A 72,089-nucleotide genomic window follows, 5' to 3' on the forward strand; every position below is an offset into this window, starting at 1 on the left:
CACTTGTATTTCACTATCTCTTCGCCGAACTAGTGCACCTATTAGGTGTGTTGGGGACACAAGAGACTTCTTGCTTTGTGGTTGCAGGGTTGCATGAGAGGGATATCTTTGACCTCTTCCTCCCTGAGTTCGATAAACCTTGGGTGATCCACTTAAGGGAAACTTGCTGCTGTTCTACAAACCTCTGCTCTTGGAGGCCCAACACTGTCTACAAGAATAGAAGCACCCGTAGACATCATTGGTCTTGATCAGATCGGCACTGGAGCGTCCCAAATGCCGTAGCATGGAATATGGCATTATATTCACCGCTGCTCCTATGTCAACCAACATCCTGCCGACGGGCTGCCCATTGATATAACCCTTTAGGTACAGGGCCTTCATGTGTTTGTATCCCTTCTCCCGTGGCTTTTCGAAGATGACGGGCTGTGGACCGCAGTCCAACTGTGTTATTGGCGCTTCTTTAGTTCCTGGGGCACGAAACTCTGATGGAAGGAAGAACACCATGTTTGTGTCAGCCGATGTAGCCACATCGGCTTTTTCTTGCTTGGGATGCCAAACTTTCTTTGGTGGACGAGTTTCTTCGTCCAAAGTCTGCTGAATTTTCACGGCCAGATCGGGCCGCGCTTTCCTCAACGTGTGCAAGTATCGCGCTTCGGCTTGCTCCAAGCTACGCAGCCGCTGAACCCTACGCTTTTGGGAGTGGCTGAGCCCATCGGGGCACCACCTTGGCCGGTGGTACCTATCCTCTTCTTCATCTTCTGACTCATCAAAGTCTTCATCTTGAGAGGACTCAGCACGTTTTTTCTGTGGCGGGAGAGGTCCTAGACGCTTGAAAACTGAAACTTCCCCTGCATCCTCCTTCCGACGTCTACACTCCGGGCAGTTGTCGATTGTAGGCAATCGGCTCATCCCTGAGTCCCAGCAGTGTTTAAAGAAGGGACAGTCCCAATGTCTATCCATGTCTTCCTGCTCCCTTGACCTCTCCTTAGCGCGGTGCTCACATCCTTCGTTGTCTCTGTCGTGCCAACGGTACCTTCCTTTATCTTCATCGGACCGATTGTATCTCTCGTCGTTTCTGTCGTACTGCCGATGTCGGTCATACTGATATTCATATTTGTTGAGGAGGTGCGTGGAAAGTGGTTTTTGGTATCGCATGCTTCTCACTTGTTCCTTGGTAAGGTACCGCTTGTCATCATATCGGGGCCGGTCGCGTGGATCGGCCTCCTCCTTTTCCTTGCTGCGGGAGTGACTGCTTTCCTCTTTATCCTTGCCATGGTGGCGCTCAGGCCCTGCCATGTTAACATCGAATGAGAAATCCAGTCGACGCCTCGCGGAGTGGTTAGGTTCCACCATGTTGACGCCAGGGAACGGATGTGTGTCCACTTTCATGGCAAACTGTCCGAAGAGCAATCGGCCTTGTTCTATCGCTATTTGGATCTGCTGACGAAACCCCTTGCAGTCGTTGGTGGTATGGGTGAACGAGTGATGCCATTTGTAGTACGGCCTCCCATTCAGTTCTTGTGCTGTAGGGATTTTATGGCCTTCGGGTAACTTCAGCTGTTTTTCCTTAAGCAATAGATCGAAAATCTGCTCAGCTTTGCTCAAATCGAAGTCAAACCCTTTTGCAGGCCCTTGCGGTTTTACCCATTTGCAGGGCACGGGGTTTGCCCCCCGAGCCCATTCAGCTACAGCCACCTCCAGGTCTGGTGCAGGATCTTCAGCTTCTTCCATCTCGACCAGGCCTACCGGACGCTTGAACTTGTCTTGGTACAATTCAGGGTGTCGCTGCTCATACAATGTGAGTTTCTGCACCATGTGCGACAATGAACTGTACTCAGCTTGGGAAGTCAGATCCTTGATCGGCGTCGCGAGGCCCAATACTGCCAGCTCGATCGCTTCCTTCTCAGACAAACGAACCGAATAGCATCGGTTCCTGACAGTCCTAAAACGTTGGATATATTCAGACACTGTTTCTCCCCGCTTCTGCCGCACCTGCGCTAGATCGGCAATGCCAGCTTCGGTAGCTTCTGAGTGATATTGCATATGAAATTGCTCCTCCAGCTGTTTCCATGTGCGGACTGAGTTTGGCGGTAACGAGGTGTACCACCCAAAGGCTGATCTCGTAAGAGATTGTGCGAAGAACCTCACACGTAATGGGTCTGACACTGAAATCATGCCCAGCTGTGCCAAATATCGGCTTACGTGCTCGATTGAGCTAGATCCTTCTGCTCCATTGAATTTTGAGAATTCAGGGAGCCGATATTTGGGTGGCAGCGGGATCAGATCGTACTCGTCGGGGTACGGCTTGGAATAGCCGATTGCTTTCCTCTTCGGCAAGATGCCGAACTGGTCTCTCAAGATAGTGCTGATCTGCTCCATGGTATTAGCTGTAGGGACCGAACCTTCATGACTCGTTCCAGTAGCATATTTAGCCAGCCATGCTTGTTTGTCAGCATCTACTCCAGAGATCCCTGTTGGTGCGATCTGGCTTGTGCGCGCCAAGGCATTGCAGTCCGGCACGTATGTGCACACGTATCCATGTGGGATCTCCTTGGGCGGCTCATATAGGAATTGGCAATCGCTAGGATCGCCTCCAACCTTGTAGACAACGTACGCCGGTGAACCCGGCGGTTCTGGTGCTGCGAGCGCGAATGGCAGCGGCGGTCTAATCTGGAGTGGTATCTCTCCCTGGTGAGTTCCCAGGGTAGGTCCTGACGGAGAGTACTGATGCTTCATGATCTCTTGCACCACTCGGACCGCAACGCGCTCACAAGCGTTCACCAAGCTCTCAGAATGGCGGTGTAGGGAATGAGCTACCATGTAATTGATCTCCTGGCGTAGAGCTCTGGTGCGTTCCTCTGAAGAGGTAGAGAGGTCTACTTCATCGAGGGCACCTTCAGGGGAGAACCCTTTCCATCTGATGCCATGTGAACGGGTCTTCATGAAAGAGCCGATGAGATCGGCTTCTAAGATGGCTTTCATCTCATCGTACTTCTTCTTGTGTTCTTCCGGCAGATCTGCATACGTGACTGGTTCGCCCACCACCTCATCCGCGGCTTTTGACATGGTTGCTGCAGATGTCGACGTAGTGGTTGCTGTAGAGAGTCCCACCGGGCGTGCCAGAATGTGTTGCGGTCAGAAACCCACCGGCGAGCAGCGACGGGCAACACAGTAGAGCCGGGAGGCTCCCAGGATTGCGGCTGACCCTGGTCCCTCGGGCGACGGCCCGCAATGCCTTCTGGCACACGCGTCCTGGTGCTTACGAGGGCGTGCCACCTGACCTATACCTGGTCAGGAAGGTGATGGATTGCTTCGACTAGTTTCCTGCATGGCAAACACGTAAACATTAAATACGAGCCCCAATCGGCTCTTAAATTGTTCTGTGGATCGGCTCAAAGAGCCGATTGCCCCATGGTTCATGTTAGATTTATAAGGACATGGGGATCATGCTTTATCAATATCAAGCTAAACTAATCTATGATAGTCTAGGGTTTTCACCGTATAATCGGAACATCCTATGCGTAGTTGAGCCTAACAGATACGCAAGATAATGGAAAACCAGCCCTAAAGAGGCCTAAAAACCAACGTGAAGTTGATCCCCGGAACAATCCCTCTAGAGCTTAATAAACCACACCTTACGCACTACCGGATCATTCAACCCGTTTATAAGGCCTAACCATACAGATATCAAACCAATCCTTGAGGAACAAGGAGCAACTATAATGGATTAGATCTACTAAATAAAGAACCAGCAAGATGCTGCCCCTACACCTAAAATAGGTGTAAGGGCAGCTAGATATCGAGGGGTAGCGTAGCTAAACAAGTGCATCGTGAAAGCATTGTGATCGACCCCAAAACACCTAAGATAAGGGTGTTGCTCGCCATCAAAAAGGCTTCAGCACGAGCAACACCAATAACGAATAAACTAATACTGCCTAGATCGCAAGATGCGATCTAGGCAGCATGTTGCTTACCCGGGAGAAACCCTCGAAACAAGGGGTGGCGATGCGCCTAGATTGATTTGTTGTGAACGTGATCGTCCTCCTTCTCAATAACCCTAGATACATATTTATAGTCCGTAGACTTTCTAACTTGGGAATAAACCCAACCGTGTACGAGCTAAACTCTATCTCTTAATTCTAACCGACACGTACCCTACTATATTTACAGATACACGGGCAATCTTGCCCAAACTTCTTGTACAAGGCCGGTTCGGGAGTATCTTCCATGTATATCTTCTAAGCCCGTTCAATCACGTCCCATCTCCAGACTTGGTTAAATTCTGGTGATAACACAATCGAAAAGGGGTCTACAACAGAAATCCGGTTTACCGCCCGGTTAGACCGGCCCCTCAACCGGCAAGTCCGGCGTGCGGCCCGGTCAACCGGTCGCCAACCGGGCGTCAACCGGGCGTCAAAAGGGCGCCTAAGTGGTCCGGTCTGCTGCCCGGTCTGCCGGACTACCGACCGGCGGGGCCGGCGTACGGTCCGGTCGACCGGTCGCCAACCGGGCGCCAACTAGAGGAGCTCCTGGACGACGCAAAGTGACTCCGGTTGCCCCATGGTCTATGGTCCGGTTGACCGAGTTTGTCGGGAGAAAAGCTGAGGTGGCAAGTGGCCAACGGCCATATTTCGAAGAACACTATAAATAGCTCTTCTCCTACCTCTGAACAGTTAGGCACTACACTACAAGCTGTTCTTGAGCTCTCTCTCTCTCTTACTCTATTACTAGAAACACCAAAAGCCTCAGATCTACCTCCTCCTCCACCCAAACTCAAATCCCTCCGGGGAATCGTTAGAGGAGGACCCGATCTACCGTTCTACCAAGCCAAATCTCATTCCCCCTTGTATTCATTGAGAAGCTTGCTTCCTAGGGTTCCTTGGAAACCCTAGGTGGGCAAGAGGAGTCCGGAAGCATCCGGGCTGTGGATTTGCTCCGGGCAAGATTGTGAAGGTTTGGAGGCTACCTCAAAGTCTACCACAAGTGAGTGAGCTATTCCTTCGTGGGATAGGCTCCGGAGAATAGGGTGAGCCTTCGTGGCGTGGGGAATCCTTCGTGGGACCTCCACCCCTCCAAACGTGACGTACCTTGTTGCAAAGCAAGGGAACACGGGAATACATCCTCGTCTCCGCGTGCTATCGGTTATCTCTAACCGAACTCCTTACTTGTGATTTAACTGCCTGTGAGAGCCTTAGTGCTCGAGTTAGTTGTATCCTCATATAGGTTGCTTCACCTAGTTTGCATTAGGCTCACCTTTATATTCCGCAAAGCCTAATATTGCAAAGAAAGAATTAAAATCTGTAGAAACCTATTCACCCCCCTCTAGGTTTACCATCTCTATACTTTCAGTGTGCAGCGCCTCAGCCTCCACGTAGGTTAGAGCGAGATCGGTAGAAGCGGAGAGCGAATTTGCATATCTGAGTTTAGATGTGCAGTGTCAATAGCGGCCACACCTACATATAGCGAGAAAGTGGGGGAAGCAGTGGAAAGGGTCGGAAATAAAAGGTGGGAACGCGGTGCCGTGTATTTTTGCCATCGCATGGCCGTCGACACGACACGTTGCCTGACCGCCTCGGGAGACGAGACGGTCCATCTCGATGCTAGGGCTGGCCCACGTCATTTTTCCATCGGTCTGACGCCTCTGCTAGCCGGCCCGCTCTCCCTATGGGTTGAATTCGGCCTAAGGGCACCGGATTACTAATTGGACCGCGTCAGCATCAAAACAAAATTGGGAGGACCGACTAGAGAAATTGTCCAGAGACCAGAAGGAAGAAAACACGAGTGTGAAGTGTGAACTAATACTTTAGTCCGGAGCCCACTTGGATTAAACAGGCCAGTCACCATTGGGCCAGGTCTTTTTGAACCCAGGTACTCCCTCATGCCCAAAATATGTTGCATATATATAAGGTTTGGTCAAAGTCAAACTTCATAAAGTTTTATCATCTATATTGATGAAAATATAAACATATACAACAAAAGAATAATATTTTTAGAATTTTCATAAAATTTATTTTCATATTATATGCATTTATCATAATAGATCTTTGTATTATTATATATATTCTTGGTTAAATTTTGCACAATTTAACTTGCACGAAAAATTATGCACAACATAAAATGAGCAGGAGGGAGTAGAACAACTACATTACCTTCCCCAGGAAGACCAATATAACTGTTATGACTGGCTAATCTCGGGTCTATTTGGCGATCTCACTGCCGTCCTAGCTGGATAAGTGTTGCACGACAAATTGGTGGCCCTCTGCTCTCTGCTGGAAAATGAAGAAATTCACCTGATAGGTTCCTATCGCATGAACATTGCAATGAGAGCACTGAAAAAGAAGACATCTGCGATCTTGCTAGCGGGGCTCCAGCAAAAATTATTTGTGTACTAGTACGAGTAGGATCCAGCCGGCGGGGACACGTCCGAGTCAGCACCAATCAGGGTAGCTAGGTTGTTGTTATCCTGCCCAAACTTGCAAACGCTGCCATCCCGTCTGCAACTGAAAAAGCAAAGAAGCACCGGAGTGGGTTTGCACTCCAAAGTGACACCTCGCAAGTGGCTTGCATTTCCTAGCGTTTTCTGGGACTGAGTGAAGTAAACGCTTACGAGCCGGGACCATAGATGCCCAAGTGGCATGCAAACAACAATGCGCTTTGGAATGCACTTTTTCAGTTATTTCTTGGTGGGTAGTGCAGCTAGTAGATAAGAGTTGATGCAATATAGAGGTGATCAAAGCAGGATGAACTAATATCTTAGGGCAAGCAGCTCGATTAATTAAGTGGAGATGACTCGTCTGCTGATGCACACACAGATGGATGCCAGGGAGCGAGGAGCTACCACTAACCACTAGGTGTTTGATAATTCTGGCGATTATGTGTTGCCAGGTCACTGAAAGGAACTACCACTTCTTTTTGTTATAAGTTCGTAGTGATGAACAATTGATTAATTCAGGAAGGGGAACGGAGAATCGCTTTGGTCGATCGATCGTCATACGTTGGGTAGTATCCAGAGGCCATTGTAAACTCATATAGGGTTCGCTTTGGTCGATCGATCGTCATACCTTAGGACATCGTTAGCCAGAGTGGGCATATGCACTAGCTAGGAAGCTCCTTAATTGACACCCGTCACCTGTGCGTCCAAGATGGATGGATCAATCAACCACCGTGAGCACGACGGCAGAGCTGATCCGGACGTCGTCAAGCGTATGAGCAGGACTACGGGACGCCGAGTAGCATCGATCGCAGATGCCTCCTGCGCGCCACCAAGGGGCGCGCGAGCGCGAAAGCGCGCGGCGATGATTAATAGCTGCGGAAAGCTGCGTCGTCTCGTCTGGTCCGGATCGGGCTGGGCTACTTGAAAGGGGAGGAGCAATGTCCTCCCGTTCTGACGCCAATTCAATTTTTACTGCTGATTTAGTGGTGGCCATAGCCATGAGAGCGACGCACGTACTGGACGGATGCGAGCGAGATAGCGGCGTCGTCAGGGCTTGGGAGTGGGGACGTGCAGAGCTGGAGCGGATGTGATGGCTCTAGAGGCAGCGGCGGCGTTCAAGAGGACGATGCTCGTGTGATCAGTTGTTTCATTGATCAGATGAGGGAAAGAATAGAGTGTGACTAATTCTGGACTGAGAATTAAGCTAAATCTGAATCAAGTGATGTTATTGGACTGAGAATTAAGCTAAATCTCAATCAAGTGATGTTATTGGATCGTAATTGCAACCCACGTTAAGTAGCACAAATCATGAAGCATTGAAGCTGGTTTAGGGTAGTTGCAACCTCATTTGTTGCAACCTCATTTGTAACTAGAAGAATCTCGGTTGCAACTCATGTGCAACTCAAGCTATCAAGAATCATGGTGCAATTATGGTTGAAAAGTTGAGAGCTAAGCTAATCCCTTAGTCGACCGAGAATTAGAAAAATCGAGAAGAATAAGGTTTCATCACTTACAGCTCTACCTAAGCACAAAAGTTTATAGTAGTGTGAACAACATTGTCAAAGCCGACTAGCTAGAACTGGTACCTAAGGTCCACGAGAGGGAGGCGATCCAGAGGCCATTGTAAACTCATATAGGGTTCCGTCCCGTTATACTCCCCCTTTGGTGGCCTTGGGACATTGAATGTGTGACGGACAGCCCCCTCGCCGACAGGTAGTTCACTGTTCTTTATTTAGTTAATTTTTAAATGTCTTCTTCGGGATGGTGAGGAGGCGACGGCTACATCCTGAAGTCAAAAGGTCCTCCCCAACAAATTCTCGCTTCGGTGGTACGTCTAGTGTTGGTGGAAGGCGCATGGAGTCACGTGAAAGTGCATGGAGCCCCCATGTGTGATTTTGGTAATTGATGACAATCCCTATGAACTAATGTTTGCATTGAGTTATATTTGTAGGAGTTGTCCATAGGCAATGTTTGAAAGGTATGTTGGCTTCAAGGTTGCAATAAGAAGAAATTGATGAACAATATCAAGTGTCAAGTATGTCTCCAAAATGAAGTGAGTCCTCAAGTTTAACTTCAAGACATCAATATGATGAAGAATGAAGAAATGAAGTGCAAGTTCATGATGCGCCATCTCGAAGAGATCATTTTCTTGAATATTGCCATCCATATGGTGATCATGTATATGTGAAGATGCGCCGAAGAAGAAGTTCTCCCATGGTGGAATATGGGGGGGCAATCCACAAGACTTCGTCAAGAAAGCACAATCAAGAAAAGCGTTCCATCTTGTTGCGGTCAAGATCGTCATCATCGAGCTCAAGAGGAACGCGCAAGGTTAAGGTTTGTTCTTGATAGGGTTCCTTTCTTACCGGTCTCATGGTGTAGTTGAAGACCGGTTTATAGTTTAGTTGCTGTACTATCAAGAGGGCCCTCGAGTGAGTAAAACTCGATCGTATCCTTTGGAGAGCTCAAACCTTTGCATCCTTTCATCATATTTCCTAGTTGTTATTTTGATCTTATCCATTTGGTGTTTTAGAGCTTGTGTTTATTTCCATGTCAAGCTCTAGATCATCAAAAATGGATTCCGCATGAATCACTTGTTGCATTTTTGATATTGGAGTTTTTCTCGGTTTCTCGTATTGAGAGATTTTACTCTAAAATCCATAGAAAAATCTACCCCACTTGTTTTTAAGTTTTTCACTCTTTTTTCGGGGTAGCTCTTGTCATCTTCTTTACAACAAAATTGGTTTCACCTAAATCCGAGTTTCCTAACTCAAGTTGTTCCATATTGAAGGTTTTACTGGTTTGTCTTTTATAGATAGGTAAAACCTTTATTCATTTGTTTCTATCCTCCATTGCTGGACTATGAGTTTTCTATAAATATTGTTGTAGAGCTTGTTGGTTTGATTTCAACGAGCCCAAGATCATCGAAATTGAAGTCCGGACGCAAAAAAATTTAAGGTTTTCGTATCGGGTGTCTGGGTTTTCTCAGGGACGCCGGTACTACCACTGGGTGCACCCTGGCACTGCCACCGGGAGCACCCTGGCACTGCCGGTCAGGCACGTTTTTTACCATAACGGTCAGATCTTTTGGGACCTATTTAAGGGGTCTTCTTCCCCAAAGGTTCCCAACTTTTGAGCTTGTTTTTGCCCCATTGTTTACCTTCTTTCAGCTTGCTATCTTCCTCTCCCTCCAATGAATTTTGCATTCATTTGAGAGAAACGATAGAGGACATCTAGATCTACATCTTCATCAATCAAATTCATCTCTTTGTGAGAGGAACCACCTAGATCTAGATCTTGGAAAAACTTGGAGTTCTTTGTGGATTTCCTTTGTTCTTCCTCTCTTATTCCCCACAAGCTTTTGTAGCTTTGGTGGAATTTAGGAGTGAAGGATTTGCCATAGCATTTGGTGCATCAGTTTGAGCTTTCCACAGTGATTCGTGGAAGTGAAAGTGAGGAGCTTATTACTCTTGGGTTCTCGGAACCCTAGATGGCTTTGATGCCTTTATGGCGATTTCTTGGGAGCCTCCAACTAAGTTGTGGATGTGTGCCCCAAGCTTTGTGTAAGGCCCATTTTCCGCCTCAAAGGAAATCACTTAGTGGAACCGTGACCTAGGCCTTTGTGGCGAGGGTCACCAGAGAATAAGGTGAGGCGCCTTCGTGACGCTCGGTGTGTAGTGTGACTAGCGTATCTTGGGGGTGAGGCCTTTGTGACGTTGGTGTGCATCGAGCAACCACACCTCAAGGTGAGACCTCTTGTGACGTTTGGGAGCACTAAGCCACCGCACCTCTCCAACGGAAATTAGCACTCGCAAGAGTGTGAACTTCGGGATAAATCATCGTCTCCCGCGTGCCTCTATACGAGAGCTCTTTACATATGCATTTTACTTTGTGATAGCCATCATGCTTGAAGTTATATATCTTGCTATCACATAGTTGCTTATATTGCTTAGCATAAGTTGTTGGTGCACATAGGTGAACCTAGTATATAGGCTTGGGCTTGACAAAGTAAACACTAGTTTTATTCTGCATTTGTTAAGCCCATCTCGTAAACGTTATCAACCCCCAAATCAATCGTTTTTCGTGTTCATGGTGTGGTTTCAGGTCAATAGCTTTTATCTACGCTTGTCATCATTGACAATGGTTGTTGCTATAGTGCGCCGATTCTTTAGCACGACGACTTCCCACCTATCTACGACAACTACGATAAGCTTTCCTCGACTCCGGCGATAGAGGTGGTGGGTGGGGGAGGGGGGCGAGGACGTCGTGGGTCCGGCTAGTGTCCGTAGTCGTAGCTAGGAAGTCTAAAGACTTATTTGTATTTAATTACTTTTGTAGCTTTATGTACTGATGTAGATGATTAATTATTATTAATTTTCGCAAAAATAAAGATCCAGGAAGCCAACAAAGCATGATGATTGAAGACATGTTCGTTGCGTTCCTTCTAAACTTCCCATAAAACAATCATAATGAGCAAGTTGAGGCGGTGTTCTTAGGGTACGTGGCGTTGCTAGTGACTTCTGTTCCACCTCTCAAACGGGAGGGCAATACCGGCAACCTACTAGCCGTCCTCCCATCATGCTGATCTTTTAGGTTGGAAAGAGCTCTCTGCTTATGGCAAGGCTGAATACGCCAAACGACTAATCGTGGCATGAACATGCGACGGGAGGTTTTGTTCAACCCAATTATCTTCTCGATGACAGGCCAGTGAAACCTTATGCTCTAGCACGATGAATTTCTGTCTATCTACTATGTTAAGATTTAGTAAGATAAGTTTTGCTCGTCTCTAGTATGGCAATGTTGAGGATGGCGGCACGCCTTTGACTCGCTCTATTTATTAATCATTAAAAATTTATATGTACTTTTATACTACTGTTGATTTATATTAACTAGTTGAATGCCCGTGCGTTGCTACGGATTCTCAAGATCTTCTTATAAACTACATAAAAGATGCACTCCTTTTTGAACCAACATTAATAAAAACAAATATAGTGATTAGCCAAGAAAAATACCCAACCATATTAAATTTATAATTGATCAGATGTGTTTTTTAAGGTATACAGTAGGGGAAACCCCTACAATGATTTTGTTTTTAAATAATATAAGAACCTAAATTCGTGGTGGCTGGATTGTACATCCACTTCCCTAACCAAATAAGCTAGATTGATTTCTTTGATTACATGTGTGTTTCTATGGAAAAATAAATATATTGCAATACTAATCAGAATTCAATCTATTTTGCACAAAAATATTGAATATCACTATCATCTCTAGAAATATTTATACATACTCCTCCTTGCAAACTTACAGAGATGCCTCTTTTTGGCCTCCATAACTGAATCCAATTTTTTCTACGTGATTTACAGTTGTAACTTGCTCATTTAGTAGATCCAATATTTCAAATAGACGGACGAAAAAAACATGGCATCTCATATTCTTTTTGAGAGTCTTGTCTCCTCAAAATGAACATCTAAGGAAGCCTAAACGAAATAATTACTTTACAAACCAAATGCTTAACAGAATTTCCAAAATGATTTCCAAACAAGATAAAAATTTAAAGAATATCGAGCTAAAATATAATCTGCCAATCTACCCATATTTTCTTTGTATTGAACTTTTCCATACCGAAGTACAAGTTGCTAGCGCCTTAATTTCAATGACAATATTGTGGAAAAGTATTTAGTCCAAATGTACCCGCTTTCTTTGAAAAACTCAAGACACAATTTTATTATTTCATAGACACGAAAGCAGTCGAGGAAATAGTATACTAAAATGGTAGAAAGATGACAATCATATTGCTGGATGCTGACAGCAATATAGTGATTAGCCAAGAAAAATACCCAACCATCTCAAATTTATAATTGGAGGTTGGCCTCTTCTGCATCTAATATTAGTTATTAGCAGATGATAAAGAAGTTAGAGATCCTATTTTTAGCCACAGTAATACTTTCAGTTGATCATCTTAATAGGGGCTGCATAAACTATATTTGAATTTAGTGAGGTGGTAATTGCCACGGTAGATCTTGAACCAAAGTATGTAAAACGCCTTAAACTTGACGGTGTTCACCATCACATGCCCTTCACCAGAGATGCCGCCGCACAACCTGCCATTTAACATAACTTATAGAGCATAGAAAAAAATATATCGATGGTGTGTTTCGCGAGGAGGAACAGTCGGGTGGCTGGGACACAATTGCAAAATATTCAGCTGGCGAGCCTGTTTTTGTTGCAACAGGAAGAGTTAATGTGACGGCAAAAGCCAGGGCATGGGTCAAGTTATCCTCTCGAATGATTGTTTATAATCCTCAAGCGGGCTTTGGAGACGAATTCTCATGGCCGAGCAAGACTGGGACCTTTGTTTCTTGATGCTAAGTTCCTAATAAGGCCTTGTTTTCTCAGTTTTATCTTGAGTACATCACCGGAACTTATAAAGGAGCCAGGCCAGAGGGCATTTATACAAAATCAGTGACCAGAGAGCACAATAATGTAGCTAAATTGATGGATACAATCTGATGCTATCACCCTCTTCTTGTATTGTTGATCTTTAACAAACTATACATCCATCTGTAATGGAAATCATCAGTAACTAAAGTTTGGTCAATCAATATATCAGATAATCAAGCTGCACATAATTGTCACTGAAATCAATAATCATGCTACTGCCACTACAAGTCAACAAAAATCAAGGATCAAATTGCTTGAATATTATGCCTCATTGCAGCCTATTATGGAGTCCAAAGTTAGCTTGTAACTGTGAAAAGAGTGACCTATCTCAAGTCATACAGTGGGTAAATATAAGGTAACAAACGGATTGTGCATCATAATCAAATAAGGCTAAAAAAATGTTTCTGCCAGGGAAAAGAATGAAAACTGTAATTATCTATTTACTTCTTGGTTACAATCTTATGGATAGATTCCTAGATGTACAAAAATTTGGGTGTCCAATGTAATTTTTTGGACCAAGATAACCGTTGAAAGTGTAAAATACCTTTGCGTGTGGTCCAGAATTTCATCTCCAAAATAGAAAACAAACTAAACAAAGGGAAGGATAGTTGTCAAACAGGTGCCCAATGGCGCTCTCCCCCGGGTAGTGTTGTGAAGGTAAAATGTTGATGCCTCCTTCAACCCAGATACATTACAAGGCGCGACTGGAGTTGTTGTCCGGAATGATCAAGGCCGAGTTATTTCAGTGAGTAGCAGATGGTATGAGAATATTCCAGAAGTCATCACTGCTGAAGCTTTTGACTGTCGAGATGGAGCAGATATGGTGTATAAACTGAACCTGACCAAGGTGATTATGGAGACAGACAATATAGAACTGACGGCCTTGTGGAAGAGTAGAACTGATAATCACATATTCTTCCCTTGTTGTACCAAATTGAGGAACTAAGTAGACTTTGTATTCTTTTGAGATTAATCATGTAAGAAGGGAGGCCAATATAGATGCGCACTATACAGCCAAAAATGTCTGTCTGTCAAATGCTGTTAATACCTGGATGCAAAACGGAACCTGAATTCCTGTACACAACATGAACTATAGTGCTGGTATTAAATAATATGAGTGTTAATTCTGAAGAAAAAAACCGACGAATCGCTTACATGCATCTCTTGCCAGTTGGGAGGGAGAAGACATCTGAAGTTATGGATAGCCTAAAGTCAGCACATCTGCCTTTCACTGGAAAGGATTGCCAAACAAAACCATAGCTGGAAGTAAATACCTCAGAGTAGCAGAACCTGCGGCATCTCAGTTGCGGAGGATTTGAAGTACTCTTAGTGCGAGCTCCACACTGGCGGCGGCGGTCATATATGTCCATAGGATGGTGACCACGCCGCTCGGTAGCTGCGGTGCCGGGTCGTGTAGAGCAACGACGGCTCGTGCATCCCCCGCAGGGCACGTCGGTGGAGAAGCGTGGAAGGTGGAGTGCAGGCACGGACAGGTGGTGCGGGAGCAAAGATGCAGTGCGGGCAGCCGGCCCTGTGGGTAGAGGCGGCGGCGAAGCAAAGGCAGTTGTGATCCGTGGCGGGTGGCTCGTGGTGCAGGGCGGCGATGTTAGCCGATCCGTGGAGGAGAGAACTACGCATTTGTGATTGATCGTGCGATTGATGTGATTAGGTTTAAGGGAGGCGGTGGGGTTGGCTGCAGCCTGCGGGGATGCTTTTGACGAAGCATTTTTTCGCCAGCCGTAATTCGCGAGATGGACGAAGCGACGAGCGAGGAGTCGGACGAAGGACCAGACGTACCGGTTGAGGATGGAACATCGATGTTCTTTTTAGGTAGGAAGTAGTAGAGGTAAGAGGAAATAAATCTTCCTAATTGATTTGTAGCACTCATTATTGATACCTTAATTACCGTGAGCGCACAGTGCTTGAGATGGTTGAGATTTGTTTCCTAGCAAGCAAATACATCTTTCCTAATATATTGATACTGTGATTGATGATACAAGATTGTCGTGTGAATGTTGACTTGCCATAAATTAGATCGGACGAATCGGTGACCGTGAGATTAGATGAACGGTCAGGATGCTCCAAATCTCCTTCACCAAACGCGTTGTACAACCTACGACCAATTCCAATATAATAGTAAAGATAGATCAATTATCTCTGGCAAAGAAAAACTCCATAATTTATAGATACAGACTTAATAGCGTTACTGCACAGGGCGCGTGGCACTAGGTCCAGGAGCTGCTATAAAATGCTCATTTCTGAAAAATAAATTTTAGGGGAATGCTCATTTCTAATGGACGCACCACTTGAACGATTTCCCAACTGGGCCGCATCTGAGCACGGCTATTAGTGGACGCCGGTTTCCTTTTCTTCTTCTCCATTTTATAAATCTCGTAATCACTTTTTAAAAATATATCTAAAATTTAGATAAATTATCCACGAGGTCAAACAAAATCTTCGCGAGGTGAAATAAATGTTCATCAGATCAAAAAAAATTCATATAAAAGAAAACGTCTTGTCCGCATAGTTCAAAAACATGTTCGTGAGGTTCAAAAAATGTTTAAGAAGGACTGTTTAAAATTATATTTCACGATGTTAGAAAATTTCAATTATTAAAAAATAAGAAAATATTTTAGAAACAACAAAGAAATAGAAAAAACAAAATAGAAGGAAAGGGAAAAAGAAAAAAAAAGAGAAATAACATAAGAAAACATAAAAAGAAACAAGAAAAGATAAAATAAACTAAACAACGAGAGAAGAAAAATAAAGAAGAAAACAAGTAACAGAAAAAAGAAAACAAAGACTAAAAAACAAAATCCTTCCTTCACCAGCCGGAGACGCTTCCGCAAGTGGGTCTCGCAGTGACAATGGATATTTAGAGCATCTCCAGCCCCCCTCCAACATTCGGTGTCAGACGCAAGCCGTTTGCCGCTCGAATGGGGGGCGCCGATACGACGTTTTGTATCGGGTGGGGGGGGGGGGGGGGGGGAGGATTAAACAGGTTCCCGCCACCATCCGCACAACCACTTCATCACACCATGGCGAGGCTCAAGCCTGCTCGCCCCAAAATGGTTGTCCATTGTCCCTGTATACCCGAAAAAGCATACGGTTCGGCAAATATTAATAGAAATTCGCCGTTGTTGGAGTTGCAGCTGATGCGGCATCCAAGGCAGTTGTACCACGCCCGTCACTCGGCATCCAAGGCGGTTGTGTCAGTCATTAGAAGGGCCAAGTCCTTCTCCTGCTTGATCGCCGCGGCGTTGGCCTTCTTCGTGGAGACGTTGTCCTTGAGGAAGGCCGGTCGTGCGCATCGAAGTACCCGAGAGTGGTTGGATGCCAGTGAATTGAAGTACACATGCCCCTCCAAGCCGCGCTGTTCGGCGACGACACATGCCTGTCCAGGTAAGATGCCATGGAGGTGACAGCCGACGCCTCCTTCTTCGCTTTCGCCCTCTCATCCCTCGAAAGTCAGCCGAGATGGCCGCCTATTGATTGACGTCACTGGGCATCGCTCCAGCACGGTGGGCGCTCCTTCGTCTGTTCCCGCTTCTTCGGCTTATTCAACGGCGGTGCGCCATCGTCGGTGGAGGCATTGTGCGGACTGATTCTAGCCCACTGGTTCCAACCCTAGTCCACTTCCGCCGAGACCCAAGCTAGAACCCTAGTATCCGCAACCATTTTTTCAATTTTCCGAATCAGAGAAAATTTTCAAATTTCGAATGTGAGCAAAAAATTGAACAAATTTCGAATCTGAGCAAAATTTCAAATTCTGAATCTAAGCAAAAACTATTTTAAAGCAAATTTTGAATCTGTGAGAAATTTGATTTTGAACAAAATTCAAATCTGAGCAGAAAATAATTTTGAACAAATTTCGAATCTGAGCAAAAATTTCTCGAATTTGAAATAAAAAAACAAACCAAAAAAGAAAAGAAAGAAACATGAGAAAGGCAGAAAACGAAAGAACCAGTGAAAATCGAATGAAAAAACTGAACTTAAATGTTCAAGAAAGATGCAAAAACCGGAAAAAGCCAAAACACATGTACATGGGCCGCGGCCCAACTTAGTCTACACGTGTTAATACACCCCGTTGCTGGGCGATATATAGGAGTTTCCGCTCTACTCATCGTTTCGGTGTGGGAGCAAACGTCGCTCCGCCCCAAACCGGGGGGTGCTGTATGCCGACCTGGTCGGCACGGACCAGGCGCCGCACACCCCCCGGTGGGTGGTTTGGGCCGGCCCAACATTTTGTTTCATTATTTATTTATTTTTTCGTTTTCTTTTCTGCTTTTTCTTTTTTTACGTTTTTTTAAAGCTAAAACTGTTTTTAAATTCGAAGTTTCAAAATTTGGAAAAGATTATTTTCGAAAATTGAATAATTTTTTTATGTATGAACAGTTTTTAAATTGGAACATTTTTAAAACTTGAACAATTTTCATATTTGAACAATTTTTATATTTTCACCAATTTTCTAATTTAAAAATTCATACTTGAACAGTTTTCGAGTTTGAACAATTTTTATTTGAACAAATTTTAAATTAAACATTTTTTTAATATGAACAAATTTTAAAATAAACAATTTTTAATTTGAACATTTTGAAAATTTAAACATATTTAAAATATTTCTATTTTCGAATCTGAAAAACAAAAGTAACAAAAAAAGAAAACGGAAAAAGAACAAAAAAATTAAAAAGAAAACAAAAACAAAAACAAAAACAGGAAAAAAAGGAGAAACAAAAAAGAAAACAAAAAACAAAAAAAGAGGAAGCCCACACCTAACTGGGCTGGCCCGTACCGCACGCGAGGTGTGCGGCGCGCGGTACACGCCGACCTGATCGGTGTATAGGGTTTATCCCAAACCACCCACGACCAGGGTCTGTTGGGCCGGTCCAGATTTGTTGCCTCTGCCTTCTTCCGTTTTACGAACATGACCAGATTTGTGTTCCAACCCCATGTCCCCAAGTTAAAATTTTCTCCTCGAATTTGAACATAAATGGACACTGAACAAAATAAAAAATGTTTTGAAAAAGTTGCTCAAACTTTTTTGTTTGATTTTTTTTGTTCAGAAAAGTTTCGCTCAAAATATTTTTGTTCAAAAAAAATTTCGATCACAAATTTGTTTGTTCAACAAAATTGTGCTCATAAAAATGTTCAAAAAAGAAACTTGTTCAATTTCTTATCCATAAATATAAAATGTTCATGTTTCAAAATCTTAAAAAAATCAATCAGAAAAAGGAAAGGAAGAAAAATCGAAAAATCGAAAGAAACTCATAAAAATAGGGAAGAACCAGAAAATCAAACAAGAAGCCCACGATTAACAAACGAAGAACCGTAACCGAAAATCCCACAAACACACGGACGCTATACTGCGTTCCGCTCCCTAATGGGCTGCAGCCAACCATGCCCGCGTGTGTGCGATGCCTATACCCTATCACCAACGAGCGATAAATATTTTTTACCCCATCAGGCCGCACTCAGGCAGAAACTAGGAAAACCCATACGCTTCGCATGGAGAGCTGGAGTCGGGCCGGCCATACCTGGGTGCTGGACTTGAGGTCGTGGACGGATTTCCTAACCAGTAGTACAATCCGATGAAGGACGGTCGATTGATTAGGCTAGCGGCGCCGGCACCTAGCGACGAGACACGCCTCAATTTGGCAATGGCCCTATTCTCCGATTTTCGGTGGTTAATTCACCTATTAGGACTTGTTTGGCTGTTTGGGTAAAATTTCTTTGGGTAAATTTTCGGTGGTTAATTCACCGAACCAACCCTATCCTCTCTGGCCCCAAGCTCGTCTCTCCCTCTTCAGGCGCCGCCCTCTCCCTCTCCCTAGCCGCTCCTCTCCCTCTCCGTCGCTCCTCTCTCTCGCAAGGCAGCTGCTAGCTCTCCCTCCCGCCCTGCTCTCTCTCTCTCTCTCTCTCTCTCTCTCTCTCTCTCTCTCTCTCTCTCTCTCTCTCGGGTGGCGCAAGCCGGCGGTGTAGGGTGGCGCGGCGGTGGTAGGCGGGCGGATCGGACGGGGGTGAAACGGGGCGCGGCGGCGGTAGGAGGATCGACCGATGGTGTAGGCGGGCGGATCGGCTGGCGGTGAATGGAGCGCTGCGGCGGTTGGAGCAGTGACGGTAAGAGCATGTTTTCCATCTCTATACTGTTCAATATGGAAAAATCGAATTTGTGATATGATTTGTCCCTATTTACAATGTCCAAGTTGATTGTAAAATGTTGTTGGCCATGTCCATTGCAAATGGTTTTAGTAGTTTCTTGTTGTCCATGTCCATTGCAAATTGTGCATTTTGGTTATTCATGGTAAAATAAATGCATTGTAGATGGGCAAGATGATGGATAAACGGAAAAAGATGATTAGGGGAGGTGCTTTTTTTGTTGTTTGTGCTGCAATTGTGGTAGCAGTCCGGTCCATAAAAAGGAAGAGAAGACCACGTATAAGCTATGGGCCAATGCATGAACGGGATCGACAACGAATTGAATATCTCAATAGTAAAATTTGGCAATGCGATGTTGAAAGAACATCTCTCACATATTATGTTTTGGAGTGTTACAACAAATGTGACATTCTATGACGCTCATTGCGTGACGATACAGTGAAAAACGTCAGTGAATAGTCAAAATTTCAGAAACTGTGACGTTTTTTGACTGAAACGTCATGGAATGAGCGTCATATAATGTCACCTATGTTGTATATGGGATACACTAATGTTTGATGAAGTGGTGCAGAGATTACATGTATACATGTTTGTGAGTATCTTGTGTGGAAACACAAGTCAAAAGGAAGCTGTCAACATTTTACCAGGCCGGATAATCTGGGCCGGATATTTGCAAAATATACGGCCCCCAAAATTTGGATAAGGACTCGAGGCGATCCTACCCTGGCATGAGGCCGGATTTTTGGCCGGACATTTGACCGGAAATTCCACAAGGCCGGACTTTTTGGGGGGGCCGGATTATCCGGCCCCAACTTAGGCTGGATTATCCGGCCCTCGAAAGCTCCCAACGGCTGGATTTTGAGAGGGGATATTTATACCCCCCTTCTTCTTCCTTCCAACCTGCTCAATCATTGAAGAAATTCTGTCAAGCCTCACCACCATTAGAGCCACCTCAAAGAACACAAGATTTGCAAGATCTCCTCCTCCACCCATCCAAAGCTCTTGATATTTGGAGATTCGAAGGAGAAGACCCCGATCTACATCCTCACCGAAGCGATTTATATTTCCCCCTCATATGCTTGAGGGCCCTCTTGCTAGTGTTCCTCTTTGGATCTCTAGTTGTTGTTGTTGATGTATGCTTGTTGATTTGTTGTGTTGTTACAGATTTGGGAGCCTCCAATTTGGTTGTGGATGTGTGCCCCAAGAACCTTGTAAAGGCTCGATTTCCGCCTTGAGGAAATCCCTTAGTGGGTGTGGACTAGGCCTTCGTGGCGTTGCTCATCGGAGAGCTGAGTGAAGCCTTCGTGGCAATTGTTTGTCTTTCGTAGCAACCACACTCCTCCAAACATAGACGTACCTTCTTGCAAAGGAAGGGAACTACGGGAATCAACTCCGTGTCTCCGCGTGCTGCACTCTTGGTTACCTCTATCCTTTATCCCTCTCTATATATTGCGTAGCTATATCTTGCTTAGTTGTTAACCTTTTTCATATAGGTAAATTCACATAGTTACATATCTAGAGAATTTACCTTTGTGTCAAGCCTAAATTGAAAAAAAACTAAAAATTGGTTAGCACCTATTCACCCCCCCCTCTAGGTGCGGCATACGATCCTTTCAATTGGTATCAAAACCTTGGCTCTTATTTCGGGCTTAACCGCCTAAGAGTATGCCGGACGATAATGTTACGGAGGGAACCCCAAAGCCGGTTTCCATGGATGATCTCAAGTCGTTCGAAACATCCTTGAGGACCTCCATGGAAGCTCAAATGAAAAGCATGAGAAATATGATTTCCAAGCTTTTGAGGGCTCCCCCCGTCATCCCCGTCCTAGAGGTTCGGGACAAGAGTGGGTTAGAAAAGGGAGATGCTTCGGGCTCACCCTCCTCTACCTCACCCTTGGAGCGTGATAACTTAGAAACTAATAAACTCCCCACTACTTCTCCTAGTGCGACAAGTAATGGTGGAGGATACCATAATGTGGCTCCATCTTTCCTCTCCCCCGATATTCCGGTTCCCCATCCTCATATAAACACTCGGGGTGAACCACCTAAGTTTAATGAGAAAGATTTCGATACATGGCAATTTGAGTTTCGTTCTCATGTTCGCAGTGCCTCCAATGAACTTTGGAGAATCATCGTGGAAGGCTTCAAGCCCTTCAACCCCAACAAGTTGACTAGAAGAGAAGCGGTTGACAATCAACTCAATGATATTGCCTTGCACATGATCCAAACTAGTGTGGCGACAAAGGAATTGTCCCGGGTTCGGAACTTCACCACCTCCAAGGATGCTTGGGATGGTTTGGCCGCTAGTTGCATTGGAAGTGAAAGCATGATAAGGAACAAGTATAATGCCCTTCGGAATCAAGCCGAAGGATTCATGAGGCTTCCGGATGAAGATCATCAAGTCATGTATCAAAGGCTTATCACCGTTGCCGATTCGTTCCGGAATGTGGGTGCCAAACACATTGATGATGCTTGGATCAAAGATAAGTATATTGATTGCATGATGCCTTTTAGACCCATTGATGTCAAGACTCTTGTTGGGAGAGAATGCTTTCCCTCTGTCACTTCTCAACAAGCGGTGCACGATTTGCAATCTCTCAAGGTGCTCGAGCAAAACTCTCATGATTCTCGCAATCGAGCTATTGGAATGTCAAGAGGGACCAACCTTGCCTTGGTGGCCAATTCCATGGAAGAAGTGAACCATCAAGAACCATATAGGGCATCTTGGAGTATGTCCTACCCGGATGATTTGGAATACCACTACAATGACCACATGGCATTCCATGCAAAAACCTTTTGGGTTGATCCATCCAAGGCCAAGGAAGACAACATCAAGAGAAACAACTCAAGTGGATTCAAGGGCTCGGGGCCAAAAACAAGATCGTGCTACAATTGTGGCGACAAGCGCCATTTCATAGTCGATTGTCCCTATGAGCATAGAGAAACCCATGGTGGAAGGCTCATTCCCAAGGACAAGGGCAAAGTCTCAAAGGCACCAAACAAGAAGTTCTACAACAAGGGTAAGAAGGACAAGAGGCCCTCAAGGATTGTGCTCATGACCAAGGAAGAGTATTCTTCCGATGAAGTTGAGAGTAGTAGTGATGAAGAAGAAACCTTAAAGGAAGTGGCCGCCATTGCCACCACCAAAATTCCCTCTTCACCTCTCTTTGAATCCCCCAATGAGAACCCTCACATCAAGAATGCACATTGCTTGATGGCTTAGGTCCTCCTTGGACTCATCTATTGTGCTATCAACTTAAGAAGAATATACATCTGGTGATGATGATGAAGATGATGAAGATGAAACTTCAAATGGATTGGTTGCTCTTGCTTCTCTCTCCACCAACTCTTCATCACCAAATGAATTCCCAAATGAAGAAATCCACTTGAAGGAAGAAAGTTGCCTCATGGCTAAATCTTCCAAGGTATCTTCCCCCAACTCCTCTATACCTAACATATCAAATGACCTAGGGCTTGATCATGCTAGTCTAAAAGTGAAACAATAAATGCTTGACTTTGATGAGTTCATTCTTAACTTGAAAGGTGACACTAAAAAGCATGTTTCAAATCTCATGATTCGTGTAGCTCAACTAAATGATACCCTTGAGAAAAAATGTCAAATAGAGAGAGAAGACTCTCTTGAAATTTATGCTCTTAAAAATGCCCTTGAGGAAGGACAAGAAACTATAGCTTCTCTTGAAGAGAAGCTAGAAAATCTTGAAGAGCCTCAAGATGAAATTAATAAGCTTACTAAAGAAAGAGATCTTGCTAGAACTAAAGCTAAAGTGCTTAAAAAGGAAAAAAAGCCAAATTTGGTGTTGATCATGAGAAACTTGTGAAGGATCTAGATGATCTAGACAAGGCTCACAAAGCATTGAAGAGTGAATACTCACTCATCTCCAAGTCGAATGAGCAACTTCAAATTAGGCTTGCTAAATATGACGTGCCTAGTTCTTCTACCTCAACTTGTGATCATGCAAACATTATTGAGGAAAATGCTAGGTTAAAGGATGAACTTGCTAAGGCCTCCTCTCCCCAAAGTAAATTGTCTTTGGATGATCTTTTGAGTAACCAAAGATCAAGCAATGGGAAGGAGGGCCTTGGTTATGTTGCCAAGGCAAAGAAGGCTAACAAAAAGAAAACCAAGTACACACAAAAGAAATCTATTACTAATGATGAAGCCCCTAAGGTCAACATCATTAATGATGATGGTGCGGGAATTGCTAATCCTCACTATGTTTTATTTAAAGATTATTATGGTGATGTTTATGCAAAATATGTTGGTCCATATGATGGTTATATTGCTTGGTCTATTTGGGTCCCAAAGACCCTTGTTGCTAACAAAAGAGGACCCATTGAAAAATGGGTACCTAAATCCAAGAATTGATCTCATGTAGGACTATGCCGCCGGAGGGTCAAAATGGGTACTTGATAGTGGATGTACAAGTCATATGACCGGCGGCAAGAACCTCGTCAAGGAGTTGAAGCCCAACATAGATCATATCACCGTCTCCTTTGGCGATAATTCTACATCCGAGGTATTGAGTTTTGGCAAGGTTGTGGTTGCACACAACATTACTCCTGTGGATGTCATGCTTGTCAAAACCCTTGGTTACAATTTCCTTTCCGTTTTCGCCCTTGGCAAGATGGGTTTCGCCGTCTTTATTGATAATGATATTGTGGTCCTGTTGTGGAGCAAGACTCTAAAAGTCGCTTTCGTTGGGTATCGCGAACACAACTTGTATGTGGTGGACTTTTCGGGGACCACCACGACAAGTGCGATGTGCCTATTCGGAAAGGCGGATGTGGGTTGGTTGTGGCATCGCCGCTTGGCCCATGTCAACATGAGAACTTTGCAAAGTCTTCACAAGGGGAACCATATTGTGGGACTAATGGAAAATGTGTATTTTGCCAAAGATCGTGTTTGTAGGGCTTGTGTTCAAGGCAAAATGCATGACTCTCCGCATCCAAGCAAGACTATCATCTCTTCCAAGAGGATCTTGGAGCTCCTTCATGTTGATCTCTTTGGTCCCGTTTCTCATGCAAGTATTGGTGCGAAGAAACATTGCTTGGTGATTGTTGATGACTACTCAAGATACACTTGGGTCTACTTTCTCAAAAGGAAAGATGAGACTCAACAAATCTTCATTGACTTTGCCACCGAGGTGCAACACCAACACAACCTCCTTATAATGGCAATAAGAAGTGACAACGGCTCCGAGTTCAAGAACTATACACTCAATGATTTTCTTAGTGATGAGGGTGTTATCACCAGAATTTGACCGGATCAGAGGTGGGCCGCGATCAAGATGGGCTTGGAGAATATACATGGAAGAAATACGTGAATCGGCCTTATATGCAAAGTTTGGGCTAGTTTGCCCGTGTATCTGTAATATAGTAGGATACGTGTCGGTTAGTTAGAGTTTGGCTCGTGCACGGTTGGGATTATTCCCACGTTAGAAAGTCTACGGACTATAAATATGTATCTAGGGTTTATGAAATAAACAACAATCACGTTCACCACAAACCAATCCAGGCGCATCGCCAACTCCCTTGTCTTGAGGGTTTCTTCCGAGTAAGCATCATGCTGCCTAGATCGAATTTTGCGATCTAGGCAGTACAAGTTTATTCGTTGTTCATGCGTTGCTCGTACTGAAGCCTTTTTGATGGCGAGCAACGTAGTTATCTTAGATGTGTTAGGGTTAGCATTGTTCATCGTATCATATGCTGTCGTCGTGCAACCCTGAGACATCTAGCCGCCCTTACACCTATCTTAGGTGTAGGGGCGGCACCCCGCTTGATCATTGTTTAGTAGATCCGATCCGTTATGGTTGCTCCTTGTTCTTCAAGGATTAGTTTAATATCTGCATAGTTAGGCCTTACAAACGGATTAAAGGATCCAGTGGCGCGTAGGGTGTAGTTTGCTAGCCCTAGACAGGATGTTCCGGGTATCAACCTCGTGTTGGTTTTTAGGCCTTGTCTAGGGACGGTTTACGATCACCGTGCGTGGCCGCCAGGCTCAATCACGAGTAGGATGTTCCAATTATGTGGTGAAAACCCTAAATCGTAGTAGATCGTTTTAGCTTTATATTGATCAAGCAGGACCACCATATATTCGTACACCTCGTACGAATCATGGGTGGATCGGCTCTTTGAGCCGATTCACAGGACAACCTGAGAGCCGATCGAGGCTCGTATTTAATGTTTACGTGTATGCCATGCAGGAAACTAAGCGAGGCATCTCCATCACCTTCCTGACCAGGTATAGGTCAGGTGGCACGCCCTTGCACTAGCATCGGACGTGCGTGCCGAGTCTTTGCGGGCCGTCGCTTGGAGGGACCAGGGCCAGCCGCAGTCCTGGGAGCCTCCCGGCTCTACTGTGTTGCCTGTCGCTGCTCGCCGGTGGGTTTCTGACCGCAACACATTCTGGCACGCCCAGTGGGACAGTCTTCGACATCAACCGCATCGCCATCTACATCTGAGATGGCGGACGGCACCCCAGTCACTTACGAGGATCTGACCGAGGAGCTCAAGAAGAAGTATGACGAGGTCAAGGCGATCCTCGAAGCCGACCTCATCGGCTCTTTTCACAGAACCCGCTCACATGGCATCAGGTGGAAAGGGTTCTCACCTGAAGGCGCGCTCGATGGAGTGGACCTGTCCACCCCGTCAGAAGAACGCACCAGGTCCCTGCGTCAGGAGGTTAACTTCATGGTAGCTCATTCGCTACACCGCCATTCTGAGAGCCTGGTGAACACTTTGGAGCGTGTCGCTCTTCGGGTGATCCAGGAAATCATGAGGCATCAGTACTCTCCGTCAGGACCAGCTCTTGGGACTTACCAAGGAGAGATGCCACTCCAGTCCCGTCCACCGCTGCCATTCGCGTTGGCAGCACCAGAAGTGCCGAGTTCACCGGCATACGTCGTCTACAAGATCGGTGGTGACCTTAGTGACTACCAGTTCTTGCATGAGGCGCCGAAGGAGATCCCTCATGGATACACGTGCACATACGTGCCGGATCGCAGAATCGGGCACTCACAAACCAGATCGCAACAGCGGGGACTTGGAACAACAGGAGGAACTTCGGGAACAGATCTTGAGAAGCAGACGTGGCTAGCTAAGTATGCCACTCCGACAAACCTCCAGAGCTCAGCTCCTGCAGTTGGCTCAGAGCTGGAAAAGCAAGCATGGCTGGCTAAGTATGCCACTCCGGCAAATCTTCAGAGTTCGACTCCTGCAGCCAGCACCGCGGATCAGATCAGTACCATCCTGAGAGACTGATACGTCTCCAACGTATCGATAATTTCTTATGTTCCATGCCACATTATTGATGTTATCTACATGTTTTATGCACACTTTATGTCATATTCGTGCATTTTCTGGAACTAACCTATTAACAAGATGCCAAAGTGCCAGTTCCTGTTTTCTGCTATTTTTGGTTTCAGAAATCCTAGTAACGAAATATTCTCAGAATCGGACGAAATCAACGCCCAAGTTCCTATTTTCACCGGAAGCATCCAGAACACCCTGGAAGGACCAGAGGGGGGGCACTGGGCCCCCAGACCATAGGCCGGCGCGGCCCAGGCCCTGGCCACGCCGCCCTATGGTGTCGTCGCCCCTTCGACCCTCCTGCGCCGCCTCTTCGCCTATATAAAGCCCCTGGATCGAAAACCCTGATACGTTCGACGAAAACCACAGAAACCTTCCAGAGCCGCCGCCATCGCGAGGCCAAGATCTGGGGGACAGGAGTCTCTGTTCCGGCACGCTGCCGGAGCGGGGAAGTGCCCCCGGAAGGCTTCTCCATCGACACCGCTGCCATCTCCACCGCCATCTTCATCACCGCTGCTGCTCCCATGAGGAGGGAGTAGTTCTCCATCGAGGCTCGGGGCTGTACCGGTAGCTATGTGGTTCATCTCTCCCATGTACCTCAATACAATAATCTCATGAGCTGCTTTACATGATTGAGATTCATATGAGTTTTGTATCACTATTCATCTATGTGCTACTCTAGCAAAGTTATTAAAGTAGTTCTATTCCTCCTGCACGTGTGTAAAGGTGACAGTGTGTGCACCGTGTTAGTACTTGGTTTATGCTATGATCATGATCTCCTGTAGATTATGAAGTTAACTATTGCTATGATAATATTGATGTGATCTATGCCTCCTACATATGCATGAAGGTGACAGTGTGCATGCTATGTTAGTACTTGGTTTAGTCTTTTGATCTATCTTACACTATAAGGTTACTTAAATATGAACAAATTGTGGAGCTTGTTAACTCCGGCATTGAGGGTTCGTGTAATCCTACGCAATGCGTTCATCATCCAACAAGAGTGTAGAGTATGCATTTATCTATTCTGTTATGTGATCAATGTTGAGAGTGTCCACTAGTGAAAGTGTAATCCCTAGGCCTTGTTCCTAAATACTGCTGCGTTACTACTGCTTGTTTACTGTTTCACTGTGTTACTACTACTGCAATACTACCACCATCAACTACACGCCAGCAAGCTATTTTCTGGCACCGTTGCTACTGCTCATATATATTCATACCACCTGTATTTCACTATCTCTTCGCCGAACTAGTGCACCTATTTGGTGTGTTGGGGACACAAGAGACTTCTTGCTTTGTGGTTGCAGGGTTGCATGAGAGGGATATCTTCGACCTCTTCCTCCCTGAGTTCGATAAACCTTGGGTGATCCACTTAAGGGAAAACTTGCTGCTGTTCTACAAACCTCTACTCTTGGAGGCCCAACACTGTCTACAGGAAAAGGAGGGGGAAGTAGACATCAAGCTATTTTCTGGCGCCGTTGCCGGGGAGGAAAGGTAAAAGGTACTCACACTCCGGATCTTGGCTACTAAGCTATTTCCCGGCGCCATAAGTACTCAAAGCTATTTCCTTTAGATCCTGCAATTGCATCTTTTTGTTTCTTGTTTACACTAGTTTGGCATAATGGACAAGAATGAGCTTCTTCTGCTATTTCCTGATTTAAAACATGGATTGTTTGATGCAAAAATTAAAAAACCTATAGAATCTTATTTGCATGCTGGTAGGAATATTAGTATGAACGCTTTGAACACCATTGTTGATAATGATATAGAAAGTTCTAAGCTTGGGGAAGCTGGTTTTCATGATCTTTTTAGTCCCCCAAGCATTGAGGAGAAAATTTTCTTTGATGATACTTTGCCTCCCATATATGATGATTATGATGATAGTAGTCTTTTGTTACCACCTGTTATGGAGGAGAAATTTGATTATGATTACAATATGCCTCCAATTTATGATAGCTACTTTGTTGAATTTGCTCCCACTATTACTAATAAAATTGATTATGCTTATGTGGAGAGTAATAATTTTATGCATGAGACCCATGATAAGAATGCTTTATGTGATAGTTATATTGTTGAGTTTGCTCATGATGCCACTGAAAGTTATTATGAGAGAGGAAAATATGGTTGTAGAAATTTTCATGTTACTAAAATGCCTCTCTATGTGCTGAAATTTTTCAAGCTATACTTGTTTTATCTTCCTATGCTTGTTACTTTGCTCTTCATGAACTTGTTTATTTACAAGATTCCTATGCATAGGAAGCATGTTAGACTTAAATGTGTTTTGAACTTGCTTCTTGATGCTCTCTTTTGCTTCAAATACTATTTCTTGCGAGTGCATCATTAAAACTGCTGAGCCCATCTTAATGGCTATAAAGAAAAGAACTTCTTGGGAGATAACCCATGTGTTATTTTGCTACAGTACTTTATTTTATATTTGTGTCTTGGAAGTTGTTTACCACTGTAGCAACCTCTCCTTATCTTAGTTTTGTGTTTTGTTGTGCCAAGTTAAGCCGTTGATAGAAAAGTAAGTACTAGATTTGGATTACTGCGCAGTTCCAGATTTCTTTGCTGTCACGAATCTGGGTCCACCTCCCTGTAGGTAGCTCAGAAAATTAAGCCAATTTACGTGCATGATCCTCAGATATGTACGCAACTTTCATTCAATTTGAGCATTTTCATTTGAGCAAGTCTGGTGCCATTTTAAAATTCGTCAATACGAACTGTTCTGTTTTAACAGATTCTGCCTTTTATTTCGCATTGCCTCTTTTGCTATGTTGGATGAATTTCTTTGATCCACTAATGTCCAGTAGCATTATGCAATGTCCAGAAGTGTTAAGAATGATTGTGTCACCTCTGAATATGTTAATTTTTATTGTGCACTAACCCTCTAATGAGTTGTTTCGAGTTTGGTGTGGAGGAAGTTTTCAAGGATCAAGAGAGGAGTATGATGCAACATGATCAAGGAGAGTGAAAGCTCTAAGCTTGGGGATGCCCCGGTGGTTCACCCCTGCATATTCTAAGAAGACTCAAGCGTCTAAGCTTGGGGATGCCCAAGGCATCCCCTTCTTCATCGACAACATTATCAGGTTCCTCCCCTGAAACTATATTTTTATTCCATCACATCTTATGTGCTTTGCTTGGAGCGTCGGTTTGTTTTTGTTTTTGTTTTGTTTGAATAAAATGGATCCTAGCATTCACTTTATGGGAGAGAGACACGCTCCGCTGTAGCATATGGACAAGTATGTCCTTGGTTTCTACTCATAGTATTCATGGCGAAGTTTCTTCTTCGTTAAATTGTTATATGGTTGGAATTGGAAAATGATACATGTAGTAATTGCTATAAATGTCTTGGGTAATGTGATACTTGGCAATTGTTGTGCTCATGTTTAAGCTCTTGCATCATATGCTTTGCACCCATTAATGAAGAAATACATAGAACATGTTAAAATTTGGTTTGCATATTTGGTTTCTCTAAGGTCTAGATAATTTCTAGTATTGAGTTTGAACAACAAGGAAGACGGTGTAGAGTCTTATAATGTTTTCAATATGTCTTTTATGTGAGTTTTGCTGCACCGGTTCATCCTTGTGTTTGTTTCAAATAAGCCTTGCTAGCCTAAACCTTGTATCGAGAGGGAATACTTCTCATGCATCCAAAATACTTGAGCCAACCACTATGCCATTTGTGTCCACCATACCTACCTACTACATGGTATTTTCCGCCATTCCAAAGTAAATTGCTTGAGTGCTACCTTTAAAATTCCATCATTCACCTTTGCAATATATAGCTCATGGGACAAATAGCTTAAAAACTATTGTGGTATTGAATATGTAATTATGCACTTTATCTCTTATTAAGTTGCTTGTTGTGCGATAACCATGTTCACTGGGGACGCCATCAACTATTCATTGTTGAATTTCATGTGAGTTGCTATGCATGTCCGTCTTGTCTGAAGTAAGAGAGATCTACCACCTTATGGTTAAGCATGCATATTGTTAGAGAAGAACATTGGGCCGCTAACTAAAGCCATGATCCATGGTGGAAGTTTCAGTTTTGGACATATATCCTCAATCTCAAATGAGAAAATTATTAATTGTTGTTACATGCTTATGCATAAAAGAGGAGTCCATTATCTGTTGTCTATGTTGTCCCGGTATGGATGTCTAAGTTGAAGAATAATCAATAGCGAGAAATCCAATGCGAGCTTTCTCCTTAGACCTTTGTACAGGCGGCATAGAGGTACCCCTTTGTGACACTTGGTAAAAACATGTGCATTGTGATGATCCGGTAGTCCAAGCTAATTAGGACAAGGTGCGGGCACTATTAGTACACTATGCATGAGGCTTGCAACTTATAAGATATAATTTACATGATACATATGCTTTATTACTACCGTTGACAAAATTGTTTCATGTTTTCAAAATCAAAGCTCTAGCACAAATATAGCAATCGATGCTTTTCCTCTATGAGGACCATTCTTTTACTTTCAATGTTGAGTCAGTTCACCTATTTCTCTCCACCTCAAGAAGCAAACACTTGTGTGAACTGTGTATTGATTCCTACATACTTGCTTATTGCACTTATTATATTACTCTATGTTGACAATATCCATGAGATATACATGTTATAAGTTGAAAGCAACCGCTGAAACTTAATCTTCTTTTGTGTTGCTTCAATGCCTTTACTTTGAATTATTGCTTTATGAGTTAACTCTTATGCAAGACTTAATTGATGCTTGTCTTGAAGTGCTATTCATGAAAAGTCTTTGCTTTATGATTCACTTGTTTACTCATGTCATATACATTGTTTTGATCGCTGCATTCACTACATATGCTTTACAAATAGTATGATCAAGATTATGATGGCATGTCACTCAGAAATTATACGTGTTATCGTTTTACTGCTCGGGACGAGCAGAACTAAGCTTGGGGATGCTGATATGTCTCCAACGTATCGATAATTTCTTATGTTCCATGCCACATTATTGATGTTATCTACATGTTTTATGCACACTTTATGTCATATTCGTGCATTTTCTGGAACTAACCTATTAACAAGATGCCGAAGTGCCAGTTCCTGTTTTCTGCTGTTTTTGGTTTCAGAAATCCTAGTAACGAAATATTCTCGGAATCGGACGAAATCAACGCCCAAGTTCCTATTTTCACCGGAAGCATCCAGAACACCCGGGAAGGACCAGAGGGGGGAGCCTTTGGGCCCCGGACCATAGGCCGGCGCGGCCCAGGCCCTGGCCGCGCCGCCCTATGGTGTCGTCGCCCCTTCGACCCTCCTACGCCGCCTCTTCGCCTATATAAAGCCCCTGGATCGAAAACCCTGATACGTTCGACGAAAACCACAGAAACCTTCCAGAGCCGCCGCCATCGCGAGGCCAAGATCTGGGGGACAGGAGTCTCTGTTCCGGCACGCTGCCGGAGCGGGGAAGTGCCCCCGGAAGGCTTCTCCATCGACACCGCTGCCATCTCCACCGCCATCTTCATCACCGCTGCTGCTCCCATGAGGAGGGAGTAGTTCTCCATCGAGGCTCGGGGCTGTACCGGTAGCTATGTGGTTCATCTCTCCCATGTACCTCAATACAATAATCTCATGAGCTGCTTTACATGATTGAGATTCATATGAGTTTTGTATCACTATTCATCTATGTGCTACTCTAGCAAAGTTATTAAAGTAGTTCTATTCCTCCTGCACGTGTGTAAAGGTGACAGTGTGTGCACCGTGTTAGTACTTGGTTTATGCTATGATCATGATCTCCTGTAGATTATGAAGTTAACTATTGCTATGATAATATTGATGTGATCTATGCCTCCTACATATGCATGAAGGTGACAGTGTGCATGCTATGTTAGTACTTGGTTTAGTCTTTTGATCTATCTTACACTATAAGGTTACTTAAATATGAACAAATTGTGGAGCTTGTTAACTCCGGCATTGAGGGTTCGTGTAATCCTACGCAATGCGTTCATCATCCAACAAGAGTGTAGAGTATGCATTTATCTATTCTGTTATGTGATCAATGTTGAGAGTGTCCACTAGTGAAAGTGTAATCCCTAGGCCTTGTTCCTAAATACTGCTGCGTTACTACTGCTTGTTTACTGTTTCACTGTGTTACTACTGCTGCAATACTACCACCATCAACTACACGCCAGCAAGCTATTTTCTGGCACCGTTGCTACTGCTCATATATATTCATACCACCTGTATTTCACTATCTCTTCGCCGAACTAGTGTACCTATTTGGTGTGTTGGGGACACAAGAGACTTCTTGCTTTGTGGTTGCAGGGTTGCATGAGAGGGATATCTTCGACCTCTTCCTCCCTGAGTTCGATAAACCTTGGGTGATCCACTTAAGGGAAAACTTGCTGCTGTTCTACAAACCTCTGCTCTTGGAGGCCCAACACTGTCTACAGGAAAAGGAGGGGGAAGTAGACATCAGAGACCAGTTCGGCATGGTGCCGAAAAAGAGGACAATCGGCTATTCCAAGCCGTACCCCAACGAGTACGAGTTGATCCCGCTACCATCCAAATATCGGCTCCCCGATTTCTCCAAGTTTAATGGATCAGATGGTTCCAGCTCCATCGAGCACGTGAGCCGATATTTGGCACAGCTGGGCACAATCTCAGCGGCAGATGAGCTGCGTGTGAGGTTCTTCGCACAGTCCCTCACAGGATCGGCTTTCGGGTGGTACACATCGCTGCCACCAGACTCAATCCGGACGTGGAAGCAGTTGGAAGAGCAGTTCCACATGCAGTATCACTCAGAGGCTTCCGAGGCCGGCATTGCCGATCTAGCACAAGTACGTCAGAAGCGTGGAGAAACTGTGGCAGAATACGTCCAGCGCTTCAGAACTGTTAGGAACCGATGTTATTCGCTCGTGTGACTGAAAAAGAAGCAGTCGAGTTGGCAGTGGTGGGCCTTGCATCACCAATCAAGGATATGGCCTCCCAAGCAGACTACCCTTCACTGGCGCACATGGTTCAGAAACTGTCGTTATATGAACAACGCCACCCAGACTTGTACCAGGACAAATTCAAGCGTGCGGTAGTCCTGGTTGAGGCGTATGAAGACGAAGGCTCTGCGGGAGATCAAGAGGTAGCAGTGGCTGAATGGACTCGGGGGGCAACCCCCGTGTCCTGCAAATGGGTTAAGCCACCAGGTCCGCCCAGAGGGTTTGATTTTGACGTAACTAAAACTGAGCGAATCTTCGACCTCTTACTTAAGGAGAAGCAGCTAAAGTTACCCGAAGGCCTCAAAATCCCCACGGTACAGGAGCTGAACGGAAAGCCATACTGCAAATGGCATAACTCGTTCTCCCATACCACCAACGACTGCAGGGTGTGGCGTCAGCAGATCCAAATGGCGATAGAACAAGGACGTCTAATTTTCAACCAGTACGCCATGAAAGTCGACACGCACCCCTTCCCCGCCGTTAACATGGTGGAGTGCTCTTACCCTGGAGGGTGCCAGCCAGGATTCTCGTTCAACATCAACATGGTAGCACCTGGACACCACTCTGGTAAGGACGGAGACGAGGGCAGCTGCTCTCGTAGCAAGGACACAGAGGAAGCCGTTCCACGCGATCGGCTCCGTCACGATGGCAAGCGCTACATCACAGAGGGAGAAGTGAGGAACGTGAGATATCAACGACCTCTCTCTGATCACCTCCTCAACAAGTATGTGAGTCAATATGACCAGCGCCGACGACCCAACGACGATGGTGAAAGAGACCGTCTGGCTAGCGATGCCAGGAGACATCGTCGGCATGATCGCGATGAGGAGAAGTACGAGCGCCGTGCCGGGGAAAAGTCAAGGGAGCAAGACGACGAGGATAGGCACTGGGACTGTCCCTTCTTCAGACACTGCTGGGATTCAGGAATGAGCCGATTGCCTACCATCGGCAACTGCCCAGAATGTAGACAGAAGAGGAAGGATGCAGCTAACGTGTCCGTGTTCAAACGTCTAGGGCCTCTCCCGCCTCGGTACAAGCACGCTGAGTCCCCTCGGGTGGAAGATCTCGAGGATTTGGAAGACAATGATGAAGAAGAAGAAGACAGGTACCACCGGCCAAGGTGGTGCCCTGATGGACTCAGCCGTTCCCAAAAGCGTAGGGTTCAGCGACTGCGTGGCTTGGAGGAAGCCGAAAGGTTATACCTGCACACGCTAAGGAAGGCGCGGCCTGATCTGGCCGCGAAAATTCAGCGAACCCTGGATGAAGAGGGTCGACCACAAAAAATGGAGTGGCGCCCCAAGCAAAAGAAAGCCGATGATGAAACATCGGCTGGCACAAACATGGTGTTCATCCTTCCGACGGAGTTTAGTGCTCCAGGATTAGACGAAGCACCCGTGGCACAACTTGACTGCGGCCCACGGCCGGTTATCTTTGAGAAGCCACGAGAAAGAAGCTACAGACATCTGAAGGCCCTGTACTTGCGGGGTTGTATCAATGGGCAGCCTGTCAACAAGATGCTGGTGGATACCGGAGCGGCAGTCAACATTATGCCATACTCCATGCTACGTCGGTTGGGACGCTCTAGCTCGGATCTGATCAAGACCAACGTAACACTGAGCGATTTCAACGGCCAAGCGTCTGACGCACAAGGTGTTCTGAACGTGGATCTGACCGTAGGAAGGAAAACCATCCCTACGACGTTCTTTATTGTCGATAGCAAGAGCACCTATGTTGTCCTGCTGGGAAGAGATTGGATCCACGCCAACTATTGCATTCCATCCACGATGCACCAATGCGTAATACAGTGGGATGGAGATGAGGTAGAGATCGTCCATGCAGATGACTCAGCCGAGATTTCAATGGCTTGCATGAACGCTTGGGAGACAGCAGGCCAAGAGCCACTCTCAGGCATCAATTTGGACGACTGCGAGCGCATCGATGTGACAAAAGATGGGGTTAGGCTGGTCTTATCCACCGGCCTGACCGTATAGCAAGAACAAGCCTATGGACAAACGTGGCGAGGCCGATCCTTGGGATCGGCCCCAAAGATCTATGAAGGGACATTGCAAAACCTTCATTGAGCGCTTCGATCAACGTGGAGGCCGATTCCAGCAATCGGCCAAAATTATCCTCACCACACATTCTGCCTGTGTTCAACGTCGATCTAATGGGCAGCGGTTTTACGTCGGCCGATGAGTTGGAAAAATCAACATTGGTCCTACCGGAGCCGACGTTCAAATACAGTGCCTTGGCTAACTACAGAGCCGATATCCGCAGTTACCTGGCAGATTCGGCTCGGGGGGGCACCTAATCAGATGAACATGTGCAGATGAACATATGTGCAGTGAAATATTGGGGGCCGATAGGAAAATCGGCCAGTAAAAAAAATTTCTCATGATATACAGCCGATGCACGGACATCGACTTTAGAGCTAAGAAACAAAGCCGATGCACAGCCATCGACTCTAGTGCAAATTACACAAGATCTACCAGCTGCGTGTTCAAGACGCGGATTTTCACCAAGTCGGTCTTCAGTTCAGCTTCAAGGCCTTCTGCTTCCTTGAGGGAGTGGACAATGAGAGCTCCCTCAGCCGCAATGAGCCGATTTTGGTGCCCAAACTTTCTCTTCGAGGACTTCCAACCCTTTGCGCCAGTTCAGCGGTACTGTCAGAAGCGTCAGTTTTGGCATGCAAGGCAACCTTTTGCTCATTAGGCCGTTGATGTTTCGTCTACAATATCGGCTTTCAACGGAGGAAGAGGCGATCGATGGGGGGCAAGTTTGGCTGGCTCGGCATGGTGGCTGTCCCAGAGTTACCTGAGTTCAAAGCCCTTTGTCTGATCTGTGCATCCTCACCGCTATTCTCGCCTTGACTGAGGCTCGGGGGGCAGCTGGCCTGGTAGATGCTCTGTTTTAGAAGCCGATTGGGGTGTCATCGGCTGATCCTTCGTCGCAACCTTCTTCAAAAATGGTGAGTTCTTGCAGAAGAGGATCACTGGAGCTGGTGGGAGGAATTTAAGGGCTCTCTTGAAGACTACATTATCCACCAGATCTCAAAGTCATCATTCGAAGAGTTGAAGGATAGATTGTGAAGAACCGATGCGTTTCTATCGGCTCATTGAGCATTGGCTAAGTGAACAATCGGCAAAGTCAGTATGAGGGGGAATCGGCTAAATTAGCTTAGAGGAAATCGGCAAAATCAAACTGGGGGAAATTCTTCATTGATAAATAGGATTTCTTACATAAATAGCTGATTGCTCTCAGAAGGAAATACTAGGGGGTACATTGCCCCATCTACTACTGCTGATCCTATGCTAAGGGTCCTATCTACGGGCCGTCACTACCCTCGTCGTCGCCGTCGTCGCCGCTGTCGGCGCTACTCCCGGCGGGCTCGTCGTCGCTGCTGCAGCGGCCGCCGGCCGGGCCCTCGTTGTCCTCGTCCTCCTCGTCAGCGTCGTCATCGTCACTGCCGAAGTCGCTGAGGTTCCCCGGCCAGGGGCAGAAGCGCTTGGCCGGCGGCTCGTCGGAGGAGGTGTCGTCCTCCTCCTCCTCCTCCTTCTCCTCCTCCTCCTCCTCGGGGGAGGTGAAGTCATCACAGGAGAAGTGATCGTCATCGCTCTCCTCCTCCGTTTCCCCGTCGGCGAGGAAGCGGAGGTCACTTTCCCCGTCGGTCGAGGACTTGTCGTCCTCAGACCAGACAGAGAAATCATGACTGGATTCCTCCCCGGCCTCGATGGCGCGGCGGATGTTGGCCGCATGGGCCTCCTCCGGGTTCCACTCCGGCGTCGGCTCGCGGGAGGAGGAGGATTGGGTGAAAAGACCCGATGAGGCAGAGGAGGAAGAAGACATGGTGGCGCAGGAGGGCTTTTGGAGTGCTAATGCGAAGGGGATGCAGAAGCAAACTGTTTGGAGCGGTTAAATAAAAGGGGATATATTGGAGATTTAATGCCATTGCAGTTTCCAAGGAAGTGATGCTAAAGCTATCAAATCTTGCAGAGAAGTTGAGAAGGCAAGGCATCATGATGAAGGATGCTGCGACGGTTCTGCTCTGCCACGACATGACCCGACGAAGAAAAGCAGAGTCATTTTGGAATTATCAATTCCAAAACCAGGGGGGCATGTGTTATCACCAGAATTTGACCGGATCAGAGGTGGGCCGCGATCAAGATGGGCTTGGAGAATATACATGGAAGAAATACGTGAATCGGCCTTATATGCAAAGTTTGGGCTAGTTTGCCCGTGTATCTGTAATATAGTAGGATACGTGTCGGTTAGTTAGAGTTTGGCTCGTGCACGGTTGGGATTATTCCCACGTTAGAAAGTATACGGACTATAAATATGTATCTAGGGTTTATGAAATAAACAACAATCACGTTCACCACAAACCAATCCAGGCGCATCGCCAACTCCCTTGTCTTGAGGGTTTCTTCCGAGTAAGCATCATGCTGCCTAGATCGCATCTTGCGATCTAGGCAGTACAAGTTTATTCGTTGTTCATGCGTTGCTCGTACTGAAGCCTTTTTGATGGCGAGCAACGTAGTTATCTTAGATGTGTTAGGGTTAGCATTGTTCATCGTATCATATGCTGTCGTCGTGCAACCCTGAGACATCTAGCCGCCCTTACACCTATCTTAGGTGTAGGGGCGGCACCCCGCTTGATCATTGTTTAGTAGATCCGATCCGTTATGGTTGCTCCTTGTTCTTCAAGGATTAGTTTAATATCTGCATAGTTAGGCCTTACAAACGGATTGAAGGATCCAGTGGCGCGTAGGGTGTAGTTTGCTAGCCCTAGACAGGATGTTCCGGGGATCAACCTCGTGTTGGTTTTTAGGCCTTGTCTAGGGACGGTTTACGATCACCGTGCGTGGCCGCTAGGCTGAATCACGAGTAGGATGTTCCGATTATGTGGTGAAAACCCTAAATCGTAGTAGATCGTTTTAGCTTTATATTGATCAAGCAGGACCACCATATATTCGTACACCTCGTGCGAATCATGGGTGGATCAGCTCTTTGAGCCGATTCACAGGACAACCTGAGAGCCGATCGAGGCTCGTATTTAATGTTTACGTGTATGCCATGCAGGAAACTAAGCGAGGCATCTCCATCACCTTCCTGACCAGGTATAGGTCAGGTGGCACGCCCTTGCACCAGCATCGGACGTGCGTGCCGAGTCTTTGCGGGCCGTTGCTCGGAGGGACTAGGGCCAGCCGCAGTCCTGGGAGCCTCCCGGCTCTACTGTGTTGCCCGTCGCTGCTCGCCGGTGGGTTTCTGACCGCAACAGAGGGGATTCGACATCAATATTCCGCTGCTTACACCCCTCAACAAAATGGTGTTGCGGAGAGGAAGAACCGGACTCTTATGGATATGGCAAGATCTATGATGGCGGAGTATAAATCCCGCTATAACTTTTGGGCCGAAGCCATCTCCACCGCCTGCCACTCCTCTAACCGGCTCTATCTCCGCAAGGGCTTGAACAAGACTCCATATGAAATACTCACCGGGAACAAGCCTAATATCTCATACTTCAAGGTGTTCGGGTGTAAGTGTTTCTACAAAATCAAAGGAGTTCGTTTATCTAAATTTGCTCCTAAAGCTTTGGAGGGTATATTTGTTGGTTACGGTGCCGAATCTCACACTTATAGAGTCTTTGATGTATCCTCCGGGATTATCATAGAATCTTGTAGTGTGAGGTTCGAAGAAAATGATGGCTCCCAAGTGGGACAAGTTGATGTATGTGCAGGTGATGAAATACCTCAAGATGCCATATTAAGAATGGGTGTGGGATTTTTCCGCCCCATTGAGGGACACGGTGTGGCATCTCGGGAAGGACTATGCTCTACCACGGTGGAGCCCTCATCTTCTCAACATCAACAAACCCTTTCTATTGAAGCTTATGATATTCGCCAAAAAAAAATTGAAGCTTATGATGCACCAACCCAAGAACAAGAACAAGACCCTCCGTCTTGTGTGCAAGATCAAGGGCAAGATCAACCAAGGGATCATCATGACTCTTCACCAAATGATGTCCAAGATCAAGCACATGATGTTGAGCACTCTCAAGAAATTGAGGATGCTCAAATTGAAGGTCAAGACGGGGACCCAAATGATCAAGTTGATCAAGTGATACCTCCAAGGCCAAGAAGTACCAAGGAGGAGATCGAGGCCCGTCGTCTAGCAAGAAGAGATATGAACTTGGAAATTCTTGGACACACACTCATGATAAGGTCCTAAGTGATGTAAGAGGAAAGGTTTACACAAGAAGGCAATTGGCCAACTTTAGCAATCATCATGCTTATATCTCCTTAGTGGAACCCAAGAAAGTTTTTGAGGCTCTTGAAGATTCGGATTGGTTGGAAGCCATGCATGAAGAGCTCAACAACTTCAAGCGCAACAAGGTTTGGACCTTAGTAGAGAAGCCAAAGGGGTGCCGCAATGTTATAGGCACTAAATGGATTTTCAAGAACAAGCAAGATTAGTTTGGAAATGTTGTGAGGAACAAGGCAAGATTAGTTGCTCAAGGTTTCTCTCAAATTGAAGGAATTGAATTTGGAGAAACTTATGCTCCCGTGGCTCGCCTTGAGTCCATCCGTATCCTTCTTGCTTATGCATCGCATCATAACTTTAAGTTACAACAAATGGATGTGAAAAGTGCATTTCTTAATGGTCCTTTGCATGAAGAGGTCTATGTTAAGCAACCCCCGGGGTTTGAGGATCTCAACTTTCCTAACCATGTCTATAAGCTTGATAAAGCACTTTATGGTCTCAAACAAGCTCCTAGAGCTTGGTACGAGCACCTTAAAGAATTATTGATAGACCGTGGGTTTGATGTTGGGCTAATCGATCCCACTCTTTTTACTAAGAGGGTCAATGGGGAGCTTTTCGTTTGCTAATTATATGTTGATGATATTATCTTTGGCTCTACTAACCAAGCTTTCAACGATGAATTTTCAAAGCTTATGACCGATAGGTTTGAGATGTCTATGATGGGAGAGATGAGGTTCTTTCTTGGTTTTGAGATCAAGCAATTGAGAGAAGGGACTTCATCAACCAAGCAAAATATCTCCAAGACAAGCTCAAGAGGTTCAAGATGACCGAAATGAAAGGTGTAGCCACTCCTATGGTTACCAAATGTCATCTTGCACTAGATCCCAATGGTAAAGAGGTGGATCAAAAGGTATATCGCTCCATGATTGGATCCTTGCTTTACCTCTGTGCATCTAGACCGGACATAGTGTTGAGTGTTGGTGTGTGTGCAAGGTATCAAGCTTCTCCTAAGGAGAGTCACATGTTGGCTCTCAAAAGAATCTTTCGATATTTAGTTGATACCCCAAGATATGGTATTTGGTACCCTAAAGGCTCAAGTTTTATTCTCAATGGATACACCGATGCGGATTGGGCGGGAGACAAGGATGATAGGAAATCAACCTCCGGGGCTTGCCAATTTCTGGGCAGGTCTTTGGTGTGTTGGTCTTCTAAGAAGCAAAATTGTATATCTCTCTCTACCGCCGAAGCCGAATATATTGCCGCCGCAAGTGGATGCACTCAATTGTTATGGATGAGGCAAACTCTAAAGGAATACAGTGTCATTTGTGACAAAGTGCCTCTATTATGTGACAATGAAAGTGCCATCAAGATTTCCTATAATCCGGTGCAACATTCAAGAACGAAGCATATTGAGATCCAGAATCATTTCATTAGGGATCATGTTGCCCGTGGTGATATTGAGCTTATCTATGTTCCTACCAAAGATCAACTTGCCGATATATTCACGAAGCCTCTTGATGAAGCAAGGTTTTTCTATTTGAGGAATGAGCTAAACATCATAGATTCAAGGAGTATAGATTGACCATCTTGCAAACACACCTTTGTCTCAAAACTTTATTTGGTTTAGATGTAGGCATGAAAATAAGGGGAGTGCGGTTTAAATTATTGAGCTATCCCTCCCCCCATAATGCCAACATTAAGAAATCATTCTCCTTATATCATATGTTGATATGTGAGCTTCAGTGATGATTAATAGTTTGGGCCCAAGATATATCTTCGCGGTGCCATGCCATATCACTCATATAGGGTGGCCTAGGCCACCACACTCTTCTTTGTGAAGAGTTGGAGTTGTTTGGATCTTAAATTGGATTTTATTTGACATCTCCGTGTTCTTATGGGAAATCACTCTAGTTTGGCCTTGTTTGCTAATATCTTGCAAACTTGAGTGATCATGTACCATTAACAGTTTGATCATTCTAAACCTAAGCCTACACTCATCTATAAGCCAATTCCATCTTGCTCCTATGTCATGTTTTGGTAAAAACTTGGAGTTTGAGGAGTTTCGGTCGGACGATCTCGGTTGTCTCATCTTATTGGTCAATTTGCCTCCTATATGTGACGTGATATCTTATTGCATCACATATGGGTATATGCAAATAACCAACAAAAGATAGGCAGGATTTCCGGTGTTCTGGAATTTCCAGAAAACCTGATAATCCGGCCTTGAGTCACCCCGGAAAATCTGGCCCGGCCGGATTATCCGCCCCAAACTTGTGCCGGATTATCCGGCCTGGGCAGGTTTCGATGGGTTATGAGAGGGAGGCCGCGGGGTGAACGGTTCCAGAACCAGTTCCCCCACGCGCCTCTCTCTCTGCCCTCAACTCGCCGGAGCTCCTCCTCCTCACTGGAGTCGTCCCGTCCGCTCCCTCTCGGAGCTTTTGGGTGGATCGGGTGCTCCTCCTCCCTAGCTTTCATCCCCTCCAAGCGGCTCCTCCAATGGAAGAGGGTATGGCTCACAATCTCTAACCCTAGGTGTTGTGATTTATATGTGCTATTTTCTTGATGGGGATGGTGTCTAGTTGTTCCAAATCATGTGTATATACTCCATTTGCATGCTATGAGGCCGATCTGGTTCTAGACAAGTTTTTTGCTTGAGATTTCTGCAGATTCGCAGGGCCGGATTATCCGGCCTCCGCGCTAGCCGGATTATCCGGCCTGGCCGGATTATCCGCCCCTCGGGGACACCGGATTATCCGGCCTGGAGCTTTATTGCTACTGCAGTTTTGTTTCAATCCATCATGTCTAAACTTATATCGACTTATAGTATGTTTCTAGAGTACACCACTATATCATTACATGACTTATGAGCATTATCTTCTCTTTGCTATCCATCTCTGTCTTTCACAGGTGGTTCTCGGAGGCGCCCTAGAACTTCAAGGTCGGGCGATGAATTTGCTCAGACTGCTCCTCGCAAGTCAGCTACTCTTACGCGGAAAGGCAAGGCTTCTAGGAAAACTACAAGTCCATGGACAGTGTCTCTTATGTTGCTATCCATCAGAAGAATTGGTATGAAGATGTTCAGAGGGATCAAGATATTGAGGACAAGCGTTTCTGGTGCTTGGAACAAGAGTACATCTTCAAGGATATTTATGAACCGATGAGGAAAGTGACACCCATGCAAGAAATCAATGTGGAGTATGTGGCAGTGAACAATTACTTTGAAGATGCTATTTGGGTCACAGGAAGGATGGGCCTGCAGGATCTTATGAAGATTCACAAGATGGATGAAGCACGAACCTTGCAGTGGATGACTGGCTCTACCCATTGTGAGGCATCTTTGGCCCGGTTTGCTTCGATTCTTGGTCTTCCCTCGGACGGTGGTCATCGCCTTCATGGCCCTCAGAAGATGGATAAGGTTGTGCTGTATGAGCTTTATGACGAGAATGGTGCTGTTGGTACTACCAAGGGGCTCCTTCCTATCTATGGCCAGCTGCTCCGTTTCTTCAGAGCCACCATCTCTCCAAGTGGTGGAAACAATGATGCTATCCGTGGAGCTCTTGTGGACCTTTTGCATATATCCTATCAGTGTGCCCAAGATGGTGATGAGGAAAGTGACTTCACTCTTGATGTCATGGATTTCATCTTTCATGAGATTCATGATGCTATGGTCTCACGGACCACTATGCCCTATGCTCCATATATTCAGCTCCTCATCAACAATACTGCTGCCCTCACTGTTGACCTTAGTCGCTTTCCTACTGAGAGCCACACCGTCAAGAAAGCCTACAAGAAGAAGTCTGTCCCCAGTGCTGCACCTGCTTCTGGTTCTTTCATGGGAGATGCCCGCTCTAGTGGATATGCACCCGGTCGCCCTGTTGCTACCCCGGTGATTCAGAGGAATGTGAAGAAGCTTACTTGGTTCCAGCGCAATGTTCTGTGCATGAACATTGAGATACACAAGGAAAACTTTGAGGCCAACCGTCAGCGCTCTGAGATTCAGCACACACATGCCGTCATCCTTCACAAGCTCAGTGGTGAGCAAGGACCTCCGCCTCAGCCGCCAATTCACCCAGCTTACAGTGGGTGGCACTCCTCCCAGGTTCCGTGGGCTGATTTTGAGCAGAGCATTCTGAGGGCTAGAATTGCTTGCGATTCTCCTCCTGCCACTGACAGTGATGAAGACCATGTCTCCGAGACGGACTCCGAGTGATCTCCATGGGGCGTGTAGCATCGCGCTTTTCCCCTTTTTGGCGTCTCGATGCCAAAGGAGGAGAAGTGTTCTATTAGGCCTTCTCTACGGGATTTGCTAGGGTCGGGCACAAGCATATGCGTTTACCATTCTTTTATCGCTTGAGTCCTCTTTTATGTCATTCATTTGAACTATTTGGCTTGGTTTGTGTCGTTCAAAACTATGTGATTTGTGTGGATTGTGAGACATTATGTTGTGTTTTCGGAATTCTATATGTTGAGACCAAGGTTTATGTTATGGTGTGATATTTACATATCCGGTATTATGTATCTCCATATGGGTATGATCTCTCTCACCTTGTCTCATCTATATATTTGCCTATGTCTCATGTTTGAGCTCATGTTGGATATCTCTTGTGTTGAGGCACCTCGCACCTATATGTTGTGCATTTGTATTCAAATGCAAATTACTTGTATGCACACATGTAGGGGGAGTGCCTCTATGTTTTGCCAACATGAGTGATCTCTATAATGTTTTTCTTGCAAATCCGTATATTGTCATCAAACACCAAAAAGGGGGAGATTGAAAGAAGATCCATCATATATTATGTTTTGGAGTGTTTGATGTCAATATATGGGATACACTAATGTTTGATGAAGTGGTGCAGAGATTACATGTATACATGTTTGTGAGTGTCTTGTGTGGAAACACAAGTCAAAAGGAAGCTGTCAAGATTTTACCAGGCCGAATAATCTGGGCCAGATATTTGCAAAATATCCGGCCCCCAAAATTTGGCTAAGGACTCGAGGCAATCCTACCCTGCCATGAGGCCGGATTTTTGGCCGGACATTTGACGGGAAATTCCACAAGGCCGGACTTATTGTGGGGGGCGGATTATCCGGCCCCAACTTAGGCCGGATTATCCGGCCCTCGAAAGCTCCCAACGGCTGGATTTTGAGAGGGGGTATTTGGAGATTCGAAGGAGAAGACCCCGATCTACATCCTCACCGAAGCGATTAACATTTCCCCCTCATATGCTTAAGGACCCTCTTGCTAGTGTTCCTCTTTGGATCTCTAGTTGTTGTTGTTGATGTATGCTTGTTGATTTGTTGTGTTGTTACAGATTTGGGATCCTCCAATTTGGTTGTGGATGTGTGCCCCAAGAACCTTGTAAAGACCCGATTTCCGCCTTGAGGAAATCCCTTAGTGGGTGTGGGCTAGGCCTTCGTGGCGTTGCTCACCGGAGACCTGAGTGAAGCCTTAGTGGCGTTGGTTTGGCTTTCGTAGCAACCACACTCCTCCAAACGTAGACGTACCTTCTTGCAAAGGAAGGGAACTACGGGAATCAACTCCGTGTCTCCACGTGCTCCACTCTTGGTTACCTCTATCCTTTATCCCTCTCTATATATTGCGTAGCTATATCTTGCTTAGTTGGTAACCTTGTCATATAAGTAAATTCACATAGTTGCATATCTAGAGAATTTACCTTTGTGTCAAGCCTAAATTTAAAAAGAACTAAAAATTGGTTAGCACCTATTCACCCCCCCTCTAGGTGCGGCATACGATCCTTTCAGAAGTCATATGTAGAAATATGTTAAGATTTGAAAGAGCTCCTTTCTTTGACCTTTGTAACATATTGAGGGATCGCAAGTTGCTTGAAGATAGTGTTCATTTGAACGTGGAACAACAAGTGATGATGTTTTTGCACACTGTTGGACATAATGTTCGCAATAGGGTTGTGGCAACCAATTTTGGTAGATCATTCTCCACAATCAGCATATATTTTAAGCGTGTCCTCCATGCCATTGGTGAACTACGTAATGAATATATTAGTCCACCATCATCGGAGACTCCAGAAAAATAGCAGGAAACCCTCGGTTTGACCCATATTTTAAGGTACTAGCTAAAACTATTTCTTAGCTATTTAGGATACACTTCATATCATTTAACATTTTTCACTATATAGGATTGTATTAGAGCAATTGATGGCACACATGTGAGAGCATCTGTTCCAAAAGATATGGAAGATGCTTTTTGTGGTAGGAAAACATATGCCACTCAAAATGTGGTGGCAGCGGTACATTTTGACCTTCGCTTGACATATGTGTTGGTTGGTTGGGAGGGGTCAACACATGATGCATGTGTTTTAACTGATGCATTAGCACATGAGAGAGGCCTACAAGTACCATAAGGTAACAAATTGAATTTAGATATAATTGTCCATATGTTGTCCAAAGCATTGTCAACATAATGTGTTTTATTTTTAGGCAAATACTATCTAGTTGATGCCGAATATGGAGCCAAGCGCGGTTTCTTTCCACCTTTTCGTAATGTGAGATACCATTTGAACGAGTGGGGTAGCAATCCCGTCCAAAATGCGGAGGAGCTATTCAACCTTAGGCACTCATCTCTACGGGTGACGGTAGAGCGAGCTTTTGCATCACTCGAGAGGAGATTCAAAATTTTAGATGATGCCACACCATTCTTCACTTTCTTGGTACAAGTGGACATTGTTGTAGCTTGTTGTGTTCTCCATAATTAGCACTATCTCAAGGAATTGATGAATTCATTATACCGGAGGTAACTTGGACCACACAACTAATCCGGACACAAAGCCAAGAAGCAAGAGACCATCGGGACATGGTAAACGGTAGGCAACAAATGGCTAACCAAATGTGGGTGGATAGGCAGGCCTTGTATGGTCATTGAGTGTGACATTCTTCATGTATTTGTAGTGATTTCTATGTAACGAGACCATGTATTGAGTTGTGCTACATGTGTACTCTTTTATTGTAATGAAATCACATGTTTCTGATGCTCAAAATCAGGTTTTGGCAATATTTTTGTGGCTGGACAGATTGTACTCTTTTATTGCAATGGCACCACTTGCTTCTAATGCTTAAAATCATGTTTACCCTTGGTTTTGTTGGCTGGCCAGATATGGACAACGTTGAAACCACCGATACAACCGTGACCGGTGCAAGCAAGAGCATCAAGGGAGGGGTGGTAGCATGGACCAACTCCATGTCCACAATGCATCTAGGATTTTTGGCTGACCTTGTGGCTAGTGGTGCAAGAACTTCAAGTGGCTTTAAGACTTGTCATTACAACCAATGTGCCAAGTTTTTGAATGACCATTTCAAGCTATCTCTAACCGGAGAACAATGCTCCAACCATCTTAAGAAGTGGAGGAAGATTTGGGGCAGGCTAGTCCAATTGAAAATTTTGAGTGGGGCCTTGTGGGATGAGGATACTTCCACTATTAGGCTCAGCGATGAGCACTATGCAAGCAATTGTGTTGTAAGTTTGTTCCCTAAACATTCTTCTACCAACTTTCACTCTTTGCATCTATTATATGATACTAATTTCTTCATTTTTTGTAGAACAACAAATCTGATATCCCCTTCTTGAATAACCCAATTGAGCATTATCGTGCAATGGAAACAATTTTTGGGTCTACCACGGCTTCGGGGAAATACACCAAGTCAGGGAATGATCCATTCTCTATTGATGTTGAAGATGAAAGTGAGATGCAAACTTCACCAAATGTAGGTGAGTCTTCTGCCAAAGCACCACCAAAAAAGAAGGCTAAGCTTGTGCACATTGAAGATGATCCACTAGTCACCACTCTCAAAGATGGGTTCAAAATGATGCCTGACGCAATTGCAAAATCCGGTGTGGATGATGATGCCGTACCTGATAACTTGTGGGATGCTTTGGCTGCACTCAAGGGATTTGATGAGGACCATGTTGCTCACTACTATGCTCATCTTGTTGACAGTCCGAAGACTGCAAAAGCTTTCATGACGCTTAAACTTGAAAGCAAGTTGGTTTGGTTGGGTAGGTATGTGCACAAGACCTTTGGAGTGCTCTATAATTTGAAGTGATGATATTCACTTCAAGTGCGTTGAGGTAATATGGACTGCAATGAACTCTATTTAGTTGCATGGACCATAATATGTAATATGGATTGTAATGAACTCTATGTAGTAGCTTTTGGATCAGTACTATGACATTAAACTTGACATGGTTGAATTTGGACTGTTTCGATGCCTATTTTGGTCGTTTGGATCTAATTGTGTACTATATTTGCTGCTATATATGTGTTATGCTTATATGAATATATTTGTTATTGCAAACTGTTGAAAATACAAACAAAGTGCTGCCAATTTTTTTATTACAATATTGTTACATGGGGGAGGAATGTTCACCATAAGCATGAAAGAGGTGAGCTGAACCAATATCCTGCCATTCCGTTCCGCGTTTTTCCCCGAACCGAACATGGGCACGGAACCATTCCGTTCCTCGTTTTTCCCCGAACCGAACACGGGTACGGGATCATTTCGTGACATTGGAATGGAACCATTCCGTTCCATGCATCATCATTCCAGAACCGAACACATCCTTAGTGTGGTTGATTTTCGTAGATGCGCGAAGCAGTCCCCTGAGGAGGGGAAGCAGAGGAACGGCACCACCAGATTGACTGAAATCGATCGGTGGCCGGCGGGAGGCAAGAGCAACACTTCGGCAAGGGTAGCAGGTGAGCTTCTCCAGAAAATGGATTATACATTGTTTGCCTAACCCTAGAGTTCTAAGTTCACGTGATTTAGTTGATTCAGTCATGGGAAAGAACGTGATTTAGATGCAACTATGCAGATATACGGTATTGTTAAATATGGCCATGAACTTTGCATAAAAGGCCTCAGATGTCTCTGTGTCCACTTTAAAGAATAAAATGATTAAAGTTCAAACCTAGGAAAATGACGAAGCAGAAAATAGAAGTGTGTATGGAATATTTTGAATTTTTTCAGTTAAATTATGTAAACTGAATTTTCCATGTATATAAGTAGTGGATGAAACATGACGGCACCAAAGGCTCATGGCCAGGAAATGGTAAGGTGAATGAAAATTTTGTATCTAATATAATAAAATTAACTCAACTCTCTCATTTTGCTAGTACATTATTATTATTCATTAATTATTATAATTTCCTAGTACAATAATATCTCATTTCAGAGTTTCGCATCTGGCCCTAAAATGTACCAGCTCGGCCCTCCACCTTAGGGCGGTGGGTCGCAAAGATCAACCTGTGTGGTATCCCAGGCTTCGCGAACCCAAAAACTGATCTACCATATCATCTTTGCAGCCCATATTTGGACATTGGCCCATTTATTAGTTCTTACATTGGGCAACCGGCCCAATCTTAATTAATTGGGCTTGACGCTCTTTCCATTGCGCCTCCCGACAATTTTCTCCGAGTCTCCGTCAAATAAATATACACCTAAACTTCTCAAAAAACAAATGTACACTTACATATTGATAGATGGATACGAGCAACTCTAGTATACGGTGGCGGAGCTAGGAGAACCCCCCTAATGCATGTTACAACAAGGTATTTTTTATACATAAGCTAGGTTTACTCTTGAGCTTAATTCCAGCATCCACCCTGCTAGTCTATACTGTAGAATGGAGCACTGATTTGATATGGTATATTCATATGTATCTAAGTGTATCTGGTCTAATTTGCATTTTATCTTATATATTGGACGGCATCTAGTCTAGAGCACGTTGAGAAGGCCTGATATGCATATAGTTTGCCGAGGAGCATGCAACTAATAAATCCATGGTTTTTAGGAGTCGAGTAAACTAATGGAATATTTGTTAAATAGCTTGCAACACGTGATCATGCATAGATGGAGGTTGCCGCTCTTTCACTTTCAACTCTTCGGTTGATTTCAAAAAAAAATTATGCTTGTTTGCAGCACCAAAGTGTAAATGATATACGTCTATGTGCTTGTATATATGGTTAACACTGGTGGAAAAAGGGCCTTTGGTCGCGGTTCGCAACTGCCATTAGTCGCGGTTGCGCAACCGCGACCAAATGAGCGCGACTAAAGGCCCGTCCACGTTAAAAATACAAATAGTATATCAAAAAATTAAGAAAAGTAAAACTAATTCAATTCAAAATGTTAAAAATACAAATAAGTTCTCCCCGGCCACCAGTTCTTCCCGGCCACCTCTGTCTTCCCATAAGTTCTCCCCGGCCTATCTTCCCGTCTCTTTCTTCCCGCCTCTTTCTTCCCGCCACTTTCTTTCCGTCTCTTTCTTCCCGCCACTTTCTTCTCGCCTCTTTCTTCCCGCCACTTTCTTCCCGCCTCCTGTCTTCCCGCTCCCATTTTTCCCGCCATTTGTCACTACATATATGTAGCCCGGCTTGGCCAGCATTATCACATCTCTACAATCTCTCATCACTCTCTCATGGCTTCCACCGCACCCACTCTAACCTACCAGCAGGTGGAGGAGCTTTGCGCCTCGAACTACCCTTGCCCACCGGGCTACCGCGTCCCCGCCGGCTGGAGCCTAAGCGCCGGTGGCGTGCCGGTCCCTCCCGTCCCTCAGGGTACTGCGCGCCGGGCGGCCATCACGAACCACTACTACCTCGACCTCACGCCGGAGCAGCGGATGAATCCCCGCTGGCATCCTGATAACCAGCATACTTGGGACGCCTTCTTCATCAATCGGCGTGAGAGGGCGCTCGCCAGGTATGAGGAGGACGGTCTGCCTCCTGGGAACTTCCACGAGGCCGGCCGTCGGCTATGGTGGTACGGCCGGACTCTGCAGAGCGTCATGGACTACATCACGGCCGGCGATATCCCCCGCCTGCGCTACCCTCAGTTCGAGCCACAAGCGCCGCCCGACGACAGCGACGACAGCAGCGACGACGGCGGCAACTTAGAAGGCGACGACTACCAGTACAACGGCGGCGGCTATGAAGACTACGAGTATGCATATTATACGCCTAGGCAGGAGTATGACTAAATCACTCCAAATTTCATGTATCATCAGTGGTATCTCGAATCATTCGAAAATGGACACCAAACACATCACGGGTACTATAATTCACATGATCCATTCAACAAAGTTTGGTACAATAAATTATTACACATCATTTCTTCCCTTGTGTCCCTGCTTGCTTACGATTGTGCCGTATCCATGGAGCATCCTCATCATTGAACTTAATGCTTGGGTCGGTGTTCACTTTGAAGGGCGGAATTTCAGCAAACATATTATAATCTTTTGATATGTCTGTCTTGTCCTCCACTCCCACGATGTTTCTTTTCCCTGAAAGAACAATGTGGCGCTTTGAATCATCGCATTATGTACTGATCGTTTTCTTATCTTTCCGTTTCCTCGGTTTGCTACTCATGTCCTTGACATAGAAAACCTGAGCGACATCTTTCGCTAGGACGAATGGTTCGTCAAGGTAACCAAGATTGTTGAAATCCACCATTGTCATTCCGTATTGCTGGTCCACCTTTACCCCACCTCCTGTTAGCTTGAACCATTTGTACCGGAACAAAGGGACCTTAAAGGAGGGTCCATAGTCAAGTTCCCATATCTCCTCTATGTAACCATAATATGTGACCTTTTGCCCATTCTCGGTTGCTGCATCAAAGCGGACACCACTGTTTTGGTTGGTGCTCTTTTTATCTTGGGCGATCGTGTAAAATGTATTCCCATTTATTTCGTACCCTTGGAAAGTCGTTATAGTCGAAGATGGTGTCTTGGCCAACATGTACAGCTGATCTACAACATGATCGTCATTCATTAAATGTTTTCTCAACCAACTGCCGAAAGTCTCCATGTGGGCCTTCCTAATCCAGGATTCAGGCTTCCCAGGGTTGTCCGAGCGTAAAATATTCTTGTGTTTCTCAAAGTACGGAGCCACCAAGCTGGAATTGGTCAGAACTGTGTGGTGTGCTTCAGTCAGAGAATGGTTGTCCATACATATCGTTGATTTCCTTCTGATCGTGCCTTTTCCACTTAGTCTCCCCTCCTTCCGCGATCGAGGAAGACCAATCGGCTTAAGGTCAGGAACAAAGTCAACACAAAACTCAATTACCTCCTCATTTCCATAGCCCTTGGCGATGCTTCCTTCTGGCCTAGCACGGTTATGAACATATTTCTTTAATATTCCCATGAACCTCTCGAAGGGGAACATATTGTGTAGAAATACAGGACCGAGAATGGAAATCTCTTCGACTAGGTGAACCAGGAGGTGCGTCATTATATTGAAGAAGGATGGCGGGAACACCAACTCGAAACTGACAAGACATTGGATCACATCGTTCTGTAACCGTGGTAGAACTTCTGGATTGATTACCTTCTGAGAGATTGCATTGAGGAATGCACATAGCTTCACAATGGCTACTCGAACATTTTCCGGCAGGAGCCCCCTCAAAGCAATCGGAAGCAATTGCGTCATAATCACGTGGCAGTCATGAGACTTCAGGTTTTGGAACTTTTTCTCCGCCATGTTTATTATTCCCTTTATATTGGACGAGAATCCAGACGGGACCTTCATACTGCTCAGGCATTCAGAAAAGATGACCTTCTCTTCTTTGGTCAGAGCGTAGCTGGCACGACCTTGAAACCATTCCGGATGCCGGTCATCAGGGTCTTTCAAACGTTGCTGGTCCTGCCGTGCTTCCTTTGTATCATTTGTCTTCCCATACACGCCCAAGAAGCTTAGGAGGTTCACGCAAATATTCTTCGTAACGTGCATCACGTCGATTGCAGAGCGGACTTCTAGGACTTTCCAATATTCTAGCTCCCAGAATATAGATTTCTTCTTCCACATGGCTGCGTGCCCGTCAGCTCCCTTCGGAACTGATTGTCCGCCAGGACCCTTTCCAAAGATGACTTTCAAATCCTTGACCATATCAAATACCTCAGCACCAGTGCGTTCCGCAGGCTTCGGCCGGTGATCTGCCTTGCCGTTGTAATGCTTGCCTTTCTTTCTTACTGGATGAATTTTCGGAAGAAATCGACGATGCCCAAGGTACACGTTCTTCTTACAATTTGGCAAATGTACACTTTCAGTCTCATGTAAGCAGTGCGTGCATGCATTGTATCCCTTATTTGACAGTCCCGAAAGGTTACTAAGAGCAGGCCAATCGTTGATGGTTACGAAAAGCAACGCTCGTAGGTCAAATTCCTCTTCTTTGTGCTCATCCCACACACGGACACCATGTCTGCCCCACAGCTGTAAAAGTTCATCAACTAATGACCTTAGGTACACATCGATGTCGTTGCCGGGTTGCTTCGGACCTTGGATGAGCACTGGCATCATAATGAACTTCCGCTTCATGCACAACCAAGGAGGAAGGTTGTAGATGCATAGAGTCACGGTCCAGGTGCTATGGCTGGAGCTCTGCTCGCCAAAAGGATTCATGCCATCTGTACTTAGACCAAACCTTATGTTCCTTGCGTCAGCTGCAAAATTTTTGAACTCTCTGTCGATCTTTCTCCATTGCGTTCCATCTGCGGGGTGTCTCAACTCCCCGTCCGACTTACGGTCCTCTTTGTGCCATCGCAACAACTTGGCATGCTCTTTGTTCCTGAACAGACGTTTCAACCGTGGTATTATAGGAGCATACCACATCACCTTGGCGGGAACCCTCTTCCTGAGTTTCTCGCCCTCAACATCGTTACCAGAGTCATCGCCTCTGATCTTATAACGCAATGCAGTGCATACCGGGCATTCATTCAAATTCTCATATTCACCGCGGTAGAGGATGCAGTCGTTGATGCATGCATGTATCTTCAGAACCTCTAAACCTAGAGGGCAGACAACCTTCTTTGCTTCGTACGTACTGGCGGGCAACTCGTTATTCTTTGGAAAATATTCTTCAACATTTTCAGCAAGTTTTCAAATGCCGAGTCAGCTACACCTGCCTGTGCCTTCCATTTCAGCAAATCCAGTGTGCAGCCCAGCTTTTTCAGACCATCATCGCATCCGGGGTACAGCGCCTTTCTGTGATCCTCTAACATGCGATCCAAATTCTCCCTCTCCTTTTCAGTTTCGCAACGTCTCCGTGCATCAGCAATGGTCCGACCAAGATCATCAACGGGCTCATCACGTGCCTCTTCTTCACCTTCCCCTTCACCTTCAACATCCTCCATGAAAGTATCACCGAAATGAGCAAGATAGCTTTCATCGATGAAATCATCCCCTTCATCTTCTTCCATTATAACCCCTCTTTCTCCATGCTTGGTCCAACAATTATAGCTTTGCATGAAACCGTGCCGAAGCAGGTGCATGTGAACATCTCTTGAGGAAGAGTAACCCTTCTGATTCTTACAGTTAACACATGGACAGATAACAAAACCCCCCTGCTTGTTCGCATTAGCTACTACGAGGAAATCTTTCAAACCCGTAGTGAACTCACCGGAGAGTCGGTTACCGTACATCCATTGCCGATTCATCTGCATTATTATAATATAAAATATATAATTAACCATCATGCATTTCTTAAACTAACTAGCTACAAACAATAGAAATTAAACAATGAACTACACACATGCATATTTTATCAATGACACACATGCATGAAAGGTTCAAGTTGCTAACCGCGATCGAGGAGGAAAAAATAAATGAGGAAGCTCAAGTGTGGCTCCAACACTTCATATCATGTTTGTTTTATGCTATTGAGGCATTTTATCAAACACCTTGTGTGCATAAGAGGAACCAAAAGCAAACCTACACCCCCTTGTGAAGCTTGTGAAGAGAAGTGGCACCAAATGGCAAAGTGCTGTGAGCTGAGGCCCTTTTATAGGGATGGGCCTTTAATCCCGGTTGGCCTGGCCAACCGCGACTAAAGGCCTTCGGGCCAGGCCTGAGGACCTTTAGTCGCGGTTGGCCTGGCCAACCGCGACTAAAGCCCCTCCCGTCCACCAGCTGGCCAGCGAGCGCGCTGGGCCCAGCTCTTTAGTCGCGGTTCGCCACCCGAACCGCGACTAAAGACCCCATTAGTCGCGGTTCCTATATTTTGGTGACTAATGGGGCTGGACGGAAGGCCATTTTTCTACCAGTGTAACAAGTGAAGGCCAACCCATCCTGTCCTATGATCATCTGAATCGCTTCAAGATTATAACAGTTGAAGATTATCGTTGTTGACGTGTTGTCTGTAGTTTTGTCTACACAAGCAAGTGCTGAAATGTAGCACCGCAAACATTATATTGTTAGATGGTATGCGGATAAGAGATCCCGTTGTACCAGTAGTCACATAGTGTTCTACAAGTGATTACAGAACATACATCCGGTTCAGAAAACAGAACATATCTTCACTGATACACAAAGCAGTGCATGTGTCAAGACATTAGCCAATCTTGTCCATGGAGATGAGTTTTAGTAGTACTTGATAGTCAACATCAATACGTTCGGCCGGGTTATGTAGACATGGACCAAGATCAGATGGTCAAGGTATGGATGAAATTAAGCTTCAGGTTTTCAATCTATGGATTTCTTAAGAATTGACTGGATCTAATACGGCCTGCAGGCTCATAATACATAATGCAAGGGCTTGGCCTGCATGAAAAGGGGACAACTGCCATTGCTGAACCCGGCCATTGTCCCTAAGTTGCTGCCGGATACGACAAGAATAACCTTTTCGTGAGATGGACCTGAATCGCACCTAACTAAGGTATACATCATTCATGCACACATGGCTTATTATTTTACAAATGCAACCTATTCAAATATGATTTGGTTTGCATCTTATCGACATTATTGTCTTACATATTGTCAGCGACGGCCAAAAGTTAGCTAATTAAGGTCGCAAGGTAGACATTACTACTACCCACAGGAAACTGCACATTTCTAATCAGAGGGCCGACAAGCACACCATTATAATTAAACCCGTATTGCCGGCCTTCACTATCTAAATATCATCATCGAATCTCGTAGTAGTATATTGTTCACTATTATTCGTGCCATACTCAAACGTAGAAGAATAACAAATGTAAACAGTAGTCCTTTAGAAAGAATTATTGGCACCCATGCAGGAACTGGCCATGGATTCACGAACTAGCTAGGTGTTGCAGCTAATGCTAGCGACGTCTTGAGTACCGGTGGTTTTTGTAAGAAAAGAACTAACGGATGGTCGTCTGCAGAGTGCAAGTTCATCTGTTACAAGCTAAAGTTTTAGAGTAAGCACATATACTCTAAAATCACAGCAGTTTTGAAGCTCTAGATTTTTTAAAATTCAGTTCATCGTTCGCGTCGTAGTTAGTATTTGATCTGGTAGTTACACTAGTAGATCATTCAACTAATACTGGCATATCATGCCAGTAATTTTATTAGATCTGCATTGAGCTTTTAAATCCCTGATCGGTTCGCGGAGGGTGAAAAATCAGGGAGCGGTCGGCCGGCCGGAGCCGGCATGAAGCGAAAAATCGGCGCGAACAGGCGATAACCCGGAGGTACGGAAGTCAAATTACAGTGGGCAGCCACAGCTGTCGTGTTGCTCACCTTACGGTCCACGCGCACGGACGCCTGGTTGCTCGTCACCATGACACCGTGCGTCCAAACAAATAAAATTGCACAGACCATCGTCGAACTTTCTGGATAAAACTTGTTCTTAAAACCCTGCCGTCCGGCCAGCTTCACAATGCTCCATTTGACTGGATGCAGCCTACAGCTCGTCGCGTCCGCGTCTCCGCGACGGCGACGCCAACAACAACCGTGCGCACCCGTACGTGCACATAAACGCGTACAGCAGCAACGGCACGCCTCGTTTGTCTCATCCTCGTCTCACCTCCCTGACATCGGATATATATACTGGCATATTCATTCTCCATTCTCCATCAGATTCAGACCATTTCCAGACGCGGCATTCTGAAACGTTCACCCAGCAGCAAATTAAAACTTCTTCCCTTGTTTGATCAGCCATGAACACCGCCATTTCCACACCCACCACGGCGGGATGCAAGGTTGCTAGCTACGGCGCCAGGCATGGTAGGAGGAGTAGCCACTGTCGCTCCAACGTGAAGGCGGCGGCGGCAGCAACGGCGAGCAGGAGTACCGAGTCTACCGACTACTACAAGTTGCTGTCGCTGGAGCACTCGTCGGACGTCGGCGCCGATGATGTCAAGCGAGCGTACCGGCGGCTGGCTCTGCAATACCACCCGGACGTCTGCCCACCGTCGCGCCGTGCCGAGTCCACGGAGCTCTTCGTCGAGATCCGCCGCGCCTACGAGACGCTGTCCGACCCTATCACAAGGGTACGATACGATGCCGAGCTTAGGACGGGCTACACGGCGGCGAGGCCAGCGGCGGATGGGTTCCCGAGGGACGTCTGGGAGGCGCAGCTGGGTCTGCTGCGAGCGCGGTCGGAACGACGGCAGAACGCGAGGAGGAGGTGCAGCGGCAACCGGCTCTAGGCATATGTTCATACTTTATGTTTTTATGTTGTGTAAAAGTTTATTAAAAAAACACAGATATGTAAATTTTTTACTCCTCGATTTTTTTTTTTAAAAAAAACACTTATGGAGTAGCTTGTTTGTTTCCTCCTCGAAATAGGCTTTCGCCCCACTATATTAATATAGCAACCGACCGATACAACGAAACAGCTGGGGCCGCAGCACAACCGAGCCCAAACGAAAAGAAAAAGACGAACTATATATGCCTCGAAATAGGTTGTTTGTTTTAATGTGAAATTGTTGAAAGTTTCGCGTTGTAGTCTTGTAAAGTCTGAGTTGAGCGTCGATGAACTATATATGCATTGTTGCTGAAGCTAAGTACTCCCTTCGTCCCATGAAGTTCTGTGAGATCCATGGTAGCACGATATAGCAGAGTAATAAATATGGGCATGTACTTGCTGAAAACAACTCTGGTACGATTTATGTAAACCCATCTTATATCATATTAATGAAACATGGTTCGGAAAAGACGAATAAACAGGTTTGCTTAAGAATTATTTACTATTAGCATCAACAACAGATGTTTCAATATCATGAATATTAAAGAAAGAAGAGAAGGATATTTCGAGATCATCGAAAATAAGCTACTACAATGAAAAGATTGAAAGTTTTTTTTTGTATTTATAGAATTTACATACTTGCGTACTTCTTCGACTCGAATACAAAAAACAGCAAGAAAACATATAATTATGCGATTGATAGTAGAGGCATATGTTGAATATGATTGATAGACCCAATTTTTTTCATAAAAATAAAATATTCAGTTTGACTGAACTTAAAACTTTATTATGTTTTGTAAGAAAGAAAGTGAATGCTTAGAAATGCATCTAATCTAGAGTTCATAAGTTCTACTCCATCTTGCACTTGCGAGAAGTTCTTCCCACAATGCGGCCTTCTCGTGCACGCAATCATAATTTTAGCAAAATATACACAACATATGTCTAAGCACCCATAGGAAAAAATATGATTTTTTGAAACTCAAAATTACGGTTTTCTCCGCAGTCTTGTGCTAGCCAAAGGTTGTTTCGCGCCATGCAGCCTTCTTGCATGTGAAATCATAATTTTAGCAAAAATATACAACGATATGTGTTGGCTCCCATGGAAACAGTTCATGATTTTTTGAATCTCAAAAGTATAGTTTTTGAATATTTTGAAACTTGAGTGCTACAAATCCTTGTTCACATTGCACACATTATAAATGCTACATTTTGAGGTTATAGCTTGGATCTGTACATTGAGCATCTGGACAGAATGGATGAACAACATCTTTATTGAGAGTTTATAGAAGAAGTATTAATATGTATGTATAAAATTATCACTTCTCTGAATTTTACTCTCATACTGTATTCGTTTAATACTATAGGTGTAGGTACTTTTTTATATGAATTTCGTCAAACTTATAAAATATTGACTTAGAACACTCGGGATGGGATTACCTGATCGAAGGAACTTGCTGGTTTTGGTGTCCCTGCTCCTGCGAAGAAGCTACGATACCATGCAGAGTAGAAGGGTTGGCTTCTCGACTTGATTTGGAAGGCTGATGCTGATCAGGTAACCTGGATGTTTACGATGATGTATAAATTGTGGTTAGCTTGGAATGATGCGCGAGAATCCAATCTGGTCGATGACCCCAAAGCAATTGAGACACAAGATCTGTTTTTGCTGTTCAAGAATGCGTAGCATACATAAACATGCTACTGTTCCAGCTGCAAAACCGGTGGAGCACTGGCAGCCGCCGGTAGAAGACTAGGTTAAAGTAAATGTCGATGGGGCTTTTAGAACTGTGGATGGTAACAGAGGGGGCGGCGTGGTCATCAGAGACCATCATGGTGTTTTCCAGGTGGAGCAAGCCATATTTCCCCCATGTTGCTGACGCGGAAGGGGCTGAGCTTCTAGCTTGCCGAAGGGGTCTCAAGTTAGCCCATGAGGCACAAGTTCAGAGATTGGTGTTGGAGACGGAGAGTGTCGGAATGGCAGCAAAGCTTCTAAAGGTTGATCAGGATAGGTCCTTCAATGGGCCATTGGTCGAGGAAGTAAAGAACTTGCTAAGAAGCTTTGATGTTTCTTCGGTGCGTGCGGTGCGGCGAACAACGAATGAAGTTGCGCATGTTTTAGCAAAGTTAGGCTGCGAGAATAAAATCAGTAATTCGTGGTTTGGATTAGTTCATGCCGCTGTTGAGAACCATCTTGTTCTAGACTCTGTTTCTGTCTAACATATCGTAGCTCTAATTCTCCAAAAAAAAAGGCAAATAAGTAAAGTGTAATGTTCAAATTTAAAGAGGTTGGTTAGTTATTTTCATCTAATTCGCACTAGGTACGTCAAGTCATTCTTTTTTTTTGAACAAACAGAGGGGTCAAAGAGACCCCGGTGGAGGTTTCATTGCAGATACACGTGGCTGATACAATTTACAGAGAGGCCCTTTACATCACTCGCACTAAGAACCTGGAATTTGAAGATAAGGCCCCTCATTCTTACAAAAACCACCCTAGGACTAAAGATAGAAAAGCAATCAGGTCCTAAGGCTTCTCCGCCACACGTCGCCGGCGACCTCAAAGCGTCTCCGCCAAGATCAGAGAGCAGCTCACTCGATGGCTCCGCTCCGGCGACCAGACCTGTCTACCGGCCACATCCAGGGTCCCGGGGATGCACCACTTGGTACCCTGGAGGCGTCGAGCACCGGCAGAAGGACGAGATGGCCTCCTTACTGGAGGTTACAGATGGGCCGCAACTACGGCCAAGGATCACAATGACGGCCGTCGCTGTGTGTTGCGCGCAGGAAGTAGCTCCGAAGCAGCAAGAACCTCCCCGCCACCAACCTTGAGGAGCTCCGCTACCTCGTCCGCCACCATGACGACGAGAGGCACAATAGAGTTGAAGAAGATCATGACGGAGAAACTCTCGGCGGCGCTTATTGAAGAAAATCTCGCCAGATCTGCAGCTCCCACCACACCTCCACCTTGGAGGGTCGTCGGAATGTCTCACCGGAGAGCATCTGATGCCTCGCCAGGACACCGGAGTAACTATCTTCCTCGGCATAAAGCCAGACTCCACCAGAAAAGAGAAACAAGGGGGAGAAGGAGCAAAGAGAGCCGAGGCTTCTCCTTGCCATGGATCCGGCCTGGAGAAGTCAACATAGGAGCTAAACTCCACCTCACCCCCACCAAGAATGGCAAGAGGAGGAAGAAGAACGGCTCCAAATCTGACCTCAGATTTATTCGCTGGGGAGGAAACTAAGGCAAAGAAACCTACAGCTACTAGGAGCCAGACCTCTCTCCCACCCAGCGCCGGCCACCATGGCCGCCGGCGGCGAGGGGGAGAGAGGCCGGCGATGGATTCACAGGCAGGGGTCAAGGACGAGAGGATCCACTAGGGTAAACTCCATGCGGGTACTGTGGAAAAAGTCCGTCCCGTACGTCAAGTCATTCCGTGCCTCTTTTTACAAACACTAAGCGCATTATAGACATAAACTTTCACCGCAACGTCCTAGTTTGCACGAAGATGCTTATCGAACGAATATGATAAATTTGTGTGGAACCTCACAACCTCTAAGCTTTTCACGGTGAAGTCTATGTATGAGTCTATGTATGTTGATGATGAACGGGCACACAGTTTTCTTGACAAAATATATCTGAAAATTAAAAGTACCTTTAAAGATAAAGATCTTTTTGTGGTTTCTTCATCATAAAATAATACTCACAAAAGATAACCTTGCAAAGCGTAATTGAAATGGTTGTAAAAAGTGTGCCTTTTGTGACTTGGAGGAGTCTGATTAACCATTTATTTTTCGCTTGTCCCATCGCTAGTCTAGTTTGGAGAGTAGTACACTTTACCTTTGATGTTTCTTCACCTGCTAATGTTACGAATATGTTCGGAAAGTGGATAAATGGAGTTGAGAAGCACACCAAAGCTCGAATTCGTTTAGGTGTGTGCGCTTTAGTTTGGACCCTTTGGAACTGTAGAAATGATATGGTCTTTAATAAGATTGGAACTGCTCACTTTTTACAGGTTATCTATATGGCTACCCACCGGACCCGAGAGTGATCTTACCTTTTTACAAACACTAAGCGCATTATAGACATAAACTTTCACCGCAACGTCATCGTTTGCACGAACATGCTTATCAAACGAAGATGATAAATTTGTCTGGAACCTCACAACCTCTGAGCTTTTCACGGTAAAGTCTATGTATGTTGATATGATGAACGGGCACACAGTTTTCTTGAGAAAATATATCTGAAAATTAAAAGTACCTTTAAAGATAAAGATTTTTATGTGGTTTCTTCATCATAAAATAATACTCACAAAAGATAACCTTGCAAAGCGTAATTGAAATGGTTGTAAAAAGTGTGCCTTTTGTGACTTGGAGGAGTTTGTTAACCATTTATTTTTCGCTTATACCTTTGCTAGTCTAGTTTGGAGAGTAGTACACTTTACCTTTGATATTCCTTCACCTGCTAATGTTACGAATATGTTCGGAAATTGGCCAAATGGAGTTGAGAAGCACTCCAAAGCTCGAATTCGTTTAGGTGTGTGCGCTTTAGTTTGGACCCTTTGGAACTGTAGAAATGATATGGTCTTTAATAAGATTGGAACTGCTCACTTTTTACAGGTTATCTATATGGCTACCCACCGGACCCGAGAGTGGTCTTATCTTCTTTCGGAGGCGCAGTGGGCGCCTATGAATTCTCGATGTAGCCGTCTTGAGATGGTTGCTCGGGCTATCTACAACCAGGGTGGCTAGTGGCTTTCTAGAAGATTACAGGATGTTTGAGTACACTTTCTTGTTTTACCGCTGGTTGATGTACAACTTATGTGACCCATGAGTTATAAAACTGGACCTACGAACCTATGAATAATGAAATAAATGGCTGTATGCATCATTTCAATGTAGAGACCGGGGCTTCGCTCCCGATTTCGAAAAAAAAACAGCATCGTTCGCAGACCACAAGACGAACTTAGGAACCTTCTAGATAGATGAGGCCGCGAGAAGGAGAAACGCTTTATATCACCTTGCAAAGCCAACGGTGTTTGTCCTTGCTCACATTTACAAGGGAATCAATTTACTATTTGTATTTGAAGAAAATTTCCTACCAGTGCATTTGACTCATAATAGAATTACTGAATGAGACATCGTCCCTGGCAAAATATATACTATAGTAGTATATGTTGGGGGAAACAACTAATGAATTAAACAGAATCCGTCAAAAGATATAGTCTTTGCCTTGCAATCTTGCGCGGTCTATTTTGAACATTAATTTGTCTGTAGCAATTCATCCCTATCCGCTCCTTCTCGTCGCGTCTCGTGGACTTAATTTCTACTGGGCTATTCTTCTGAAGGAGGTAAGGAAATTCTCTCTGTAGGAGGTAAGGAAATTCTTCTGAAGGCAATTGCTCAAGCTATACCAACCTATGCAATGTCAGTGTTCAAAATTCCAAAAGGAATCATCAAGGCGATCTCGGCAGCCATTGCTAGGTTCTGGTGGGGTGAAAAGGATGGAAAGAAGAGTATGCACTGGTACTCATGGTGGAAGATGTGCACTCCAAAAAAGGAGGGTGGCATGGGATTTAGGGACCTGCACTGCTTCAATCTTGCAATGTTGTCAAAGCAAATTTGGAGATTAGCTAATGATCCAACCTCTCTTTGTGCACAGGTTTTGAGTGCAAAATATTATCCTAGTGGCGATGTGATGCAGGCCACGAGGAAGAAGGGAGCCTCATTTACATGGCAAAGTTTAATGGCGGGTATGGAGACTTTTAAGAGGGGATTTATTTGGCGGGTAGGGAATGGATCTAATATCAATATTTGGTCTGATCCCTGGTTACCAAATAGTCCAACAAGGAGGATTTTTACTCCAAGGGGAGGTGTGCTATTGACAAAGGTGGAGGACCTGATAAACCCTATTACGGGTGCATGGGATGTGCAATTATTGGAAGACAATTTTATCATCAGTGATGTAAGAAGAATAGTGGCGATCCCATTGTCGAATTGGGAGTCAGAGGATATGGTGGCTTGGCACTATAACAAGAACGGCATGTTTACAGTAAAGTCAGCCTATCATGTGGAGTGGCAACATCAATATGGGAGTCGGTCAAGGAGGAATGATCAACAAAGTAGCTCTATAATAAATCCTGTGTGGGGGAAAGTCTGGAAGCTAAATGTGCCGGCAAAAGTGAAGATATTCACGTGGAGGGCGCTACATGGGATCATTCCCTGTATGTGCATTTTGGCTAATAGACATATTGAATCATCGGGACAGTGCCCATTGTGTGAGATTGCGGCAGAAGACATAAAGCATATGCTTTTCACATGTGATAAAGCACGAGAAGTCTGGCAAGCACTGGGGTTGGAGCATGTAGTACGTGAGGCGGCTCGCGTTGATCGATCGGGGTCGACAGTGTTGGAACATATTCTGACGAGGAAACATCAAGTGCCGAGTCTAGGAACCCTACCAGTACATGAAATAATAGCAACTGCGGGGTGGTTTATTTGGTGGAGACGGAGGGAAAAGAAATTTGGGGGTACCGCATCTTGCTAGCTAGCAGATCGGCGCTCTCAATAAAAGCCATGGTGGCTAACTGTGCCAGAACAAAGATTAATAGACATGGGACTATGAAGCAGGGATGGACTAAACCGCCGGCAGGTTATGTAAAGGTAAATACAGATGCAGCGGTGGATCTTGATTCAAGAGTAGCGTCTACAGGGTGCATAATTAGGGATTCCTCTGGTCAATTTTTAGCGGCCTGTAGAGCTCAGATTGAAGGGGTCTTGGATGTGGTGACGGCGGAAGCCCAAGCATTACGTGATGGGCTGCGCCTAGCGGAGAGAATTGGGTGCAACCATTTGTATATTGAGACTGATTCTCAGGAGGTGGTGGATGCGATAAAGGAGCCAGATCAGTATAGAATTGCAGGAATGCCGTATCTGGACGAGTGTCGGGAGATCGTGGCAGGGTTTGCTTCGACACGTCTAAACCATTGTGCTAGGGAGGTGAACAAAGCAGCAGATGCTATAGCTAGATCAGTAGTTGATTCTGAGTATAGTTTTTGGATAGATGATCCTCCCCTCTTTCTCTATCCACAGCTGGTGGATGATGTAACCATTCTCTGATGTAATCTTGTTAAGGAGCAGCAGGTACTTGACGCACTCTTTTCCTTCCAGGGTACCTAAGGGGACTGGAAGGTTTTTAATGAGGCGGCTTGCTGACTCAGTTATAGTAATATATTTGGTTGTTCAAAAAAAATAATTTCTACTGGGCTGGCATGGCCTGCAGTACAAGCAGAAAGTACACGTATAGCTTAGAAAAGGTCAACTAAAAGTTTAACAGATATACGCACCTTCCTACATGTCGACTGTCGTCGTGGTGAACAGACAGATGCCATAGGATGGCTTAAATTGGGGCCGAATGGACGCTAGAGGATTCGGGGGAGGGTTTGTGATCAGATGGGATGAACTTCCGGATGGTTTCCTCGAGAACTTAGCCGAGGCTAGAGGTTGAAGAAGAAAGACACAAGGAAGAACTCGCTCTAGATCACTTTCTTCATTGATTTCCACAGGTTACAGGTTGATGCCTATTCCTCTCTCCGTCTATCTGTGTTCGTCTTCTTCTCTGTGTTCGTGTCCGTGCGTGAGGAGGGCTGCCCCCTCTCCTTATATAGGGGAGAGGGTGGCTTACAGGGCAAGAAACCCTAATGGCATCTTTGACTAGACAAACTACTTTTACAAAGCTACTTTACAAAGCTACTTTAATCATAGATGACACCGGGGTCTCCTTTAATCAGGGATGCTGACGTCCTCCGGCTTCTTTCATCGTCATCCTCCTCTTTATCGTCAGCCCTTCGTTTAAAGCTACTTTGCTTAGCTCATCTTTGTCTTCTAGCTTTGGAGAGGATCTTTGACCAGCCCTGCCGACTTGCTCTGCTTTTCGGTAACCCGATGTCTTTCCTATCCGGTTCCGGTATACCTCTCCTGAGGATACCGGCTTAGCCCCGCTTAGCCAAACGCTTATCTTGCGCTCCGGTATAAACATTAAACCGGTATCTTGATGGCTCAAACCATCCGGTTTGGCATGCCTTTGGCATACCGGGGGTCATCCCCCCAACATCGACCCATCAATCGGACTGAAAATTCGATGTATCCGGTGTGTATCTGGTCGTGCACCTAAAGTAGTATTTTTTTTATTATCCGACGTACACGTTCAGAGTACATTAAGAGTTAAGACCGAAGAGTGTGTAGTCAACGGGTGATTGTTAGAGCATCCCCACTCGTTGGCGCTCCCCACGCCCAAATCCGGCGAAATTTTCGTCCGGATTGGAGGAAGATTTGGCGTGGGGAGGAGTAGTTTCCCAGCCGCGTGCCCAGGCGAAGACGATGATGCGAGTTTGAAAAACGGAAACTTGGTAAACTTCGGCTAAATTCAGGCAAATATAGACTAAATTTAATGATATTTAGACTAAAACGGGCGGAGTTAATACATAGAGGCCGAATTCGACTATATTTCGAATTCGGCTAGGGGAATTCAAATGCTAATTTTAAAACACGGCGCTCTACATGCCCAAACGGCGGTAGAACACCGTGTAGTCATCGCCGCCGTCGTCGGAGCCGTCGTCCTCGACCTTCGGCACCTTCGGCGGCGCGGCCTGGCGGCTGCTGCCCTGGCCGGCGTCTCCCCACCCCGGGGATGGCTTGTACCATTCGTCGTCCGAGGACTCGAGGTCGACGACGGGGGCAACGACGCCGGATGGAGGCGTCACAGGACGGCGGTAGCGCGCGGCGTCGTCGGCGGCGGTTGGAGCGGCGCGCGCGCGGCGAGTCGGCGTGCGGCGGCCAGGTCCATCAGCCGCCGCTGCTGCTCCGCCTCCTAGCGCTCTCACTCGCGCCTGGACCACGCCAGGGCGGCGTCCTCGGGGAGGGCGTTGTCGGCGGGCACCAGGTCGTTGAGCGACCTGGCGATCGCCTCCGCCACGGCGGCGTCCTCCGCGCGCTTCGCCTCCTCCTCGGCGAGCCTGTTTGCGGCGGCGGCCGCGGCGTCCTCCTTTTTCGCCGCCTTCCTCTTCCGCCCAGGCTGGGAGGGTTGGTCGCGGATGACGAGGGCGCCGCTGCTGCGCCTCCGGTCGGCGGCGGAGACGCCGGCTCCTTCTTGACGCGCACCGGCGTCGAAGGCGATGTCGCCTCCTCCCTCTTCACCGGCGCCAAGGATGACCTCGGCGCCGATCCGGAAGACGACGAGCTGGCAGCCATGCGCCGTGGCTGCCAGACGTTTCCCCGGCGGCGGCTCGCCGATGCCCTCGATGGAGGGGGCATCGTGAGCACCGGGAAGTTTCCGCCCTCGATGTGATCGAGGACGGCCTCGAGTGTCCGGCCCGGCGCGCTCCACCAACGTCGGCGGCCCGCGGCGTTGTTGCGCGGAGGCGGAGGCGGCGGGCCGTCGTAGGAGGCGAGCTCCCGCTCCCACCGCCGCAGGAAGTACGAGTTCCACGCCGTGTAGTTGTCGGGGTGGTGGCGTGGCTCGGCGCGCTCCTCATCCGTCAAGGTCATCCGCGCCTCCTCGATGGCGACGTCGAGGGCGTGGCCATGAGGCGGCGGCGGGATTGGTACGCCGCCAGCACTAAGCCGCCACCCGCCGCCGGGAGGCCTCGTGTCCGGCGGGCAGGGGTACCCCGCCTGGTGGAGGAGGTGCCCCTCCCACGCGTGGAGCGACCGGCGGGGGAAGCCGTTGTTGGCTGCGCCGTCGTCGTCGTAGAACGCCATCGGGAGAGTAGAGGGAGAGTGGAGGGAGAGTGGAGCACGGGGTACGCCTCGCGGCGAGCGGACCGGCGTATGTAGGCGCGGCTGGCGCTGGTGATTAATGCCGCGTGGAATGCGACGCGTCCGCGGCGAGCTGACCGGCGGCAGCCTTTAGTGCGCGCGGAAGACGATGCGTGCGCGGAAGACGACGACATTAACTCGCCGCGTGGCCGGCGAATGCAGACCGGCGGCAGGCTTTTACAGCGCGCGGAAGACGATGCGATGAGGACGACGATTGGTTTCTCTCGCCGGCAAGTTGGGGCCACCAGACGCGCGGGAAGTTTCCTCGGTGTTTCCCGCGCTTTCGTTTCGTCCGGACTCCCCGAGCGCTCCCCGGGGGGCCGGGGATGGCGTGGGATCGCCGGATGAATTTAGGCCCAAATCCGGACGAAAACGAGGAACCGGGGGCGCGACTGGGCCAAATTATGCCGTCCGGATGGAAAAAACGTCGTTCGGGGGCCTCGTCGGGGAGACGAGTGGAGATGCTCTTAGAAACAGTGGAGAGTTTCTTCGCTGAGGTAGCTTTCCTTATGATACAAAACTTAATATCTTACAACAGTTCTTCACCCTGCTGAGATTTTTTTGTTTGATTTACTATGTATGCCCATCTCATCCAGGCGTAATAGGTTGAGAGAGGAGATCAGGCTTAGCTTGTGAGCTAGCGCATGTATAGTGGTTTTCTTATGACTTTCCCCTTTGTCAAAATAAGGAGACGATTGTTTCTATCTTTTGTATTTGCAACTAAATAAAAAAAAATTAGGCAATAAGGTTCAGAAAATGCTGTCATTCCTTTCCGAGTTTTGTGTTGGTGAAGTCTTAATTTTTAATTTCTAAGGCATGGAAATCTTCTTGCTCATTTTAACATGGGGTTTAATGATGAGGCATAAATATAAATGTATGATTATCTCAGACCACTATGCTTGTGAATGATGCTAGCTACGTGTCATTCTCATACCAGTAAGTTCATACTTGGTTCGGTATGCTGCTCCAGAAAGATCCTCTTTTTATATAAACACCAGTGTTCATTTCATATATGCAAGAGCTCAGAACCAGTTAAGAACCAACCTTATCAAGTTCAATTGTTCCCTCCTGAGCCCCTTCATCAATATGAAGAACACCTACTATTTCTTCAAAAAATGATGACACATGATCATCAGAAACTAACACTCCCTACACTGTAATTGCTTTTGAAATACAATCTGGATTTGTGATTTGATTTTTCCATACCGATGAAAGAAATTCTTGTTATAGGTGTGTCAGAACTAAACAGATCTCCACGGCTGATCCTAGACTTTGCCACACGAAGACTATAACTCACAAATGATAGAGATGGTAGAAGCCACACACACATGCAACAGGTGGAATTCGGGCGAGGCTTACCGGCCAGGAAGCACCCCAAGGAACACTCCAGCTTGTAGTATGCATTATAGGGCTGCTATCATAAATTAGTATCATATATACATAATATATTAATGTATGATACCTTTTTTATAACCGGTCAAATACATAATTCATGAGGGCCTGCAAGGAAAGGGGGACAGCCACCCGTTGCTGAACGCGCCATTGTCTCTGAGTTGATGCCAGATAAGACAAGAATAACCTTTTTGTGAGATGGACTCTTGGAGGATATAAATGACACAGTCTTTGAGTTGCACCACCTGGGCTAAAGTATACATCAATCATGAATGCATTAGGATTTTTTTTTCTTTTGTAAATGCAACGTTTCCAGATAGGATTTGGTTTGCATCTGATTGTCTATCTTGTTTTACATATTGTCATCGATGGCCAAGCATTAGCTAATTAAGCTCTTAAGGTAGACATTGTACTATCCATAGGCAACTGCGGTTTCTAATTAGAGTGTCAACAATTACACCTAATTAAACCCATGACTCATTATTGTAGATTGCCGGCCTTCACTATCTAAATATGCCGTCATCGAATCTCTTAGTATATTGCACAATGATTCAACAATATTGGACATTATTATTCATGCTAAGTTGGAAGTGCCATTCTCAAACGTAAAAGAATAACAAATGGAAACGGTAGTCATTTTAAAAGAATTGTTGGCACCCATTGACGAACTGGCCAGCTTGGCGTTGCAGCTAATGCTAGCGGCGTCCTGCGCACTGGTATGCTTTTCAAACAAAAGATCTAACGAATTACGTTTGCAGAGACTGCAAGTCCATCAGTTTCAAATATGGTAACTACATTTTTAGAATAAGTAAGTCAATTTCAGACCTTAGAAGTCGTTTGGTATCCATCTTTTGGGCATGGAATCCTGAAATTCATTTGGGAATTTCATAGGTGGGCTGTTTGGTTGCCACAAAATTGGATCATCGTTTCATTTAGGAAATCCAACAAAATGACACCATGGGTAAACATGATTCCAAGCTGAGACCTGTCATTTGCGTTTCTCTATGGAAGCCATTTACAAATTAAATATTGAATTCTGCTATCATTTGTAATTCCCGTGACAACCAAACAAGTGTCTATTTCTGAAATTACAATGTAAATGAAATGAATACATGTATTTATTTCAAAATGCTACAAATGAAAGGAAAGCCTGACTTCCAAACGACTTCTTAAGGGTATCCTCAACTCTCTCTAGTTCAACAAAATAAACTATTATTTTCAAAACTGACATGATTTCCGAAAATTTAGCTTATCTTTTATGTCCTGGCACATGAGCTATAGGCCAGATGTAACTTCAGCCAACGAATATGAAGTTTGAGCTCTAAGAATGCCTGAAAGTAATAATTTTTTTTGTAAGGTTAAATACACAAACAAAGTACATAAAATAAAATGGCTTACTCTAATCTTACGAAGTTTACAAGCAGCTATGAATGCAGTTGTGACTGTCCTAGTCGACTCGCATTATGTACCAAGAAAGCATCGATCATAATTCACACATAAACTTACAGGCCTTCCGGTTGGCAATGATCGATCATTTTGGACGACCTGACTCTGATTTTGTAGACCAACTCATACATGTTCAACAAGTGGAGCATTAATCGATCATTCAACCAGTACTGGCATTTCATGCCAATACTTTTATTAGAGTTTCGCCTAGTGTTGAAATGATGAACCTATTTCTTGTGGCCTGTCCAATATTTAGAATGTAATTAAATCTCAAAGGCCAATCTGTTTCAGCCCATGTTGGTTGTTGCACATTGGTGGCAAGGGGTGGATGCTAAGTTTAGCACATATGAAAAGTTGCGAGAAAGTTATGCTAACTTGCAAGGAATGCTTATAGCTCGGAAGGCTTTTTAGTTTGGGATGGGGATCCTCCAGATTTTGTTCTAGCTGATGTAATAAACGATGTAACATTATTGGCCAGTCAATAAAACGCCACTAGGAATTCCTTCAAAAAAACTTATAACAAAGTGAGAAGAGGATTTGTAAAAGCACTCACCTCGTCTTCTGCTGCTCGAGGTCATACCAACGCACGCCGCAGAACACACCGATGCAAGTTAGGGTTTTGCCAAGTTGAGGTCTTGCCGACCTACGCCACATAACACACCGATAAGAGTTAGGGTTTTGCTACCTTCACCTGCTTGAGACGTCATCGGGGTCTGCTTTATCCTGGCGAATGACAAACTAGGTCTTCGAAAGCAGTTGCTCATGTGATCCTATAGGGAGAGGGTGAATTGGGTTTATGGGAAGCGCTTCGCGCGACTTCTCATGGCCGGTCTTCATCGGGGGTCTTCTACCATCAAAATCGGACGGTGCTAGTGGCGGAGCTAGCCCAGAATTTGGGGGGGGGGGGGGGGGGGGGGCAAATGACTATTTTCTTCAGAAATATTGCAAAGTCTGGGGTGGCGGCGGCCCCCTATGACTTGCACATAGCTCCGCCAGTGGGTGCTATGTATCGTCGTCTTTGTCATCGTCTGCTTCGACATGTCTTCACAAACATTGTCATCAACAACGTCACCGCTGCGTCAACTACTACTTAATCGACAATCGATCGTTGCGCGTATTCTGACCCTTCCTTTAGTTATGGCTGTCGATTTACCATTACATTGATGCCCCACATCGGTTCGCCTACGGTGAAAAATCAGCTAGCAGCTGGCTGCCGGCCGGGAACAGGCAATGGTGCAAAGGTAGGGAAGTCAAATTACAGAGCGGGCAGCCACAGCTCTGCCGTGTTGCTCACCTTACGGTCCACGCACACGTACGCCAGGTTGCTCGTCATCATGACACCGTGCGTCCAAACTACAAATAAAATGGCCAGACCATCGTCGAACTTTCTGGATAAAACTTGTTCTTAAAACCCTGCCGTCCGGCCACGGCCAGCTTCATAATGCTCCATTTGACTGGATGCAGCGTACAGATCGTCGCGTCCGCGACGGCGACGTCAACAACAACCGTGCGCACCCGTACGTGCACGAAAACGCGTTTGTCTCATCCTCGTTTCCACAACCCCTGAAATCCGCTATATATACGGACATCTTCACTCTCCATTAGACCATTTCCGGACGCGGCATTCTGAAATCTGAATCGTTCACCCACCACTCCACCAGCAAATTAAAACTTCTTCCCCTGTTTGATCAGCCATGAACACCGCCATTTCCGGTCCTACCAAGGCCGGATGCAATAGCAAGGTTACCTGCTACGGCGCCGGGCATGGCAGGAGGAGTGGCCACTGCCGGTGCAAGGTGAGGGCGCGTGCAGCGGCCACGGCTAGCAAGAGCACCGACTACTACAAGGTGCTGTCGCTGGAACACTCGTCGGACGTCGGCGCGGAGGATGTCAAGCGCGCGTACCGGCGGCTAGCTCTGCAATACCACCCGGACGTGTGCCCGCCGTCCCGCCGGGCCGAGTCTACGGAGCTCTTCGTCGAGATCCGCCGCGCCTATGAGACGCTGTCCAACCCTGCTACGAGGGTGCAGTACGATGCCGAACTCAGGACGGGCTACACGGCGGCGAGGCCAGTGGCGGATGGGTTCGCGAGGGACGTCTGGGAGGCGCAGCTGGGTGTGCTGCGGGCGCGGTCCGAACGGCGGCAGAATGCAAGGAGGAGGTGCAGCGGCAACAGGCTCTAGCCATCTGTTTATACTTAAAAAAAACAAAGCGTCATCTGTTTATACTGGTCTTCAGGTTGTGTAAAAGTGTGCAGCGACTGAAATTGCGTTAAATTGATTTTTTGAATTTTGCTTCATACGGTCCTATATGGTTCAGCGTTGATGAGCAATTACTTCGATGTTTGATGAACATGGTAAATAAATTTATATATATACATATATATATTTTTCACATAATTTGACCCTGTA

At 45.7% G+C, this 72,089-nt stretch overlaps 2 protein-coding genes and 1 pseudogene across 2 annotated transcripts; all 3 read left to right on the forward strand.

The window, feature by feature from the left end:
- Window positions 1-19,210: 19,210 nt before the first annotated feature.
- Window positions 19,211-46,480, forward strand: LOC139831678 (uncharacterized; annotated as a pseudogene).
- Window positions 46,481-56,503: 10,023 nt separating this feature from the next.
- On the forward strand, window positions 56,504-56,995 carry LOC127298088 (chaperone protein dnaJ 20, chloroplastic). Its single transcript, XM_051328055.2, has one exon. It carries the CDS (start codon window positions 56,504-56,506, stop codon window positions 56,993-56,995), a length of 492 nt encoding a protein of 163 aa, XP_051184015.1.
- A 14,377-nt stretch (window positions 56,996-71,372) lies between these two features.
- Window positions 71,373-71,861, forward strand: LOC127303874 (chaperone protein dnaJ 20, chloroplastic). The gene has a single exon (XM_051334585.1). It carries the CDS (start codon window positions 71,373-71,375, stop codon window positions 71,859-71,861), a length of 489 nt encoding a protein of 162 aa, XP_051190545.1.
- The last annotated feature ends 228 nt before the right edge of the window (window positions 71,862-72,089 follow it).

Source organism: Lolium perenne, chromosome 5 (assembly GCF_019359855.2).
Source record: "Lolium perenne isolate Kyuss_39 chromosome 5, Kyuss_2.0, whole genome shotgun sequence".
Classification (NCBI taxonomy): domain Eukaryota; kingdom Viridiplantae; phylum Streptophyta; class Magnoliopsida; order Poales; family Poaceae; genus Lolium; species Lolium perenne.

Coding starts and splice junctions, on each gene's coding strand:
- LOC127303874 (XM_051334585.1), top strand. CDS start 71,373: ATGAACACCGCCATTTCCGGTCCTACCAAGGCCGGATGCAATAGCAAG.
- LOC127298088 (XM_051328055.2), top strand. CDS start 56,504: ATGAACACCGCCATTTCCACACCCACCACGGCGGGATGCAAGGTTGCT.